At 34.2% G+C, this 72,089-nt stretch overlaps 3 protein-coding genes across 3 annotated transcripts in view; all 3 read right to left on the reverse strand.

The window, feature by feature from the left end:
* Nucleotides 1-205: 205 nt before the first annotated feature.
* Nucleotides 206-24,139, reverse strand: LOC143245572 (uncharacterized). The gene is made up of 4 exons (XM_076491931.1): nucleotides 23,439-24,139; nucleotides 6,740-6,889; nucleotides 2,552-2,635; nucleotides 206-905 (listed from the first exon to the last, which is right to left on the reverse strand). Exons 1-4 carry the CDS (start codon nucleotides 23,872-23,874, stop codon nucleotides 271-273), a joined length of 1,305 nt encoding a protein of 434 aa, XP_076348046.1. The 5' UTR covers nucleotides 23,875-24,139; the 3' UTR covers nucleotides 206-270.
* A 10,734-nt stretch (nucleotides 24,140-34,873) lies between these two features.
* LOC143244690 (mediator of RNA polymerase II transcription subunit 22-like) lies at nucleotides 34,874-47,791 on the reverse strand. The gene is made up of 3 exons (XM_076489799.1): nucleotides 47,656-47,791; nucleotides 38,227-38,458; nucleotides 34,874-35,278 (listed from the first exon to the last, which is right to left on the reverse strand). Exons 2-3 carry the CDS (start codon nucleotides 38,434-38,436, stop codon nucleotides 35,060-35,062), a joined length of 429 nt encoding a protein of 142 aa, XP_076345914.1. The 5' UTR covers nucleotides 38,437-38,458; nucleotides 47,656-47,791; the 3' UTR covers nucleotides 34,874-35,059.
* Nucleotides 47,792-65,952: 18,161 nt separating this feature from the next.
* Nucleotides 65,953-72,089, reverse strand: part of Hen1 (Hen1 methyltransferase) — a 21,450-nt gene continuing 15,313 nt past the window's right edge. Inside the window, exons 4-5 of the mRNA XM_076489800.1 lie at nucleotides 67,620-67,803; nucleotides 65,953-66,610 (exon numbers count right to left, since the gene is read on the reverse strand). Of these exons, the coding sequence (XP_076345915.1) occupies nucleotides 66,560-66,610; nucleotides 67,620-67,803 (235 nt within the window). The 3' untranslated portion in view covers nucleotides 65,953-66,559. The remainder of the gene's footprint in view (nucleotides 66,611-67,619; nucleotides 67,804-72,089) is intronic.

A 72,089-nucleotide genomic window follows, 5' to 3' on the forward strand; every position in this document is an offset into this window, starting at 1 on the left:
AACATTTTAGTTACAATCTGTTCTAACACCCAGTTACGATCAGTCATGAACTATGATATCAGATAGTTAATTCAAGACCAACACTGTTCACAAATAGAAATTGTAAGTTCTTAAGCATAAAGTGTTTGATGGAACTACAAAGTTTTATAATTTCACAAATACATTTGTGTTCCTAGTAACTGTATCACTTTAAAACAAAACACTATTTTCTGAAAATTATTTACTGTGTTTTATTTTGCAAGTACAAACTTTACATTCTTAAGTGTTTGTTCAAAAGCCAGGTACAAGTCTTCCTTTGTTTTTTGCTCTCTTGATTCTCTTGGCAATCTTCTCTTGTTTTTTGGCATGGATATTATCTCTTCTCCTTTTCTGCTTTTCAAGTTGAATTTTCTTTGCATTATCTAATCGGGTTTGCCACTGTTTTCTACTTTTTTTTTTCTTCTGCTCTTCCTTTTTCATGGACTTTTTCAGGAGTTCAGTGTTATCTTTTACTTTAACTCCTTCAGCTTTGTCAATAGCTTTCATCCATGAAGTTTTTTCCTGAAGCTCTTGAGCCTTTTCTGGATTCTGAACTTCCAGTTTCTGTAACTTTATTTTATCTTGTTGAACATGTTCAAGAATTTTTTTATGATTCTTTCCAGAATGTTCTCCTTTTTTCTTCTCTGGAATGCCAGATTCACTAAAATCAAATTTACTATAGACCAATTTTCCTTCTTTATTATAAATAGGTCTGGCTTTCTTCCTTGAAAGTAACTCTGTATTAACGTTTTTGTTGCCGAATGTGTTAGTTCCCATTTTTTTCACTTTCATTTTCTTTTGTTTCTCTTTTCTTTTCAGTTGGTACATTTTGTTTCTTATCTTCCTCTTTTCTCTCCATTCATGTTTTGTCAGTTCCTTTCTTTGAGCTTCAAGGAAAAGCCTAAGCTTTACTCATACATAATTTTTTTTTTTATATATATATATAATTCACATTTATCATATATAAAGATACCATGAATTGATGAATTTCAATTTACAAGTGTCAGATTTCAAAAAAGTGGCATTACACACTTTTAAATTTTACAAACTATTAGTCTAATGTTACAGAATATTCACAAGCTTCATTCTAATGAAAGAAAAACAACTCCAATAAAACTCTTATGAAATCAACATTAATTATTTCACTTTCCTTACATATGCATTATTTTTAGAAAGATTTATGTATAAATCTTTGTTGGTTTTAATGAAGAAAACTTTTTGTAAAAAATGGTAATTTTTTTCAATAAAATAAAATTAGTACAGTTCTATATCAATTATTTTTAAAATGAGAACAAGACCAAGATATTGATACCCTTATAAGAAAAAATATAGAAAATAAACCTACCAGAAAAATCAAACATGGTTATATGGGAGTGTTTTAGTACAGATTAACACCACACTCCATTAACATAAGTTAGTTGTTGTTTTTTTTAATTCCAAGTCTGTGTGTGTGTGTGTGTTTTCTTATAGCAAAGCCACATCGGGCTATCTGCTGAGCCCACCGAGGGGAATCGAACCCCTGATTTTTGTGTTGTAAATCCAGAGACATACCGCTGTACTAGCGTGAGAATTCCAGGTCAACAACATACTACATCTTAACATACCCACAAAAATTTTTTTAAAAACTTGTATTAAAAATTTTCATATATACGTTATAAATACATAATCCTGTATTGTCATAATTGGTAATGATAGTTAATTTTTCTTGAATAAAATTTTAATGTTTATATGAATTAATAACTCAAGTTCTTTCCTAACTTGTATAAACTTTTTACAATGTTTCCACTGTTTGATCAATGTTGAACAGTTAATTTGGATGTATGTATCAAAGATTATATAATGAGAGTTTAAGCAAAACAAGGTAATTTCTTGAAATGGCTCTAGCATCTGAAGACACGTAATGAAAAATTCTACAAGAATGTTATTAAAGGGATCAAACAGCCACATTTTGAAAATGAATATTCAAAGCACATATCATTTAAGAGGAGTGTCAAATAAATGAAGATTAAAATCAACTTTTTGTAATTCATAATCTTCAAACACCCTTTCATCATGAGTGGAATGACATGCAATAATCAATTAAACTCCCTATGGCTTTTTCTCTACATCATCATGAAAGTTACACTGAGCATTTGTTTCATTTCACTTTTTCTTCTCAAATCCTGTATTATGTTTAGTCCACTTATATGTAATATAACAGGCTAAATATTTTACTCAGGTAAACTTTTAAGATAATACATTCTTGATAAAATTCATGGAAACTAAGTAATCAAACAGTATTAGGTTTTCTTTTATTTGGATTAATACAAGCAAACTTGTACATTAAGAACCTAAGACAGTAATATATATGCAAAAACAGCTCATTTGGGTTGAGAAAATATTTTACATAGAAGAGCGAACAACGTTTTGACCTTCTATGTAAAATATTTTCTCAACCCAAACGAGCCGTTTTTGCATATATATTTCTCTACAAGTAGGATTTCTCGACATCACTGATTACTAAGACAGTAATGATATCCTGTATGATAATTACCTTGTAACATCTGTATTTTTTCATGAAGACGTTGATGCAGTTCATCTAGACTTGAAACTCTGTTAAGGTTGGTGACAGAAATTTCTTAGCTAGTAAAAATTGCAAAATAGTTTGGAATAATACATAATTTACATATAAAACTTGCAATAAAATATTTTATGATCTAAATATACTTCAAATTTAAGAAGCTAGGAATAAGTAGTACTGAAGAGATGAGGAAATCACATATGTAAAAAAGTAAAGTACATGAGTTTAAAATCAAAAATAGATAAACCACTTAAAATATCACAAAAGAAGTGTACATATTATAAACACACAGAGACTACAATCAATTGGCTAAATGTCAATTTGACTATATGAGTTCCATTCAGAAAGTACTCAAAGGAAAGCTCAGGGAGTATGACACCTGATGACAAGGGCTTCATAGGGCACACCTGCAGAAGACTGCATCTTATTTCAATCAAGGTAAGCTCTAGGCCCACAATGTAAAAAGGGAAGAGGCAAATAAATCCCAGGTGTCACACTGACTGGCAACATCCACAGGCAAGCAGCAAATAAGCAGCAGACTAAGGGTTCAAACAAATGTTGAGAAAAAGCATGTAATACTACATTAATATCCCGGATAGGTAATCGAAATGGTTGTACGGATCGAAGGACCCAAAATGACTTGAATAATTTTCATCTTTTTCAGTATTTAAAAGTAGTCAATAAGGATGCCTTACATCAGGTGATTGTGCAAGATGCAAAAATATTGTCATAGAGCTAAGAAAAAAAAGTTACAGTTGGCACTACTAACTAAAGTGGGTTTACCCTCTTTGCAATACCCTACTGTCAATATGAAGTCATTTCTATTGATAAAAGTCTATCACTAGACTACACAAAAGACTGAAAAAGATACATAACCTTAGAAATTAAGTTAAAATGCTGTGCAAAGGACCACATAACCTCAATACGTGAAGTCTGAGCTTTGGAAAGACTGGGTGTATAATGTTGAATCATGGCTACCAAAACAGAGATGGCTAAAGAGGAAGTGGAAGAAGTGGGTAGTCCTCAAGGTATCACAGAAGTGGAAACCAGAGTTCAGCCAGCCAATCCATTACTAACAATATATCCTGAAAAGGGAATGAAAGGATCATAGCTAGTAATCTGGATAACAGAAATCAGTGGGGAGGTATAAAGATGCAATACCATCCAGTGCTAACTGAATGCAACAATTGCTAATGCCTGAAGGTGAGGTATGGGAGACCAAGATGCCATTAGCTGAGCATTTCAATGAGTGAAAATGCATCTAATTTCAGAGTCTCAAACCAAAATCAAGTCCAATAAAAACCTCACAATGCAGCATTCATACTGTTGAGAGAATCTAGTTGGGTTGAAACAGTTGATTTGTCACCAAATTCATCATCCCTGTAAAAGGGGAAAGCTAGTAGGTTGATATGATGGGAGTGGGACCAAGAAAGACAATCAAAGATCCAAAAATAATCAGAACTAGCTTTAGTGCTCCTTTGATGAGAGATGTAAGACACCAACATAGAAATGTTGAAGTGAAGCATGACAATTTGACCTCTCAATATATCCAGACCTTGAGAAATCCCCCTTTGAAAAGCACCGAGTTCTAGAACATTCATGTGTGGGAAAATCCCATCATCCATCCATAGGTCTTAGAATTTCTGACTCTTGTGTCATGCACTTCATCCCTGAAACAAGGCATCCTTGAAAAGTTGGATTTATGGAAAAGGTAGCAGCAGAGGAAAACATATCATAGTATTGTTCCAATGTAACCACAACTCAAGATCTAGTAATGTGATCACATGTAAAGAAACTGAAGAATCCAGTGAATTGTTGTTCATGATCCCTTGGTTACATAGAGACCATTGAAGAGATCTCACATGCACGCATCTTCAAAAGAAAAAGAACTATCCATGCAGTGGGAGGAGATGTGAGGAAGTCTGCTAATTACATTGCATGGTGGAGGATGGGAGTCAGTTGAACCCAAATGAAATACACGTTGAAAAAGACACCTAGATATGATATATTGCACTGGAATGAGAAAAGATTTCTTGGGTTTGATAATAAAGCCTGCTTTGGTTGCTTCTTAAAGTAGAATCTAAGTTTGTCATTCCACACACTGAAAAGATGGTGTTAGAAGTTACCAGTTGTCCACATGATGTGTGCACATGCCTAAAACATGGAGGTGACAAAAAGAATCCTGTTCTACTCTGCAGAATACATATGCTGCCAATGCTAGTTCAGTTTCTGTCTAGAAAAAATGGTAATATTATCTAGATGAGATGCTTATACACAGTACCAGAATAGAGAGTACACTGTTGTAGGTGGAGAGTGTCATGAGACAGATATCACTAAGGGTAATTAAATGGAATAAAAAACTGAAACGCAAGAGAAAATTATATCAATGCTTAGATGGGCAAAAGAAGGATACCCTAGAAATATAATAACAGCTGTAGTGTGAGAGGAGGTTAATATGCTTTGGAAGATATTCTCTGCAGTAGACCATATCCCTGAAGCCACTGAGCCATCCACAGATGCATCCACTCTGAAGTGATGGAAATCTGAACAAGGGGCAGCATTAAAATGTCAACTGTAGTACTGATACGATACAACCATCAAAAGAAGTGATAACATAGCAGTATCACAAGAAAGGAAAAAAATTTGCAAGAATTGCTTACAGTATACTGACCACACACACACAATCCCATTCTAGAAGGCCAAGATGTACCACAGATGCAAGAGCCCTTAAAAGAGAAAGAACATCTCATGGATGAAGTATAGGAGGCAAAAGTCAAGGCAAGTAAACTCTTCATCTTCTGTTCATGAATGGGGAAAGGTTGAGCCCAACTAGATAAACAATTGAAAAATACCTCAGAGTAGACCATACATTAAGTTAGAGCCAGGAATAACTTGAAAAACCTGAGCAGTCTCTTGGAGAAGTGATATAGCTGAGAAGAAGGCCTTCCAAAATGATACAAAAGAGATCCAGTCATTTACATAAAAAAGATAAAGTCTAATACTGTAAACATGGGGAGCAACTTCTTCCAAAACTCTGTTGAAGATGGAGGGAGCAAAAGCAATACTGATAAGGACGGCTCAAAACTGGTACACTCCATCATAGTAAATCAACTGGTCAAAATTACATAAGGAACAAACAATTAGAATACAGAGAAAAGTACCTGAGATATCGATAAGTAAAGATAAAGCAAAAGACAAAACCCTAAAAAAGGTATTTAAAAAGACCAACAACAGATACCCAGAAAAGCTATTAGGAAAAGAAAACAACTAACAGAAAAGATAAAAAATTGTAAAGACAGGAAAACTGAGCACTAGAGACTTATTGAAGACAGGGTGTCAGGTTGAAAGAAATTCAAGAAGAAAGGTGAAATAGCCATAAGCTAAGGCAAAATAATCCTGGAGCCAAGAAAGATAAAATAAAAAATAAACCTGAATAGTTAGAGATATTTGAAGAAGGAGCACTGCTCTTAACATGGAAAAGGGGAAAGAAGGCAAAGAATCCATGACACAATTAACTATGATGGAAACAGCTTTCACAGTTAGAGTCTCCAGTGGTGACAGACAAAGGAAGAGTAGTGTTAGCAACTCTGCTAGAACCTCAAGATGAAGTAGCAGTAACCATCACTTAAGAATTTGTGGTTATCATAGCAGTAACCCATACAGTGTTTTTAAATATTAAATGACAACTTAGCTTCAAATAAAAAAACTAAAAAGGAAACAAAGAAAGAACTGTGAAAAGGCAGCACAAATCTCATGAAACTGATTAGATTTAAATGCTTCTATTAAAGGCAGCAATGAAGATAAGAAAGAAATTCCTTTCAACTGCAAGTATTTATGATTACAGTTATTTCTCATTATAATTTGTTTTAATGTGAGACAGCTCAAGGCTAATGGCATATGCAAAATCTTAAAGTTGTGTGAAAAACAGGTACTTTGTGTAGAGAGGTAACAATACGATTTTGGAAGACATTTTCACATGCCTCCAATTTTACTCCTAAAATGGATTAACTAAAAAAGTTGTGAAAAAAATCCTGTTCTTCGTATTATCATTTCCATAAATTTTAGACATACAGAAATCTACTGATTCACTGTTTAAACTGTAACTTCTAAAGTCATGAACATCTACACTACAACTACTTTATAACAAAGTAGATTTCTCACCATTATCATTTTCATACATTCTTTTTTCTTCCTCTTCCTCTACAGCCAGTGTGTTTAATATCTGGCTAACAGTTTTGTGTTGATTAGGATCAAGTCTTGCTCTTTTATGCTTTCCTTTGATTGATAATTCTTTTTGCATTTTCTTCTTACCTATTACAAATTTTACACATTTAAAGGAGAAAACAAGGAAATACAATCTCAAAAGTTTTGTAGTTTGAATGTTTATAAAATAAATGAGCATGCATAATGTCTGTAAACTATAATAAATGAATGAGTAAAAGGAGAGAGTAAAACTGTAGGGTTCTAAAGTAAGCACTACACTGAACATCATTTATTACAACAGGAAGAATCTTAAAACTCCATGAATAGAGGTGTCTTAATCTTGTAACATAAAACTTTTTAATATATTGAATGTTATAAATGTATGAAACAAGGCTTAATTTGATGATTCTTCTGAAAGTGAAATGCACAGTGTAATCATAAAGTCCTGTCACAATAAATGTTTATATGAATTTCTGTTGAAGGTAATTACCTCTCTATACACATCACCAGTCACAATAGGCCTCACTTGGAAAACTGTATAAAGATGTTTTATAGTAATTTTAAAACAGTGTGCAAAATAAAATGCACATGTTAACGTATACGTACAACTAAAATTAAATATATAACTAATGATTTATCATTATTTAGCAAAAATGTGATGATTACAGGCTTTGAAATTTAATAGTAAATTATTAAACTTCAAAGATAGAAAATAAAAAGCTTGGTTTATAAAAATATAAAATCTTCAAAATCTTAGGAAAGCTAGGCTTATATTATTTGAAGCTAAGAAAGATTATAAAGTTTCTTGCCTTAAAAAAATCTGTATACTTACCAAAACTATTAAAAGAAGGTCCTTTAGATTTTGAATGAGCTATGAAAAAAAAGTGGTCCTTTAAGAGATTTTAAAAGAACCCTTACAATGGAAGAATTCAATGGTCTTTCTACTGTTGGTGGAAAAGAGATTATTTATATGACAAATTTCTTTCACAATAACATTTTTACATATGTAATACTTATGTTGAAGAATTGGCTACCTGAAAAAAAACTTCAGAACAAAGCACCTCACAAAATCCAATTTCAAACATTTAATGAAAGGGTTAATTTAAATTTCAGGTATGAACTGTTCCTTTAGGTTTAAAAAGTGCTGTAAGCTATATTTTCAATCCTCTGTTTTGGATACTACCGATAGGGCACATCATGTTAAAATATATTAATTAAATGCAATAAAAAGTTAAATGAGTACACTAATTATAAATACAAGTAATCATTTATTAGCTACACAATGAGGCCAGCCTTTATACAGTTACCCAAATGGTCAACTACGGTTGAGACCTGTGGTACCAGAAGGAATTCAACCAATCACCTCAGGAGAGTCTAATCGAATGCATTACCAGAGAAAGTGCAATGGGTGACAATGAAACCCTATTTTGAAAAGCAAACCATTCCCAATTTGACAATCTAATGAACATTAGAGATGGGCATAAATCTCACTCTGCTTTAGTCATATAATTCCATGAATGTACAGATGGGACAGTAAGAACATATTTATGCTGTAATATACCATCAAGAAGAGCATGCAAGCAGTCTTATGGAATGTACCATCTCAACATTTAGTGTCACAAACCTTATAGATCTCATGGGGAATATTTTGGATATCAGTATACCGGGACATGCACTACTCACCACAGTGTAGGAATCCATAACATGTAAAGTAGGCCTCTTAAAAATTATAAAGAATTACTTAACCATTTAGAATAGTATCCATATATGAATAACATACTGGGGAAAACAATATCTGGCTGAGCAGGAAACCACCAGTTGGTGCAAGTAGTACAACATAAAGGGTGAGGAATGGTCCATATGCTGGCCTGAATAATCTGCTGCAAAGGATGATGGGAAAAATCAGCCAAGAACAGAAGGATACAAATGTGATGGGAAACATGAAACAATAGGTACAAATCAAGAGTAAGGAAGGATACTGAGAATGACACATAACACCATAAATCATGAATCAGACAGAGAAGATGATTTAGATCAGAGAGAGAGTAAGTATAATATATAGAAAGAAAGTAAATACAGGTTAAGGACAGCTGATGTTTAGAGAAGGAAAGAAAGGTTAGGATATAAAAGGAGATAAGTTTTGCATTACAACTGATGCTAACAATGTTGGCAAAAATTTTGACTAGCAACATCCACAAGTGAAAAGGAAATATTTCTTCAAGGAAGGACGACATAAGGAACATGAGCATTGCAGTTGGAAAGGGGAAAAGGCATGGAGGTTTGGTGGTTGGTTGATTTGGTGTTTTATGGCACAAAGCAGCCAGACTATCTGCACCAAACATCTGGTAAAAAGTTAAAATTAAAGTAAATTTAGTAAACTTTATAAAAGGAAATTAAGGTAAAACAAAGTTTAAAAAAAACATAAATAGCATTAAATCAATGTTAACATCTTGTCTACAACATTAACAGAAAAACAACAGTAATACAAGATGTAAAGGACTTTCTGTAGCATAATTGTAATTATCATAACTCACCAGGAAGGCTAACAGGTAAGTACAAAAACCACAGTTAGTCACCTGAAGTTGACCTTTCCTGTCCTTGTTCTGAGTTATTTGACGTTATGGCCATTTTCAAAAAGAAAAGTAATAAAAAGATTTTAAAAGATGTGTAGCAAAATTATAACAATAACTCACCAGGATGACTAATGGGTAGTTCAAACAGCTGTGTTAGTAACCTGAAGTTGGCCTTTCCAGTCCTGGTTGAGTATTTTGACGTTATGGCCATTTTCTAATTTCAAATCAAACTAGATGGACTGTGATTCTTAAATGGGAATCACATTAAAAAAGGTATAATGTATAAATGAAAAAAACTTAAATGGCATGGGTTTTAAAAAAATAAAAACATTTCCAAGGTGTACAGTGTCACAATCACCAACAACACTGTCTAATGTCATGGACAAACCTAGGGACAGGACATATTTAAAATGGTGCCATTGTTGAGAGTCATAACAACAGCAAGACACTAAAAATGTGGCTTATTGTGACCTGAGTGTTACACAGACAACAAATAGGTGCATCAGTCCCAGATAAAAGAAAATGATGAGATAAAAAAATGTGACCAAAGCATAGTCTTGTTAGAACAACTACCTATTTCTGATCCTTATGGAAGCAAGATGGCCAAAGTCCAATATAGGGACTTATTTGTAAAAGCTTGTCTTCACGTTGCTCACTCCAAGCCGAGCCTTGAATACAGGACCATAGTCCACATATGAAACAGGCACAGCAGTGATAGTGCCAGAGCAGATAGATTTGGCTGCATTGTCAGCGAGCTCATTCCCGCAAATACCAACATAGTCCAGTATCCAGAAAAACTGGATAGAAGTAGATATTAAAGAGAAATGGGCCAGTCGGTTTTGAATAACTGCAAAAACAGGGTGTGAACCAATGTGAAGCTATTCAAGGACCAGTATAGAACTAAGCAAGTCAGTATAAATAGTGCAGTTTGAGTACTACTCAGCTTGTATGTGATCCAGAACAAGAGAAGGACAAGAGAAATGGCATACAGTTCAGCAGCGAACACAGAAGCTGTAGAGGGGATTCTGTGCACAACCACCAAACCACCACAAACCATGGCAGAGCCAACACAGTCCCCTGATTTCAAACCATCTGTACAAATAGGAATGGAAGGATGGTTCAAAAGATGTTCAGCAAATAACAGACAGTATTTCCAATTGCGAGTGTCTGCTCTTCTCAGATGACTTAAAGATAGGTCACATTTAGGGACTGTAAGAAACCATGGTGGGATGAGCTAACCAGAGAATACAACAATGTTATCCAAGGATAGACCCCATTCATCCATATGCACCTGGATACAAAGGCCAAAAGCAACAATGGCAGATCATCTGTTTTGAAAAAGTATGGTGCACCAAGGAAGGAAAACACAACCCCAGGTGGAATGCTCTGGTAAGAAACAAAGTTTCGAAGCATATAGTAAGGACAGTGGCAAAGCCGAAGTCCTTGATGATGAATGGGGTCCAGCATCTTTAAGACCGAGGTTCTGGCAAAGCTACAGACCAGTGATTCATAGTCGAGTTTCAATCAAATAAAAGCACAATATATCTTTATTATAGAACATCAATCTGCACCCCAAGTGGTGGAAGAGAGGACAGAGAAGATGTTCAGTGCTCTGGAACATTTGAACGATAGCTGCTTGATGTGTGGTATAAAAGTCAGCTTAAGGTCAAAGATTAGCCTCAAGAACTTTGTTTCAGGGACCACAGGCAACACAACTACATCAATACAGAGTCCAGGATCAGAACGAATACCCCATTTAACACAAAAGTGCATGCATATGGTTTTAGAGAGACAGAGAGAAGTTAAAGCCTTTTGCTGTGGTCCACTTCAGTAAACAATTGAGGGCAGTCTATAGCTGCCACTCAATATACCTCACGCTCAAAGACTGACATAAAATGTGAAAGTTGTTGACACAGAGCCAGTTTGCAACAGTTAGAGGAAGTTGTTCAGTGATGGCATTAATCTTTATATTGAAAAGTGTGACACTCCAAACACAGCCATGAGGAACTCCAAGTTCCTGTAGCAAGGATGGGAAAATGTCAAACCCACACAGTCTTGGAATCTCCTGTCCATTAAACAATTTTTAATAAAAATGGGCAAATGGCTACGTATCCCATATATATGGAGGTCTCACAAAATGCCATACCTCCATGTCGTATCATAAGCCTTCTCAATGTCAAAGAATACTGATACAAGATGTTGTCATTTCAGAAAGGCTTCTCTGATTGACGTTTCAAGTGCCAGTTTGAGTTCCACCAGTGTAAAGAGATGATTATAGTCATAGAGACAATCAGCTTGAAAGGAAAGAGTTGATCGCTCTACCCAAGTCTTGATAGCTAAGAAGGTGGAGGGAGAAGCAGAAATGCTAGATACCTAGGAAAAGCTTTCACTTATAGTATCGGCAATAATCCGGGTATCAGTTACTTCCTGGCAATCAAAGAGCAAGATTGAGAGGGAGACAGAAGTATATTGCCCACTGACCTTTCGAATCTTGTCCCATATGACTTTGGAACTGGTGGTAGAAGATATACTGGTTGTGAAGGTAATCCAAGATTCCTTCCAGATTTGACATCTTACTCAATGAGCATGTGTATGGGCCTGGCAGAAAGTGATGTGGTTCAAGATTGTGGGATATCTATGTAAAGTATCCTAGGCCTATTTTTGAGCCTTTCATGCCATGTGGCAAGCAGGATTCCACCACGGATGAGGATATAGTGGAAAACTTGTCAAGGTTTTCAGAATAAACTGAGCAGTTGCCTGTATAATACAGTCAGTTACTGCTGCTACACAGTCGTCTACTGATGGCTTACAGACGATGGTAGGATCAAGTTCTGCGAGAACAGTGAAAGAGAACCAGTTTCCATGATCCAGCTTCCATCTGGGCACACAGATCAGGTGGCATTGATTACAGTGTCAATCTTAATATTACAGTAAAATTATCACTACCTCATGGAGTATTGTCAACCCTCCATGAAAAATAGAATAGTGAAGGGGAGCAAATTGAGAGATCAATAGCAGTAAAGGACTGATTAGGTGCATGAAAATAAGTAGAAGAACCAGTAATGAAAAGAGAGAGGTTGTGATCAGAAAGCATGAAGCATGAGCTCTACAGAACGACCCCTCCAATCAATATCAGCACTTCTCCAGAGGGGATGATGTCCATTAAATTCCCCAGGATTAAAAGGGAAGATGGCAACTGTTCAATGAGAACATGAAAGTCTGATTGATCATAGGTCTATCCAGATGACAGCACTTCTCCAGAGGGGATGATGTCCATTAAATTCCCCAGGATTAAAAGGGAAGATGGCAACTGTTCAATGAGAACATGAAAGTCTGATTGATCATAGGTCTATCCAGATGACAGGTAGAAAGAACAAACAGTGATGGTATGACCCAAGGAAATACAGATGGCTACAGCCTACAAGGGTGTGTCAAGTGGCAAACACAGGGTGGGCACATGCTGATCAACCAACAGTGCCACCCCTCCATGCACTCGTCCATTACAGAGAATGTTGTTTCTATACAAAAAAAACACCAAAAGATGACTGTATCAGCAGGTTTCAAAAATGTTTCCTGTAAGGAAAGACATATAGGATGGTAAGAAGCAATCAGTGTTTTGATGTCACCCAGATTAGAACGTAAACCTCTTCAGTTCCATTGTATCAAGGTGGCCGTTTTTATTTATGTGTAGGTGAAATGGGTGAGTAACCCTTCTGTTTGACTACATCTTTTTTCTTTACTGTCTTTATTTGAGGGAGGTCGATCAACATCTACAGATCCTGCCCTGTTGATTGGGCAGGTCTTTGCAATTCAAAGAGGATTCCAGTGAAGGAGGACATGAACAAATGATCATTTTGCATCTTAGGGTGGGAGAAGATGTATCTGAAGAAATGCCTTTACCCGGAACCAATGGAAGTGGATCTTGGGATTCCTTGGAATGTATGGAAGGGGCAGAGATGGGTATTGAAATTGATTCATCAACTTTTATAACCATGGAGGTGAATAGACTTTTCATTTGTTTTGAGAACAATTCTTTTGGAGGCACAGAGAGATCCATCTGCACTCATACTGTAGTAGTGAAATGAAGTGCAGCAGCATACATCCGAGACGAGGTGGTTGACAGCAACTTTCGAGCCTCAGGATAAGTAATGTTATGAATTGTTTTCAAATGCTGCACCTCTTTTTCTTCCAACATTTGGGGAAAGAATGAAAGTAGCATGGGTGAGAGCCATTGCAATTGATACAATGAGGGTCCGTTTCACATTCATAGGCAACATGGTCTTTGCTACCGCAACGAGCACACTTTGAGGAACCACAACGACATCTTTGAGTGACCGAACCACTGACACTGGAAACATTGGAGAGGGTTTAGAATGTATGGCTGTACCCTGCAATTAAGATAATCTGCCTTGATGGTGGCAGGTGGACATGGTTATGTAAATGTCAGAATGAGGACATTGGTCAGCATCATAACTCCATCTTTGAGAGTGGAGATAAGCCTCACTGCAGAAACTCCTTGAGTGGGGAAATCAGCGACAATTTCTGACTAAGGAATGTTCTTCAAATCCCTCTCGACAATAACTCCTTGTGATAAATTCAGAGTAGCATGAGGTGTAACCTCAATAGGTATATCTCCAATCACATTTGAATGCAAGAGGAGTTCACTGTGTTGAGATATGAATGTTTCCACCAATATATCACCAGATTTAAGCTTCTTTACTGACTTTGGAAAGCCAGCGAGTCCCTCTAGTCCCTTCTGAATGAAAAAGGGAGACATTTGCCCTAAAAGTTTGTCTGAAAGTGAATGTAATTTAAGAAAATGAGGTACAAAAGGTGGTACAGATGATGAGGATTGCTGCTCAGAATCTTCAAGACATTATTGTTTACCTATGGACTGTTTTTCACTATTTTATTTAAATTTTGATTTGGAGGATCCATAATAAAAAAAGGAATATTTCCATGCCCACTGACCCCACCCACCATGGAGCCCTATAAGGGGATGCACTACAATGTCAAAACAAGGACACTGTAGCAACACCAGGGTTTCATGAGCACTATACCAAAACACCAGCATCAGATACAATGTCCACAACACCTGTCGAGAACATCCAACACTGGTACCTGGTTGACCCTAGAGCAAGTGAACCAGCCAACTGACCCAAGGAGGCCACCCCAAGGCTGTCCATCTACAGGAATTCAAAGCCAAAGTGGTGTGTTTGGGTTGGACCCCTCAACTACCAGGATCCTCTCCTCCCCTTCATGGGTCGCCACACATGGCAACACATGGGTGGATACTTTAATTCCAGAGGAGGTAAACTGAAAGAAAAAAACATTCCCTTGGAGGTCCCCTTACCATGTACAGGAATCCACACAGAGATGCAGTATGGAGAGCAATATTCCAGTACAGCAACTGAGTGGAACGTGGACAATAAATATTCAGAAATCAAAATAAAAGGAAAATAACTGGAAAAGGAAAACACACAACAAAAGCAAAAATTAGATGATAAGGCTACCCTCGAGCCCACAATCGTTAAAATGGACATGCCCTTGTCGTCAAACAATAATGTAAAAAAAACTGAAATCTGTGAAAGGGAAGATGAGGAAGGGGAGAATCCATGCAAGACAGACCAACAATGGAACATTCTCCACTCACAAGAGAAGAGATGAGCAGAATGAAATAACAGAGACACTACACACGTGGATTGTCCTAAACCTCTCTCAACTGACCAGAAAAAAGTCATATGTGAAACTTGATTGCCAGAGGAGTGACTGATATAAAATAAGATATAATGGAGATGTGTCCCACAAAAGGGACAAGGATGGAAATAACAGCTGTGCCAGCCAGAAAAGAGCTATAAGGACTCAGCACAGAGTGAAACATAAAAATTACTCAGGTACAAGACAGATGGGAGAGAATGTATAAAGGAAGGAGTCCTTATAATACTGGCAGAACATATCCATAGCCAAAGTCAAAGGATGTGGAACTGGAAACCAAAAGAGGAAGTCTGACTTTCAATTGAGCAGTAAATCAACAATTGTGCAGAACCCAACTGAGAATATAACCAACAGAACACCTGAGGTTTCAGAGACAACTCCGTGGGCAGAGACTTTGCATGAGGTTAGTTTCCTGTTTCACAACAACTACATTTAGTCAAACAGTAGAATCTAATGTCTATCCAAAGTTGAGAATTCACTTGCTACCGTGTCAGTTTTTATCTATGGTAGGTAATTTGGCAGTTTTAAAATAACAGTTAAATTCTTTAATATATTATTACACACATCTGAAAGTATCAAAGCTTTTCACTCTATCACAATCAGTCTTGCATTGTAGAATGTAAATCACCTCTAACAACTTACTCATTCACTTTTTGCACACACAATTTTAGTCCATGCTTCTTTAGCTATTCTCTTGGTTAAAATAATGTGTACTTTCCATATCTTGTCATTTTACAGTTGAAAATCTTAATGACTTAGTGTGTTGTTATCAACTGGGTAAATTTTTGTTCAAAGTGAGAATATTACTTATGAGCTTAAGTATAAGTGATAGTACTTAGCAGCCAGTAGGAAACATTAAACAGGAAATAAATAATTTTGTTATTCTTATGTGAAGTTGATAATGCATTAATCTGAAAGACCCCCCCAAACAACTGAATACATCATAACAATAGCACACCTAAACTTTTATCCTTTTGAGTGATATGATTGTATCTGCCCTTAGGAATGAAGCTACGTAGAATCACCAGCCTACTGCTTTTCAGTATGAATAGAAGAACATTTAAAATCATAGTGAATTTGTTCCACATATGTATCCATATTTTCACGGGGTTCAAGTTGAATATTATATTTTGTACTACCAAACTACATACAGGAATACTTTTCCTATATCCAAACATGATTTCTAAGATATTCATCCAATCATTTTGTAAGACTCCATCAATATAGTAGCTTCTCTCATACATAAAAATACACTATTCAATACATGATCTCCCTAATATAAAAGTATCATTGCCTTTACTAGAGTTCTGTAAGTTTGTCATACATTTTACACTTGCCTCTAATTTACTACTGCAGTTTTTCATGAACACATATATCAGTGGATCTATGGATTTCAATTCTCTCATAAACTGAAACATATTTCTCCCAAACCTTTTCCTCCCCAGCAAAATAATGTCAAGTGATGTGAGCCTAGTCCCAACACCATAATCATTCCAAACCTAAAATATAATCCTCCTAGCTCTCCTATGAAGCACCTCTGTCCACACAAAACCTTTTTTTTTTAAATTAGGTGGCCATAACTGAATATAATATTTAAAACAAGATCTGAATAACATCTCACAAGGGTAAATTTGTAACTTCCTTTGACTTGTAATCAGTAATTTTCATACACACAACCTAAAATCTTTATTACTAGTTAATATGTGTGTGTGTAGCCTGAAAGATTTTTGGGATTTAGCAATGCCTGGGCCCAGATGGTTTACTCATCAACTCAGAAAGGCTAAAAGAACAGTCAATGTTGTGATAAACAACATACATAACCTTTCCATTTGTTTCATTTCTATAACAAGAGGATATTTGGCTCACCTAGCCTTTACCATTTTTAACTTTAAACTACATATAGGAATACCTTTTTATGAGTTACTGTCCAACAATAATATCTTAAATACTCATCTAATTTCATTTTGAACTCCTATGTTGCAGCTTCTACAATGCTTGAAAGCAAAGTACTCCTTAGAAGAAATTAATGCTGCTTTAAATGCAGACTTATCAATTTTTCACATTATAAACTCCCATGCTACAGTCTTCATGTCTTATGGATTAACACTTTCACTCCAAGTTCAGTATTTTATACACAAGTTCATTTACACACGTTAAGTATTTGCACTACAACTTTTGTTACAGCATATGTATCTTAATAAAATTTGGTATACTTTTAGTAAAAATTACAAGTATTTTGTATACAAAAAAATCAGAATTTTTAATGAAACATTTTTACTAAATATTTATTTGTGAAAATAGAGTCTGTTTCGTTATTAGTCTGAGAGCAAAGTGATTTCATGTTATGATTAAAAAAACTATTCTTCATCCCAAAAATCTCCAATATTATTTGTACAATCTCTAAAACCTCCTTAATGGATTTCAAATGTTTGTTTACAGTAAGACTTTATATTTTATGTTATTTCCTGTACTCTAACTGTGGGGTTTGTCACTTAACTAATACTGCAACTATCACAAAAAAATTAGGAAAAAAATATAAATTATACTTTTTTGTGCTTGAATGGCTACATACTATAACATGAAAATATGTGTTTAGTCCAGGTAGCTTAGGTCTCATAACAGCATATACAGGGTGTTCGGAAAGTCACTGTGCAGTTTTGTCTGTTAATAAATATATAAGTGCACAGTGACTTTCCGAACACCCTGTATTTATTATATTTTTTATTATATTGACCTTTCATTCATGGCTAACTAACATCACATACCTTGCATTGATGATGTACATGTGCATTCACGTTACGTATCAAGTGACTTAAAACTAACCTTTAGTTTTCCCTGTCTTGGCTGTGTTTCAATATATGATTACGTTGTAATTATTATACATTATATATATTATTACTATTTCGAAATAAATTATTAAACTTATTTTTCATAAGATATAGAACAATAAATCAAGTAAAGCAAACAATTATCTTTTCTTGCTATCAACTTTGTACTTTTGGTTGGTGCTAGATATAGGTTGCTATGCATTTTAAAATTTTGCATGTGGAGAATATCAAAATATTTTTTAAGGTTTTATACACACACACACATACATATAGTTGAATGATCAAAAAATCATAAATAACTATACTAAACCATAGAGTTCCACTGCAATTTATTAAGCTTACCAAGATGTATTTAGATTTTTAAATACATGAAACTTCGAGCAGACAAGACACCATCTACATCCTTGAAATCTTGAATCGAGAGAACATAGCCTTTTTACCGATTAAAATGACTGAGAAAATCACTCTGGGAATATCCTAAGCTGTTGATTGGTGACTCACACATTGTATATTGAAATAAGTGTATAAAAGGGACTGTTTTCAAAAACTGAAAGAGGTGAACAGGGCCATTGTATTTGATTCAGTACATAAGACATATCTCAACAAAATAAAAAAAAACCACCTCATCTCAACAACATGACCTGGATATGTGTTACAACATTGTATTTTGGAAGCATACAGAATACATTACAGAAGTCAATTAAACAACACCTGGCAGCATCTGGAATTGTTCATCAGATCTGCAGCAGGAATGGGCATAACATCACAGCTATGTAGTATAGTACATGATCACACATCATACAGTGCAGATTTAAGACCAAGAAAATCTGGTTGGGCCACACTTGCCACAAAACGTAATCCAAATATGCAATAAAGGTCTCTGCAATGTAAGCAAACAGAGCACTTATAACCCACAGAGATAGAATTACAGCACCTATGATGTCCCCAGAGGAAGATGGAAATGTGCATCCAAGGACAGGATAAGGTGACAGATCTGAAAGGAAAATGAAAAATCAAAAATCATCAGTAGAAAGGGAAGAAAACACAGACAAATTCAACTGGGAAGGGTAATAGGAAAAAGATCATGAGAGGTAAGAAAAAAAAATGGAAATCATCTATCACAAACACATCAGAACACCACCAGCAGGAAGAATGGCAATATGAAGAACTCGAAGACAAAAGTTCCACTCAAGGATGGGTAAGAGCATGAAGACCACATACAGATGTTAATCAGTAAGAAAGAGAAAATAAAAAAAATGAAACAGCATGGATAAGACTAACAACAGAAAAACACAAACCAAGATGTTGAACCATCAGAGAGCACCATCCTACAGACTACAGAGTAAACTGAAAGGCCCTGTTCAAAAGGCAATGACAAAAAAACAGTATCTAAGGAAATATAGGATAGAAATGATGATAATCCCTCAGAACAGACAAACAGCAGTATATGTACCATATATGTTAGCAAACTAACATGTATGGAAGAAAGACTAACAGCAGAGGAAACAAAGGATACTGCACACAAGTGTTTAGCCCTTCAGATGAGGGCCCAGACAAAGTCATGTATGAAGATAGATTGCAAGTATGAATAGTGGAGTGTCCAAAATTAAATAACAGAAAAATGGAAGTTACCCCAAAAACTGGCACTGCAGTGGAAACTACGTGTAAGTTGGCCAATACAGAATCATCACCAGAACACTACACAGTGATCTGAAGTATGGCAAAAACACATGGGAAGAAACAAACATGAAGATATGCATATAGGTATTAACCTAACCAATCCCGACTGACAGCATTGACTACTCTCCCAAAATAAGAGAAGTGGTGTACTGAGACGAGTAGAAAAAAACATCCAAATTTATAACACAGCATAGAGCACTCAAAAACCACTCTACAGATAAAATCTTGTCAGGATATTAAAATCAATCCTTAACAAGATTAGGGCCACCCATATTATGATATGCCAAAAAAATAATGTGATGACAGCAAGCCCAACACAGTACGTTCAATGTTTGAAAATAAGAGACCCGTAAGCCTTGTGATGTATAAGACTACTATAAAAATGTCAGAGTGGACCATAATAAACTGGCTCCAAAAAAATCTGCAGAAAGTGAAGTCCCAACATACAGCAAGAAGTTCCAAGAAACTAACATGGAGAGAGGACTCGGAAAAACATTATCTCCCCAAAACCTCCTAAGTGTTACGTTACACCCTCCAACCAGAAAAAGAAACCCATAAAAAGTGACATTTCAGATGAGGAGGAAGTGGAACACCTACAACAGTATTGTTCCAATCCAGTCATCAATCAGGATTGGTCTGTAATGGGAAAAATGGTAAGAGAGGCATCTAAAGAATCCCAAACAAGGCTCCATTGGTATATCAAAACCCAATAACAGTTATACATTAGGAGACACCACCAAGAAGCAAATTTAGACAGCTTCATTTAGCTACGAGGATCAAACTTCCAACTAAAATAGAGGTTACAAATAAGAAGTATCTAAAATAAAATAAATGCTGCAATAAAAAGTACAACACTTCTTACAGTAATTACACAAATAATCAGCAATCCCTAACTCCTGTTAAAATTTTATTTTTTCCCCCAATTTTTCTTCAGTTATAATACATCCATTAAATAAATACAACATCTATAAACTTTCAGTATAACCATATCTGTGATAGCTAGAGCTTTTACAAGAATATAAAACCATAAACTTACAAGATTTAATCCTTACTTTGGCCTACAGATAAGTAAATAAAGCTGCCAAAGTGAGGAATAAATTTTATAAATTTGTAATTGCAGTTTTAATTCTTGTTTCATTACTTTTTGTAGTAGGCCCTTTCTTCATTTTAAAATTAATAATTTTTAACACTCTTTGTTCACATTTTATTTTATAACTGTATAAAGTATGTACCTTTACCTTAGAAAACTGTTGCATATCTATCAATTGATAGGTAGAACCATCCATTCAGTTGAAAAGATATTTAAGTACGTGCACGATATATTAACCATTTATACTAAACCTGTACATGCATAAATTTATATCAGAATATTCACAACAGCAGGGCTAGTGCCGAGGTGGCTTGGACTATCACTACAGGCTTTCTTCAGTTTACTTGATAATTCTGTGGGTATCAGCTTTGGATACTCTAGTGACTTCTTTAGCATATTACGGTATATTTGTGCATAATATATTATAATCAATATTTTAAATAACTGATTTTTCAGCTTGTAAATTATTTGGAATCCTTGTTGATCACCACTATTAAGTACTACTGTACTTAAAATAGATATAGGCTGTGTGTTTATATATCTAGCCTTAAAAAGCATACCATGACATTTTTAAAGTCCCTTAATACAGTCTCAGTCTCACGGACAGACCTCGTAACCATTCTGTGCTCATTATAACTTTCTTAGTAAAACTTTTAATACACTAACTGTATATTCACAAACTTTTGCAGATTATCAGAAAACATTAAAAGGCTTTCATAGACACAATATTTGACTTTTAAAATCAAATTTTAATATTTTTTTAAATAATTATTTTCTCACACATTTTTTTTCTTTTGGAATATTGATTATCCAACATACAAAGTAATTTTAATTTTAAAATTACAAATAGTTTTATGCTTCACAAAATTGTCATATTTCATGTGCTAAATATTTACAATTTTCTAATAACATCAAGATAATTACTAAACAATTTTCTTTATAAAATATTTTACATTTCATCTCAGCCCAGCATGATCTGGTATTTAAGGTGCTCAACTCATAATCTGATGTCTGCAGGTTCAAATCCCCATCATCCTAAACATGCTCACCCTTTCAGCTATAGGAGCATTATAATGTACCAGTCATTTACACTATTCATTGTTAAAAGAGTAGCCCAAAAGTTGGCAATAAATGATGATAACTAGCATCTTCCCTCTAGTCTTACACTACTAGTGGTGACATCTCACACAAATAGCCCTCATGTAGCTTTGTGTCCAAATCAAAACAATATTTTATCTCTTACCATCATAAAATGTTAAGAAGCGAAAATTGTGTTTTTTTCATTCTAAAATGACTACCCATTATATTAAGAAACCACTAAATAGCTTAAGTCTGATAACATTACCATCAATACATATTATTTCTGTCTTATTAACCTTTAAGCCATGTCTGACTAACAGAAAGTGTAAGGTTGTAGCACATGTGCACTTATTTTACCATATCCAAAGGCATAAAACTGGCCTTTACAAAGCAAGCTATCTTGGCTCTGTTCCAGTGGAACAATATTTTGTAAAATACAGTAACGTAACAGTAATAACACTTTGCACATGTATATACATTACTATTCATGAATAAGTTCCTTAATTTCAGTTGCTTTTCTTAAAACATAATAATAAATAATAAAATACAGAAAACATTGATCCATACTACTTACAATTGTAAAGAAGTTTGTACTTGTCTTGTCAATTGTGTTTTAATGTAAATAAACAAACTTTATGAACTTTCCACAAACAGAGAGAGTTATTTAAAGCTCTGGATACAACTATGTAACAAACAGTTGCATATACTTTAGACATGTTTTAGCATATTATTTTGAAGTAAGAGGAATACATGTTATTTTTTATCATTGAAATTTATTGCCAAGTCACAAACACCTACTGTAAAGAATCCAGTTCATCCACCCGTACATAAAACCTGACATACGGCATGCAAAAGTTCATTTAATAGGTAACAGTGATAATGTTTGTCACTGACATTGTTACAGAAAGTTTTGTATTGACTAATGCAGAATGTAGGTTATCTGACCAACAGGAAGATTAGTGTCAAAATTATTGAAATCATATATATCTAATGTCATAGCTTCAAAGCCTTTAATTCTCTTTTTACTATCAATGAAATCACCAATTTTTAAACACAGATAAATACCTAAACTTCAACTTAAGACATAAGATCAATATTATCCCTACAAATCACTGCAGTTTTTGCTTGAAAGAGTTTAATAAGTTTTTTTTTATAGATAAGTACTTTACTACCAGTAGTTACTTTCAGACAGGTTTGGTTAGAAATTAAAGGATGAATAACATACACAGACCCAAACAATATTTTGTAACCTTACACATTCCTATGTACACCTATATTAAATATATATTCTTCTAATACTTCAAACTCCAATTACATAGACACTTATAATATATGTAATTAAACTTAAAAGCTACATGAACATTTAATATTACAAAACATTTTCAGTCAACTGTATACTGCAAGAGTACATTCAAATTTTTTCTCTATCAAGGGTAGCTGAGAAGGGTGGCCAACTGATCTTTTACTGTCCATACAATATGCACAATTAAACATTCACTACTTTAAATATTATAAGCATATAAAAATGCATGGGGAAATTGACAAAAAGTAACATGGTAGGCATGGTATCAGAAACATTTCCGCACCAATAATAATAATAACAAAAATACTAGGTTAACAGTAACAGTGTGTGGCTAGTGCTACAAAAAATATCTGATCTATTACTAGTAATAACACATAAAAAAATTTACCCATCTGCTTCTCCTCGACATATGCAAACTTTTCAGAATTTATGAACTCTCGAGTTTCTTGGTCAAAATAAAATTCTGGAGGTATGGTATCTATCAAACTCTGAATGAATGCATCTTCCTTCTCAAGTCTTTCCGAAAGTGTTAAACCTAATAAATTCTCACCTCCATCTTCTTTAAAATCTCTGAAACTGTCTTCAACATCATGATTACTAACACTGTCAACAGTCTTCCTCCTCTTATTTCTATTAACTTTCTGAGCAGATTCTCGTTCTGACGTATGCATTATCCTTTCACTACGCTCTTTATTTCTTTCGTCATTAAGGCTTAGAGTTAAGCCTAGTGCTTCTTTATCTGAATTATTGAAATTCTGCGAATTAGCATCTGAAAAATTACTTTCAAAGTTTTCTTTCCTTTGTTTATTGTTCTTCATTTTCATTCTAAAAATAATATAAAATATGTTCAAAAACAACTTTAGTTAAAATATCCCCACAAACTGTGCTTTACTTATCTGTAGTTTAAATTAAACACGTTAATGAAGAGTGGAGAGTTTGACTGAAGATAAACATATTGCATTTTCCAGATTCCTTCCCCTATAGTATGAAACAAAAAATGACTCTTTAATTATATATCTCTAGACGACTGGTATGGATATTAACTTTTACTAATAAAGCAGAAGTTAACCTGGAGATGACCTGAGAAGGTCGAAACGTTGTTCTCTGCTTTATTAGTAAAAGTGTTAATATCCATACCAGTCGTCTTGAGACATATTTTTACGTCCAGTAAGTTTCTCGTCATCACGATTCTTTAATTATGCTCCTTCTTTAAAGGAGGAAACACGAAAGTAGTTAATGTTGTCAAGAGCAATATTGTTCCAATTAAATCTTAAGTATATTTCGAAACATTTGTTATTAATGTCTGGAGAGCTATAAATATTTCTTAATTAATGCTGTCTTTCCATAATATGAATTACATGAATAATGTTTACAAATAACTTGTTCTCTTGAAGCACAGATAGCCCTCGAGTAGCTTTGTGCGAAATTCCAAAAAACAAATTGTTCTCTTGGTGCAAAATTACAATAGATTATCTGTACTATGGCCACAGTGAATTTTTGGTTTGTTTTGAATTTCGCGCAAAGCTACACGAGGGCTATCTGCGCTATCCGGGCCGCCACAATGAGGAATCAAATCCCGAATATTTGTGTTAAACGCCCGAGTATTTACATCTGACATCTCGGGGTACCAAGCATTTGTCAAACTTAATTGGTATTTATATATTTGTGGATAATCAATTGAATGTTTTAAACTTAAAACAACTTTTCCTTTTTTAACATTAAAGTTCAGCAAACTTTACATTTAATCATTTATGATCGCTCGATTCCCGAACTTTTAAAAGTTTCGAAAGCCGAATGATCTTTTGAGTCCAGTCCCCAGTGGCACAGTGGTACGTCTGCGGACTTACACACAAAAAACCGGCTTTCGATACCCGTGGTGGGCAGAGCACAGATAGCGCATGGTGTAGCTTTGTGCTTAATTCTAAACAAACTTTTAAGTCACATTGCTGGATCAGCTTTAATTATACAAATTTATAATGCTAAAATCTGCGTTTATTTCTCCGTAATGAAAAGTATGGAGAGAGCTCATTTTGTACATTTATAACGTGTGACATTTTCCTCTTATTTCACAAAGGCTTCTCTTATTTTAGAAAAAATATATATAGAGAGAGAATTTTTTTCAGACTAAAAGATTTCGAAACTTGTGCTTTTCTATTTAGGTTTGATGCATAAAACCTTTTGATGCATGTTCGTAATGTTTAGTTGTTTGCTTTCAGCTTACATTTTGTCTTGCTCAAGTGCAAAATAATATGAGTAAATTGAAATATTTTTAATATTTTTATATTGTATGTTTATTTTTTAAAGTAACAATATACTGTTAAATTATTTCTACTAATTTGTTTTTATAAAGTTTATCATATAAGAGAAATTTAACAAAAACCCAAAATATGTTTCACATTGTAAAGTGTAAATAAACGCTCTCAAGGCTAAAATGTTTTTTTCTTTTTAAATTTTTTCATGTAATATAATGCTTACTCTGTCATCTGTGATCGGTATTCACAATTGTTTATAATATCTTCCTTTTTTCGTTCATAAAACGGTGTTTGCCTGTGTTCAACCTTAGTTTTAAAATTTTTAAGTTATCCTGATCGTTTGGTATTAATTTCACTACCACCTCATTCAGTGCATTGTGACTCAGTTTGGCAAATCATAGGATAAAAGTGACGCGTGTGACAAAGGTTTTTGTGATTCTTTTCAAAACAAGAAAGTTTGTAGCACTTATTATAAAACTAGTCAAGGTATCGAGCTTCGCTGGTGTTATTAGGTTTATAGTGTGTATTTGTTTGTTTTTGAATTTCACGCAAAACTACACGAGGGCTATCTACACTAGCCATCCCTAATTTACCAATGTAAGACTAGAGGGAAGGCAACTAGTCTTCACCACCCTCCGCCAACACTCGGGCTACTCTTTTACCAACAAATAGTGGGGTTGCCCGTCACGTTGTAACCCCATACGGCTGAAAGGGCGAGCATGTTGGTGTGACGGGTATTCGAACTCGTGACTCTCGGATTACGAGACGAATGCCTTAACAACCTGGTCATGTCGGGCTATAGTGTGTGTATTCTGATCCCAGTTTTGCATAGAAGTATAAACTATATGGTTTTATTGCTAAACAACACAGCATAAAACCATTGTTAAAACTCATTGTTACCAAAATGCACTGGCTTTTCTATTTATTAAAAGTTGTCATATAAAGAACCATTTCTTTTGTACGTGGTGTCACGCTAGCTTGCCTCAATGAAGTGATCCGCATGCGCGAGCACGTGTATAAGATAAGTAATAATAATGAGGTACACGCCCTTAGATTCCACTTAATCAGTGATGTCGAGAAAACCCACTTGTAGAGAAAAATATATATGTAAAAACGGCTCGTTTGGGTTGAGAAACGTTGTTCGCTCTTCTACGTAAAATATTTCTCAACCCAAACAAGCCGTTTTTAGACATATATAGATTTCACTTAGTATGGATACAAAATGGTAGGTTTCTAAGTTCTTTCCTCTTAAGTGATATGGTGTCACATTGAATTTGTATGTGAATTCTCGCATTAGAAAATGCACATACGCGCACACAAGAAGATAACTAACAACACCCAGAAGCATACACTCATAGTCCACTTTGTATTGGTGCAAAATTTCAGGATTCTCGATTCCTTGCTTTTGCAGCTATTGCAGTATCATATTATTTTCTATGTGATTTCTCGTTAGGTTGTTTGCACGAAAAGGTGTGTTCGCACACACAGATGGATAAGTATCAATACCCAGGTGCACACACTTATGGTCCACTTAATATGTGTGCAAAATTTGAAGTTTCTAGATTCTTTGTCTTGGAGTTATGGTGGTTACATTTATTTTCTATTAGGTTTTTCATACAAAAAGACACGTACCCGTATACTCGCACACAAGTGTAAGAGTAACAATACTCAGATGTATACCCTATGATAATAACCTATTCTTTCTGTGATTTTTTGCTAGCTTTCCTCACAAAAGGTTGTGCTCGTTTACGCATTCATACACGAAGATGAGCAATAATAATACCCAGTCGTACAATCTCAAGATCCACTTAGTATCGGTGCGAAATTCCAGGTTCCTGGGTTTTTTCCTCATGCGGTTATGGTGGTCATATGCAAAGAGAAACCATTTTATTATTCTAGATTTGACACTTTAGTTTGAAGTTATACTTAGCTCAGAATATTTCGTTATATATCTTGAAAATCGCGCTTTTGTTTGGAATTAAGTGTAAAGCTAAACAATGTGCTATCTGTGTTCTGCCCACCATCGGTATTAAGCTCGGTTTCTAGCGGCGTGAGTCCGCAAACATACCGCTGTGCCATTGGGGGGTCGTGCTTTTGGAAAGAACTGTTTTGTTTGTTTTGGAATTTCGCACAAAGCTACTCGAGGGCTATCTGTGCTAGCCGTTCCTAATTTAGCAGTGTAAGACGAGAGGGAAAGCAGCTAGTCATCACCACCCACCGCCAACTCTTGGGCTGCTCTTTTACCAACGAATAGTGGGATTGACCGTCACATTATACACCCGCACGGCTGGGAGGGCGAGCATGTTTGGCACGACGCGGATGCGAACCCGCAACCCTCAGATTATGAGTCGCACGCCTTAACGCGCTTGGCCATGCCGGGCCAGGAAAGAACTGCAAGCACGTACGTACCTTATCACTTTTTATAGCACCTATAAACGTAATTTATCGTTTGACCGTATATTTTAATCATCGTTTTGCATTATTAATTAAAAATAATGTTTTTAGGGAAAAGTTGATACACGATTGTTAGAGTTAAATTTTTTTGGCGTGGCTTTACAAGTGTATTAAGCTTACCGCTTTAAACTGAAAAATATTTTGTATATGCCTTTGCATTTATGTTATCAGATTTAAATAAAATTATTTGTGTTATAATTTATACTTAGTTCATAATGAAGATATAATTCTTTATCAGAAACCAGAGTTAGTGACATGTTTACATCCCACTAGTACTACGACAACGCACTAGGCAAAACGCGGAAAATCATTAAGAGCCAAGCCCAGTGCATTCAAAAGCGTTCTGTAAAATGGATAAAAACCGGAACATTAAACTTCTAAAAATAATCATTTCGAATGGAGCTACAAGTAAAATATAATACTTTGATTGGCTTAACTTAAACAATGTCAATATTAACTCCTTAGTAATTTAAAGTATACTCCCCTGTTTTAAACGTTTTATGTTACATCATGACAGTGTAACTGCAACCTCTCAAGATTTGGCAAGGAATTATCAGATCCTCACAAGAATAATATCTACATTTTCTCGAAAAAGAAAAAGTTAAATCAATCATTAGAAAAATAACAGTTTAGAAATCTTATAATTTTTACTGATGACGGCTAAAGTTTTGTTGGTTTTTTTGTTACACCAGAAGATGTGACGCCTTCCGTGAGCTATGTGCAAATACAGTTGAATTTACTACTAGGGTTGGTAGTACGGCTCAGCATGGCCAGTTGGTTAAGGTATTCGATTCGTAATCCGAGGATCGTGGATTCGAATCCACTCACACCAAACATGCTCGCCCTTTACCCGTGGGGGCGTTATAATGTAAGGGTCAATCCCACTATTCGTTGGTAAAAGAGTAGCCCAAAAATTGGCGGTGGGCGGTAATGACTAGCTGCCTTCCCTTTAGCCTTACACTGCCAAATTAGGGACGGATAGTGCAAATAGCCCTCGTGTGACACTGAATTCTAAATACACTTCATTAATAAATAAATGAAATTGCATTATCTATTTACATACTCTTTGTGTCACAAAAAACACTTGCGAAAGTTACGTAATGTTCTCTTCCGTGATGTGTAACAATTCTTCACACAAACACTCTGTGATACCGAAATTAATAATTTAATATTATGATAACCTGGCATGCCAATATTTTAAGCTTTATTCACTTATGTAATAGTCTTTATGTCATAAATCCCATTTCAGGTCTTTAAAGTGTTTCTGGACTGAGATGACAAAAAAAGTGTTTTGATGAAATCGTCAATGAATATTACGTATACTTCATCAGACAAAATTTGTACTTCTGTCTGCTCATTAATACTCTACAATGCTGTCCAGTTAAAAAATGTAGCAGTAACTAGTATCCCCTATGGTAGATCAATTGGTGTATCGAGATCAGAACTTCTCTTTTGAAGTCATAAGACTTACAAATGTACTTTTACAGTGACAAATATAGATTTCAGGCAGTTCTTAAAAAATTTTCTCCGAGACACTATGTGATACCAGTCTTGGCATTCCTTTTTTTTATAACACCATTTCTGTTCTGGAAGTATTTTTACTAAAACTGTTTATATAACATTATTTGAATGTTCCTTCAAAAAGTTTTTCAAAATATTCATAATAAATAAGTGTTTCTTTAGTTTTACATTCAGATTTTCATGAGGTTCTTGGATCTTCTTGATGGAATTCTCATAGCTTTTCCTCTTTGGTGTCAATAATTTGAAACAAACTTGCTTTCATCATCTTTGGAGTAAATTTATGGTTGGTTAAGAATTTTGTAGGTTATCCAAGATCGATTACATTTTCCACTATTAAGTTATAACCTGAAGAAACCTCTAGGAGTATGTGGATCTGTGGACATAGAAAAAAAAACTTGGAGCTCTTGGCTTCCAAAGCCAAATCATGTCCTTTTCTGCACGTGTGTTTTAAAATGTATATTTGAAAGGCTTATGAATTTTATATGTTTGTTTACCTTGTGGTAAGTTGAGTGGTAAAAATGTTTATGCAAGATGACATTATATTTGTGTGCAGGTATTAGTGAAAGAATTTGTGCACAAGTATCACCTTATAACAACAATATAGCACTGCAGGTCAGGTTGGCATATATGCATCAAGAATAAAAGAAAGGAAAAAAAATACTACTCATGAAAAGATAAACATTGTAAAAAAGCAAGTTTCAAAAGACTTCTATGAAGAGGTAGAAGTATATATTTCCATTTCTTAATCTTACGCATTTCATTGCACTGTATATTGATAATAAAAACTAGGGTTAGTGAGAGAGTTGAGAAAATCTAACATAAAGTATAAACATTTGTCCTAAAATCTTTTGATACTTATTTAGGTGGTTCTAAAGATCATGCAGATGAAATGTGAAAACTCTGAAATAAGAAATAGTATTTTTATACTTAAAATGATAATCACATTGCATGTAAACTATCACAGTGCAAATAACTACATTAAATAATGAATTTTTATTATAAATAATAAAACAAAAATGCAAAATTAAATACACTACATGGCTGAAAGTATGTGGACACTCCTTCTAATTAGTGGTCTTGGCTATTTCAATCACACCCATTGCTAACAGATGTATAAAATCAAGCATACAGCCATGCAATCTCTATAGATAAATATTGGCAGTAGAATGGGTCATACTGAAGAGCTCAGCGACTTTCAACGTTGGACTGTCATAGGATGCCACCTTTCCAACAAATGAGTTTGTTAAAGTTCTGCCCTGATAGAGCTGCTCCGATCAACTGTAAGTGCTGTTATTGTGAAGTAAAAACGTCTAAGAGCAACAACAGCTCAGCCACACAAGCTCACAGAATGGGACTGCCGATTGCTGAAGTGTGTGTAGTGCATGAAAATCATCTGTTCGCAGTTGCAGCACTCACTACGGAATTCCAAACTGCTTCTGGAAGCAACGTCAGCACAAGAACTGTTTGTCGAGAGCTTTGTGAAATGGGTTTCCATGGATGAGTAGCCCCACACAAGCCTAACATCACCATGTGCAATGCCAAGTGTCAGTCGGAGTGGTGTAAAGTACACCACCATTGGAGCAGTAGAAATGTGTTCTCTGGAGTGATGAATCACATTTCACTATCTGGTAGGATAACGGACGAATTTGGGTTTGGCAGATGTCAGTAGAACGCTACCTGCCTGAATGCATTGTGCCAACTGTAAAATTTTAGAGGAGGATTAATGGTTTGGGGCTGTTTTTCATGGCTTTGGCTGGGCTCTTTAGTTTCAGTGAAGGGAAATTTTAATGCTACAGCATACAATAACATTCTAGAGAATTTTGTGCTTCCAACTTTGTAGCAACAGTTTGGGGAAGGCTTTTTTGTTTCAGCATGACAATGACCCCATGCACAAAGCGAGGCCCATAAAGACATGGTTTGCCAAGGTTGTTGTGGAAGAACTTGACTGGGATGAAATGGAACATCATCCGCAACCCAGGCCTTCTCATCCAATGTCAGTGTCTGACTTCATTAATGCTCTTGTGGTCAAATAGGAGTGAATCCCGCATCCATGTTCCAAAATCTAGTGAAAAGCCTTCCCAGAAGAGCAGATGCTGTTATAGCATTAAGGGGGTTGGGCAACTCCATATTAATGCCAATGGTTTTGGAATGAGATGTTAAACAAACACATGTAGGTGTGATGGTTGGGTATCCACATACTTTTGGCCATGCAGTGTATCTCGTATTTCAGAAAATACATATTTTTAGAACATTTCATGCCAAATTTAAAACAATTTCACCTACTAATTTCATTTTTAAGCACCAAGAAAGTTATGTACCGATTATAATGTCAATAGGTCACTGTCATGTGGTTGAGAGACCTTCACTTAGTTCCTTTTTCATGTCACTCTGTATTTGAATACCTTTTTGATACATTAAAGTGTGGGATGGAAGCCACATATTAATGTTTTCCTTAATTCCTTAGTTTCCTGTCTTTCCCAGCCCTCTCCTGCTTTAATTATGTGTTTTTTGCTTCTCCTTCTTCCTTCCCTCTACCAGTGACTCCTTCCCAGGTTCAAGCAGAAAGCCACCATATTGCTTATCACTTTCTTTTTCTTTGACACCAGTTGCATAAATGGCTATCCCATTGGTTACAGCATGGTTAGGGGACAGTTGGCCGGGGTTCATCTGCGAAATCCATTCACAACAGATTCCTGGGCTCTTCAAGTTCTTTCAGAAATATTTCCCTTCTTTTCCTCCTCCCTCCATTATCCACACATCTCATTTTCTTCTCTTCTTCAAGGATTCCATTTCATAGCAGCATCTTTCAGAATCAGTTTGAGATTTTTGACACAGGGATGCTATCAAACAAGAAAATCACCCTTCTCTGGGTTGTATTTCTGGCTGTCCATGGTTCCCAAAACAACTGGGGAGTGGCAACCTATCATTAATCTATACAACCTCAAACTTTATTGACTTTCCCCTCAGTTGATCATGGAGTATTTCCTCACACTTCAATGGGCATCCACTCCAGGTCTCTGGATGATGAAGGTCAATGTCTTGATGTATATCTTCATATTCTTTTCATTTGTTCATGTATGTCACATTTTCCTATTATGCACTCTACTTTTTGGTTTGGCAATGGTGCTAATTATCTTCTGTCATGTCATCAGAGCCTTTGCCTGCTATCTTCATGATCAAGGTTTGCAATTTTACCACTACAGGAACAAGTTACTACATTTAGCTCCATCCAAACAAGCCTCTCTCACTCATATACAATTCTTTCCATAGAAGGCTACTCATGTGATATTGCTAGTCAAGCTGGAGAGGTCCTATCTCAACACCACACATTAGCTAATCCATCTAAGGGTATTTTAAACACCTTCATCAGCAAGACCTAGTCTTCTCCTTTTTGAGATTGATGGAGCTCTTGGCTTCCAAAGCCAAATCATGTCCTTTTCTGCACATGTGCTAGGTTCTATCTCTTGAGGACCTGGACATCTACGGAAGCCTTTATACCCTGGGGTCATGTACTATCATTAAGGATCCCTTGGATTCCATCATCCTTTTCCCTCCAAGTAGACTGCCTAGTGGCTCAATAAAGACAACACCTTGGCTGTCATACTTCTACCTCCTTTATGTCCTGATTTGTATCTGTTCACACATTGGTGTGTGGAATATATATGGGCTCTTAAGAGATTGCAAGTCATTAAACACTGGCTAATCTCCCCTCTACATCACATTAACCTATTGGAACTTGCAGTTTATTTGGCACTGGATCATTTCCTGCCTTTGGTACAGGGTGATTTGGTCATGATCCATTCCCACAGTTTGACTGTAGTCTTTCATCAATCACAAAAGGGAGGGGGTTACCCATTCATGTTTGCTTTCATTTTAAATGTTGGGTTTCCTTTCCTTAGCCCAGTCCCAGCAAATCTGTCTTCTTGCTTGTTACACCCTGGGTGCTCTGAATCTTTTAATGTATCATTTATCTCATCCACATTTCCTTCAATCACCATACTCTGCTTTCACACATGAATTTTATAAGTCCCTTGCAAGATAGTCCAAATACTACTACACTAGTAGTCTCCATTTTCTCTTGTTCAGTTTGTCCATCTTCCTTGAATGTGTACCAGAGAAAATGGTACATTTTCTGGCATTTATCTCTGTGGCACGTATTCTCACTTTCCACTTTAGTGTTCCCCACCTTTCAGATTTCATTCTTGACTTTATCTAATACCTTTCAATTCTTCTGCACTTATTAATTTTTTCTGTCCTGCTTTTCTTCTTTTGTTTGATTCAACCTCCCAATCTGATACCTCTACCTGACTGGAAACTCAGTGTTTTCTTTCATGCTCTTATTCTTCCTCCACTTGTTCATTGTACTACCTAATCTAAAACTTTAATCCTACTATTTTATTTACCAATCAAACTAAATCTTGTTATTCTTTAGTTTTTAACTCTAATTACTATAAATATTAGAATTAATATTAAATGATATTCAAATATGAGTGTAGGGATGCCAACCTAATGAGATGCAATTTACTTATCATGCTGGCTGAATTACTATTAAGTTTTTTCTTCACTGCTTGCTGTTCACAATTCATTGCACATATCATATTTAGTCTTACACTTTCTTTTACATATCTTTTTTCACTGTAAATAACAGCTAGTTTAATACTCCATTCTACTTGCTGTATGGGTGGTCAGACCCTTAGTACACATGTACTTCTCAGAAATCTAACCTAATCTATGTTTTATTATGGCCACTTCAAGATGGTGCCTTAAAAGTTTCAACCTTAGTTATTGCATGAAGTTAGATTTAAGCAATACAGGAAAAGGCTGTCAAAAATTAGCAATAGGTATGATTTTGCTACTTAACATTCAGGCAGTTTAATTTCAGACCATATTGTAAAAAGATTGTGTATACACATTATGTTGTAAATTTTAAGTTGTGCATGTTAAGTTGCAAGTTACATAAATACAGTAAGAATACTGATAACAAAATTAAAAGTTCTAATAAGTGGCTGGCGGTATTTAAGTATATAATTAAAAGTTATCCAAGGTCTTGTAGTAAGCTGAGAGTCAAAGATGATACCAATATTAAATTAATTTAGTCAGGAAATTATACAACCAAGACTTACAATGCCTATGTCCTGTTTTTATAAGACTTGTAGAATCTGCAATTTCAATTATGATAGAAAGATTACCTTATGTTCATACCTAGAAGAAACTGAATATTCTATGAACATATACTTAATAATGTTTTGTTCTATCATAGAGATTTATAAATGGTGAATCTAATGCTGCCTTTACACTTTTGCCATGTCTCTACAACTTTTGCCCTTGGATAAGATCTTTTAACTGCTATAATAAACACAAACACTGTTACACCATTTAATTGAAACTACATTCATGTTATATTAATCAAAAATTAAATTTTCTCAATAAACAGTCAGCTTCCTTGTATGTAAAAGTTCTCAAAATGTCTCACAACACATTACTCACTTAGGAAATTTTTTACCCTGTGCATAAATAAGTTTATTAATGCACTAAAACAAATAATATGAAATATTACTAATAAGCCACTTAAAAATAATCTGCACTGATAACTATAAACATACAGAAGTTTAGTTTTATTTCACACTAATGTTGGCAACTTTAAGAAATACAAGATAGTATAGTAAAAAATATTGAAATGTGCTTTTAGATAATAAAATATAAGCAAAATATTACATCCATAAAAACATGCTTGTGTTACACATTTCAAAACTAAAAACAATAATCGATGGATGGAATTTAACTATTTATATGCAGAGGAGTAATATTCTTCTTCAAGTTCATACAGTTCAGAAGCCACATCATCTCTTAATAAACAAAGTCTACTGTCACACTCATTCTGCATATTTTTGTCAAACCGGGTATTCTGGCTAATTGCTTCATTGATGGATGGAAAATCATTTAGAACAAGATACTGTTTAATGTCTGAGATAAGTTTCATCAGAGATTCTCCAGCTCGAACCTAAAAAGTAAAATACAATGGAGCTTTTACACATGTACTCAATTGTTAAAGCTACTAACTTACATACTTATATACCTTATAAATGATCAAAGAGCACCTTTCAGGAATTTGTACATTTAGATCCAAGGTTTAATTCAAAAAACATTGTTATTACTGTATGTAATTATTAACAGTTTACAATTCATATTTTTATACAAGTTTTTGATTTCAACTTCTTTGCATCATGTGATGTAGCTGTGCGCTGAATTGTGTTTTTAAATTTTTATACCTTCAGTAAAAGACTTTCAAAAAGTCAAACCAAGTTATTATACATAAACAATATATAATTCCAAGCTAGATTATAAAATCTAAATCACCTACCTTCTTGATTTCTTGAGATATCAATAAGTTTGTGAAACCCACCACAGAAGCTCCTACTGTCTAGGAACCATTTAGAATATTCTAGTAATTAATATATTTGTGTTCTAAAATGGATATTATAAAAATAAATGGTTTCTCTTTTGGACACTTGGGTTTGATAAACACAACAAATTTTATCAAAACAATCTACTTCAGTGCAAAACTGCCTCAATTTTGAAGAATTATGAAACATTTTCTTATATATTTTTAACAGCAGTAACTGAATTATAAAACTCAGGAAACAAAACTAAATAAAATCAACATTTCATAAACTCAGTCAATGGGTAAGACAAGCTTGTGATTCACATATGATGGTAAATCTGATCATTTGTTTATACTAAGCTTGAAGAAACACACCTAAATTTATTGTAATTTATTGCTTTTCATGGAAAGTCATTTAACAAAGTTTAAAATTTTATTGGACAGTGAACATGGTTTCACTAAGGGAAAATGTTGTCTTTACAAACCTTTTGACATTCTTTGAAAAGGTTACTGCTTATGTAGATTCGGTGTATCTGAATTTTCAGAAAGCATTTGACAAGGTGCTACAAAAAAGGCTCATGAAAGAATTCTTTTTAGAGGTGTGGGGGAAATGTTAGGAAATTGGGTAGAAGAAAGGAGAGGGTTGTAACAAACAGAGTTCAGACAAAGTGAATTAATGTCATAAGTGGGGCACCTCAGAGCTCAGAATTAAGGCCTTTGTTCTTTTAGATTTATATCAATGACACAGATGAAAAATAGTTAATAAATTACTTGAATGTGCAGATAATATTAAGGTCTTGAATACTGATAGCCATGAAGAGGAATTAGGTCATTTAGTCGATTGGGCAAATAAATGACAAATGGGTTTTAATTATAATCAATGGAAAATAATGCATGTTGGTTATCATAATTTAAATTATAAGTATAATTTGAATAGAAATAACCTTAAACTTCAAATTATGATATAACAGTTGATCAGTCTTTAAAACCATTCAAGAAGTGTGTTGTTGTTAGTGGAAGGGCAACAAGGATTTTAATTGTATTTACAGAAATACTGAATACAAGTCTGAAAAGGTTATAATTTCATTGTATATTACTGGTTAGGCCACATTTGGAATACTGTGTTCAGTCTTGGGCTCTTTACCTCAGGAAATACATTAACTTGTTGAAAATGGTGCACAGAAGCGTTACTAGAATGATGTCTGGGATGGAGGGGTTGTCACACAATGAGAGGGTAAAATCTCTCAAATTGATTTTTCTTCAAAAAAGAAAAGTTTAGGGGTAACTGATTGAAGTGTTTAAAACTGTAAGGGGCATTGATAGTATTGATGTATCATCTTTTTTCATACTTAACAGTATATAAATTTTGGCAAAATAAGAGTCATCTTTAGTTACAACAGTTTAATTTTTCTAACAGGGTGGAAGGAATAAAATTAAGCAAGTTTAAGATAAAGCTAGATAAATATATGAATGATAAGGGTTGATTTTAAGATTTTTTAAAATTTATCATTAGTTTTAGTTCTGAGGCTGGAACAGCTGAAATGAACCAATAGGTTCCATGTTGTCCCAAAATATTGCATTATGAACAGTATGCTCCAAAGGTAAAACACTAAAACTACAAAACTTAAAACTAGATGTGAAAATGTTCAAAATAAAGGCATTTGGATAAACAATTATAATTATCTGTTACATTCATTTTAGAAAAAATAGTATTCATTTTATATTATTCAACATTTTATTTCACTCTAAATTGATGATTTCATCACTTTTAGTTTTAGGGTAGAGAAAATATGATATAAAAATATAAAGTTTTTACCACCACACAAAATGTTTCATTTAGGAGATTCTAGAGGATGTAAAAATATGAGAACCATAAGTAAAAATAATGAGTCCCTGAAAGGCTGACTTGCTGAAAAAGGTCTAGAGTATGAGAAACCTACTAGGACCCTTCAAAGAAGAAACAACTGTTAAAAGCTGTTTTATCTCTAAAGTCCAAAGCATGAGAAACTTTCCTAAACAACTTCTATTCAAAGGAACAGCACCAAATAGAGTTTCTTACAATAAAACTGGAGAGTTATATTACAGAAACTATAATATCCCAACAAAACAAATTCCAGAAACAAAGAAGTTAACAGCTGAAAAAAACCCACTTGTAGAGAAAAATATACATAAAAACGGCTGGTATGGGTTGAGAAAATATTTTATGTAGATACCAGCTGCTTTTACATATATAAATTTAGACAACTGTTGAAAACAAGTAGGTGCAACCTTCTCTAGCAAAGTTTTTAACACCATAATGTAGAGTAAAAACAGTAGGCAGTAAATTTAAATTTAAATGAATCTAAGAGAAAGTTTCATAACTATATGATTGATATGGGCAAGCTTTGAGATTTTAAAAAATTAGTTTTAATTTAGTTTAGATAATGGGATAGCTGAGATGGATCAATAGGTCTCTTGTTGTCATTAACTATTATGTAATAAATAGTGTTCTAACTACTACTATATCTATTGTGTCATTTTATAAACAGTAATAACAAAAACATGAAATAATATAAAAATACACTCACAACATTACATGCTCTCACATGCATCTCATACTGGTCCTGGTTATTCTGTAATGGGCGTAACACTTGACTATCTTCATCTTGAGGAACCCTGGCAAGTTTTATGATCTCAACAAAATTATCAACCATGGATTTAATGTCATCTTTCAATCTTTTGTTGTAAGATTTTAAAAGAGCTTCTTTATTCTGTGATAAAGACTTCTGCTGTGACATAATTATTTACTTGAAAGATTAGCTATAAAAATGAAATACAAAATAAATATGGTTAATGAAAATATGACAAGTAAAATCAGTATAAAGTGAAAATACTACAGAACATTATGTTGGGACTGAAACTATAACATTTTAATTTTACATAACTACAATACACTTCAAAATTTTGAAATTTAATTGCCTCTTGTCACTGTAATGCATTAACTAAATGAAAAGTTAACATTTTCCTGAACTGAAAATGTATTTCCAATAATATATATTTCTGCTAATAATACAGGTATTTCTTCATCTCCAAGCTTCCACTCTTTCACATCTAAGCATTGTAAACACTTGCTCCAGTCTTATATCCCTCAAGAAAATTCTGCACCAACATCAAAGTGCCTTCAATCTAGATACTGTATATAAGCACCTCACTCAGATTATGTAATCACTTTTTTGAAACATAGGCCAATTGCCAGTTTGGAAGTGGGGTGAGAGAATGTCAGCAGAGGTAAATATTATTGGAAATACATTTCCAGTTTAGGAAAATTTTAACTCTCTTAATATTTATACCTCCACTGACAATATAGCTAGAATCAACACTAAGAAGAAAAGGCTGGTGCAAGCACAATCAATAAAGAAAGCATCTGTGTAAAACAGGAGTGTACCAAAATAAAAATGGTACAGTAGGGGAAAACCACACTACATCTAGAACAGGAAAGCTCTTCACCTGAAACTTAATTCCTGTATCAAAGGTGGAATATAATATTGTCAGTATAGGCCAGCCACAACCAGAATGCTGAGATTCGACAACTTGGAGTTTGAATTAAGGGGTCATGGTACCTGTATCCAACATTGTTGGTTAGGGCTATTGGACTACAATGTTTTATATATATATATATATATATATATATATATATATATACACACACACACTTTTGATTGAATCTCAACATGTAGCAACGGAGTGGTACTTTTCACACCACCAGAATCAAGATGAGAATTTAAGCAACACCAAAGACAACAAACTTTCTCCTCCACCTGAAGAAGTCCAAAAGGCAACATCCTAGGTAAGAAATTATGGGATTGTGTATACTGTACTTTATAATTGAAACAGAACTCATCCAGTCTGGAACTGTGAACATTCATTCTCAATCCCCAAACAAGTTGACATGGAGTATTCTGCTAGCCCCTGGAATTATGGAGAGGATGTGGAACCTGTGTTCAACCAAAGAAAGAGAATGAGACCATGTTGTGTTCAAAACCATGAGAAGCTAGCAGATCTTCCACTAACAGTGTACTAAACTGACACTGGTCAAAGGGAAGGGCCATGAACCAAGTTGAACCTGAATCACAAACAGGCTCCAGCAGAGGCTGGTGCTACTCCTACTGATACCTGGGTATCAAGGGAGCTCAAGAGGATAGCTCCCAACTTGGCCCTCTTCTCCAAGAGTGAAAGAATAATACTTTGGATGAAAAGCCTCTATTAGCCACCCCAGCAACTGAAAATTGGGGGTGTTAAGGACTCCTAAGTTCCACTAATAGAGTTTGAAGGGATAATACTCTTTAGGAAGCCCTGAGGAACCATGCAATAGGTGAACCAAGTTCCCTACATTTTTAAAAGGAAACCAATCCCAAATTTTTCAACCTGAAGATTGGCAGGATCCCCTTTAGCTTTATCATTAATCATCTACGAATAGCAGTTTATAATAAGGTAATATCATAATGTAAATACAGAGATGATTTTTTGGAGCACCCTATTTTAACAGAGCCTGTTGCAACCTCTAGTAATTATAGTGAAAGTGGCTGTTGGTACAAAATTAAGAACAGAAGGCATACCTGTCTGGGTAACACTCCCCAAAGGATATGATACAGTGAAAAATAAAGGGACCCTGGAAATGAAAGAGTATATATTTGAGGAAAATACCTGTGGTTAAACACATGTGGTCAAACTAGCTATAGAGGGTAGTCAAAAACCCTCACTAGAGGAAATTGGCAAATCATTTAGGTAATTAAATACAAAAGTATTAGTAGTAGTCCACATACCAGCCAACAGTCTTTGAGAGGGCGATAAACTAATGATAGATGACAAATCTAGTGAAATGTGACAAAAGATTCCTCTCCTGTAATCAATTACAGATTATGTGAATCAATTTGCAAAACCATCTAAATAGTGAAATGAGAGATAAGTCACAGGAAACAGAAGGACCTCAGTGAATGAACAATCCATTTCTTGTACCTTGAAATGAGTTAGTACTAACCACATAACACTTGAGGGCCCTGAAAGGACATGACAAAGAATCATTGTCAGAGCAATCATAAAGGTGAGAAATGGCTGTCAAATAGATTGGTGAGAGGGATCTTTCCCCTTCCCTGCCTGCTATGATCTTGAGAAGACCTGACAGAGTAAAGCAGAATAACTGTGGAATAACAAGGAGTCCTTTGCACATGTATTAAAAACAACTGTGACAGATGACATCCACAAGGCAATAACAAAAAGAAGTACAACTTAAGAGAAAGGAGAAACAAACAACATGAAACCAAGGGTCCAAAAGAAGAATGAGACAACCTGTAAAACAACTGTAAAATCCTAATTTGGTAACAGAAGAGGTCATTTGAGCTAAAGAATATGAAAGAATTTCAGTAGACCTGATTGAAATGGGATTCAAAAAATCTTCCAATATTTATAATACCAAAAAATAGTGGATATGAATACCTTATATAAAGCTATCATAGATGAAGCAAAACACTTCTCAAATACCCAAGTTAGACAATGGGATATGATAGATAATTTTGGATGAAGAGGGTTTAAATACCTTTTAAAACATCTCTGATGATAAATATTACATTTCCATTGATAAATGACCATGGACAGCCTACATAGAGAATTAGGGAATTGGATTAAAAAAGGTCTAATGTATAAATTAAAAATCTTAAATACCATCAAAAAGGTTAAAGGCCTTTAAAAAACTAAAAACATTTCTAAGGTGGACAGTGTCACCATCACTAATAACACTGTCTAATGTTATGGATAAACCTTGGAACAGAACATGTTTGAAATGGTGCTGTCATTGAAAGACATAACAGAAAGACAGTAAAATGTGGCTTATTATGACCTGAGTGTTACACAGACAACACATTGGTGCATCAGTCCCAGATAAAAGAAAATGAGTTAAAAAACTCTGGCCAATGCATTATATAGTTAGAACAACTTCCTATTTCTGATACTTACAGAAGCAAGATGGCCAAAGTCCAATAGAGGGTTTTATTTGGAAAAGCTTGTTTTCATGTTGCTCTCTCCAAGTCAACTTCCAACTGGCACAGAGCCTTCAATGCAAGACCATATGGAGTTCAGGATCAAGGTGAATACCCTGTTGGTGGCAAAAAAGGATGCACAGTTTTAGAAAAAGAGAAGTTACAACCGTTTGCTATGGTCCACTTCAGTAAATAACTGAGGGCAGTCTGTGGCTGCTGCTCAATATACCTCATGTTCAATGAGCAACATGAGATGTGAAAGTCATCAACATAGAGCCAATTTACAACAAAAAGAGGGAGTTGTTCAGTGATGGCATTAATCTTTATACTGAAATGTGTGACACTTAAAACACAGCCCTGAAGAGCTTCAAGTTCTTGAGGAAAAAAACGAGAAAGTATTGAACCCGCAGTAACTTAGAAGCACCTGTGAAAAACATGCCAAGGTTTAAAGAATACACTGAGCAGCTGACTGTATAATACAGTCAGTAACTGTTGCCACGCAGTCATCTACTGATGGCTTACAGATGATGGCAGAATCAAGTTCTGTGAGGAGCAGTGAAAGAGAGCCAGTTTGCTTGATCTAGCTTCTACCTTTGCCAGTCTCTCTCCAAATTATAAAAAAATTATTGCTGCCTTGCAGATTTTTGTCTACCTCCATAAAAAGTGGGAGAATAGTGAAGGGGAGCAAACTGAGAGATCAATAGCAGTAAAGGACTGACTAAGTGCATGAAAATAAGTAGAAGAACCACAACTGAAAAGAGAAAGGTTGTGATCAGAGAGCATACCCTCTACGGAGTGACCCCTCCCATCAATATCGGCACTTCTCCAGAGGGGATGATGTCCATTAAAGTACCCTTGGATTAAAAAGGGAGACAGCAACTGTTCAATAAAAGCCTCAAGGTCTGACTGTTCATAGGTCTCTCAAGGCAACAGGTAGAGAGAACAAACAGTGATGGTAAGACCTGAGGAAACACGGATGGCTATGGCCTCCAAGGGTGTGTGAGTGGCAAAGACAGGATGGACACGTGCTGATCGACCAACAGTGCCACCCCTCCATGCACTCATCCATCACACAGCCTGTCATTTCTGTACAAAGAAAACTGCCTAAAGGTAATTGCATCGGCAGGTTTCAGAAGTGTTTCCTGTAAGGAAAGACACATAGGAAGCACTCAGTATTTTGATATCATCCAGATTAGAACATAAACTTCAACAGTCCCATTGTATCAAGGTGGCCATTTTTATTTATGTATAGGCGAATTTTATGACTACATCATTTTTCCTTATTGTCTTTATTCGAGGAAGGTATTTTGACCTCCAAAGATTCTGCCCTGGGTCTATTTAGCAGGTCTTTGTTGTTGGAAGAGGATTCCAGCAACTGAAGATGTGAACGAATGATTGTTTTGCATCTTGAGGGGGGGGAAAAGATGTACCTAAGGAAATACCCACACCCAGATAGTGTGTTTTGAGAACAATTATTTTGGAGGCACAGAGAGATCTGTCTGCACTCCCACTGTGGTAGTGGAACAAAGTGCAGCAGCATACGTCTGAGATGAAGTGGTGGACAGCAACTTGCGAGCCTCTGGATAAGTAATCTTATGAATCGTTTTCAAACACTGCACCTTTTTTTCTTCCAACAATTTAGGGCAAGAATGAAAGTAGAATGGGTGAGAGCCACTCAAACTGATGCAATGAAGGTCCGTTTCACATTCATAGGCAAGATGGTTCTTTCCATTGCAATGAGCACATGTCAAGGAACCACAATATGACATCTATGAGTGACCAAACTGCTGAAACATTGGAGAGAGCTTGAAATGTATGGTCGTAATCTGCAATTAAGATAACCTGCCTTGAAGGTGGCAGGTGGATGTGGTGATGTAAATGTCAGAATGAGGATATTGGTCGGCATTGTAATTCCATCTTTGTGAGTCGAGATAAGCCTCACTGCAGAAACTCCTTGAGTGGAGAAACCAACAAGAATCTTTGACTCGGGGATGTTCTTCAAATTCCTCTCAGCAAAAGCTACTTGTAAAGAATTCAAAGTAACATGAGGTTTAACCTCAATAAGTATATCCCCAATTGCCTTTGGACGCAAGAGGCATTCATTGTGTTGAGATGTGGATGTCTCCACCAATATGTCACTGGATTGAAGCTTCTTTACCAACTTTGGAGAGCCAGCAAGTCCCTATAATCCCTTCTGAATGAAAAAGGGAGACATATGCTCTAAGGGTTTGTCTGAAAGAGAATGTAGGATAAGAAAATGAGGTACAACAGGTGCTACAGATGTTGAAGATTGTTGCTCAGAATCTTCAAGATGTGGTCTTACTGTTTTTCACTATTTTATTAAGATTTTAATTGGAATATCCATAAGAAAAAAAGGAAAATTTTAGTGCCCACTGACCCCACCCACCATGGAGCTCTGAGGGGATGCATTACAGTGTCAAATAAGGACACTGTAGCAACACCAGGGTTTCGTGAGCATTATAACCAAACACCATCCTCAGATACAATGTCCACAACACCTGTCAAGAACATCCAACACTAGTACTGGGTTGACCCTAGCCCAAGCGGACCTTGACAACTGACCCAAGGGTGACCGCTCAAAGGCTGCCTGTCTACAAGAATTCAAGTCTAAAGTGATGTGTTTGGGTTGGACCCCTCAACCACCAGGATCCTCTCCTCCTCTTCATGGGTTGCCACGCATGGCAAACACATGGGTGAATGTTTAGATCCCAGTGAAGGTAAACTGAAAGAACAGAACCTTCCATTGTAGGTCAACTCAGCATGTATAGGAATCCACACTGAGGGGAAGATGAATTGGAAGGTATGTGATTGAAATATTTTAGAATGTAAAGGAAATTGATAGTGTTCACATCTAATGGTGAGAATAGTACGACTAAAAAATACAAATATAAATTTCGGCAAAAAAGGTGTTATTTTCAGCTGTACACAAACAGTTTTAATTTTTTTTAATGGAGTAATTAGTCTTATAATGTGTTACCTTCAGATGTTGTGGCACAGTAGGTTGTTTATGTGAGTTTAAGAGAAAGCTTGATTTATAGAAATGATAAGACCAGCTTTAAACTATTTCTTTTTAAGTTTATTTTTAACAGTTTTAGTTTAGTTACATTCAGAGGATGAAACAGTCAAACTGGACAAGCAGGTCCAATGTTGTCCCAAAATTTTAAATCTGTCATACAAGAATCATAGTTTAATAATCAAAAACAGTTCTTTTATTAGATGTTTAAGGTTTTGAAAAATTTATCATCAGCAATAAATACACATTAAAGTAATAATGTAGGCCAATTAGATGTTTAATTATTCTTAACTGAATTTATAGAAAATAGTAAATTAAAATTATAAAAAAAATGTTCACTTTCAGATGATACCATGGTAAGATTTTGAAACTTTATATAAATTAGGTGATTATTGTTTTCACTAGACATGTATATTGAAAAGTGGTAGATTTAGTAAGCTTGACTAGTTTTGCTAGATAATTCCACATTTTCAGATACTTGTTTATGGAATTAGAATATTTTGTAAATGTAGATGTCTTTCAAGTAACCCTAAATACAAGGAAAAAACTTCAGTTTTAAAAAGTGAAATTCAAAACATTTTTAAAAATGTAGAATTATCAAGGAACCAATATCCTTAACAGTCAATAGGCCTTGTCTGTGACAGAAAATAACCATCTAGGTACTTTGTAATGTAACTTGTAAGACTAAAACGGCATAATCTAGCCCATCATTGTGATATTATCTGATTGTATTAAGACTGGAGTAAAACAAGTCCAAGATACACACAACAGTGGAAATATTGGAGTACATAAACATAGCTATTAATCAAATTTGCATTATGACTGGTGTAAACACAGTCATTGCTTTTTCACACAGTTTTTTAATTGAACTTATGTTAAAACTAAATGTTATCTTGAATGTAACTTGTATTTATAAGGTTTACCTCTACCTAATACTAATAGTAAGATAAAATATTAAGCTATTAAACCTTTTAATTTTATTACAGTAACTCTAGAAACATTTCAGTGAATTTCATCAATTAAAGTTTAATGCTTTGTGCTATGTTCAACTTTAAAATACAAGCACCCCATCAATGTAAATAGGAGAACCAAAAGTAAATTACTAAATGGTATATTTTAATTTTAACCAGTTGGGTCAATATAAAATATATTATTATAGTTATAATACATTTTAATGGAAAAGGCATTAACAAAGTAATTAATGGCAGTAAATCTAAAGGAATGATAAAGGAAGGTTGGTGTATGATGATCAGGAGATGACTGGTTTATTCAATTGTCCCTATTCTTCAGCTTTTAATAATGAAGATTTGAGCTATATTCCAAATCTTAAACAGTTAATAAATGGAAACAAAATCAAATGAGATGAGTGCATTAATTCTAAGCTGGTTAAGGAAAAAATAGAAAGTGAAAAAACAATAAGGCTCCTGAGTCAGATAATATTTTCTCATGGACTATAAAGGAGGTTATTGATTGAATATGCGAGTCACGAGTATTTTTGTCAGTTCTTGAATAGTGGACAGGTACCAGGGGATTTAAAGCTAACTAATGTAACTCCTCTTTTCAAGGTGAGTGGTAAAAATTGTCCCACTAATTATATATCCATTAGTCTTACATAAGTTGTGGAAAAAGTTTGGAAAACCTGTTAAAAGATGTTTTGCAAAATCATTTAACAAAGTTTAGAAATTTACTGGATATCCAACATGGCTTCTTAAGAGAAAATTTTCCTTACAAATCTTTTAAAATTCCTTGAGAAGGTTACAGCTTATGTAGATAACAGTATGGGTGTATCTGGTTTTCCAAAAAGCATTTAACAAAGAGTCCAATAAAAGGCTTGTTAAAGAAATTATCTCTATAGTGTGGGGATACGTTCCCAAATTTGATAGAAAAGTAGATGGAATAAAGTAGAGGGCTGTTACAAATAAATTTCAGTCAAACAGGATTAATGTCACAAATGGAGTACCTTTTGACTCAGTTTTAGGACCTTTGCTCTTTTTTATTTATAGCATATATATAAATGAAGGAATAGTCATTAAATTACTTAAATTTGCAGAAAATATTAAAGTTTTGGGTATTATTAGCTATGAAGAATATACTGCTGATTTACAAAGCAATTTAGATCATTTAGTGAGTTGTACAAATAAATGGTAGTTGAATTTTAATTAAAACAAATGCAACATAACACATGCAAGTTACCATAATATGAATTATACAAACATAAATAACCATATGAGCATCTTGAAAGAAAGGATTTGGTGTAATGATTGACCAGACTCTTAAGCCATCCAAATTGTGTGCTATTGCAGTGGTATGTCAAATAGGATTTTAGGTTGTATCCATAGAAATATTGAATACAAGTCCAAAAAACCTACACTTTCATTGTATGGGCCGCTGGTTAGGCCATGTTTGGAATACTGTGTTCAGTCTTGGACTCCTTATCTTAAGAAAGACATTGAATTGTTAAAAAGGGTTAAGGAAAGGTTACAAAAATGGTACCTGGGATGGAAGGGTTGTCGTATAAGTTGAAATCTCTCGGATTGTCTTCTCTTGAAAAAAGAAGAGTTAGGAAGTATCTGACTCAAGCGTTTAAGACTCTAAAGAGAATTGTTGGTGTTGATGCATCATTTTTATTTTTCATTTTTAACAATGAGAACAGAGGAATTAGGGAACATAAATATAAATGTTTGGTAGTCTAGAAGTAATCTTCGGCTAAGACGAGATGCTTTTGAATGTTAGAGGCAGTAAATTTAGGTGAGTTTACGAAAAGCTTGACAGATATATGAATGATAACGAGATGAACTAATAAGTCCGATGTTCCTAAACGTTATGTTATTATCAATATTGAATAATACATCATGACTCTTTCCAATAACCAATTGTGACAAAAAGGATGTTTTAAATTTAAACTCTTTCAGCATTATTTCATCTAATGGCTAAGGTTACAGTAAACTTACCTCACATTCTCATAGACTATATAGTAAATAACGTCGTACAATCAACATCCTCTCTATAAACGTTTATCTAGAAATTGAATTTTATTTTCGTAGATACCAGTGTCGCTGTATTCGAGTGGTTTTTTTCAAATATTAGTATCAGATTTAATAAAAATGTATTCCAAAAAGTGAACTCACATACATTTTACTTTCGAAATAACAATTAAATACGATCAAATAAAACATATTATTTTAAACACGTTTTAAAAGATTGTAAAAATTAATTATATAAAATAATACTATTGTTTGGATTTCGCACAAAGCTACTCGAGGGCTATCTGTGCTAGCCGTCCCTAATTTAGCAGTGTAAGACTAGATAGAAGGCAGCTAGTCATCACCACCCACCGCCAACTCTTGGGCTACTCTTTTACCAACGAATAGTGGGATTGACCGTCACATTATACACCCCCACGGCTGGGAGGGCGAGTATGTTTAGCGCGACGCGGGCGCGAACCCGCGACCCTCAGATTACGAGTCGCACGCCTTACTCGCTTGGCCATGCCAGGCCATAAAATAATACACTTTTATGGCAAAAAGTATATATATATATATATATAAAGGATCAAGGTTGGGTTCAGAACAACTGATGCCCTAAGCAAAGCCCAACAATGATGCACCCCTCAGCCATTCCATTGCTTAACTACAAGTCATTAAGTCTCAATAAGTGCTGAAAGTGAAATAAAAGTGTGAACATTTATAACCCTTATCCAGTTTTCTTCCAGGTCAGATCCCACAACTATATTTAAAAAAACAAACAACTTTTTATTTATTTATTTATTTAACAGATTGGGCATGGATCAAAATTAAGCTATGGCTAAAGCCTTTTATTTAGAAAAGATGAGGAAAATCACTCCTTTAACTAATGATAATTAAAAAGAATTATTTTTACTGTATATTTGTTTTCACTCTGAGTTAACAATTCTCACTCCTTTGTGAGATTATCACTCCCAATTATCACTAATTATCACTCCTTTGACTATTGATAATTAAAATGAATTATTTTTACTGTATATTTGTTTTCACTCTGAGTTAACAATTCTCACTATGATGTTCCCAAATTCACACTGACGTTAACAAAATTGAAAAATTCACTCAAACCGATTTATTAAAAAATTCTTACTTTGATGTCAACAATTTCTCACTTTTAACTTAAAACCCTGCAAGCAAATTATTCACTTATACCCTATCATTTATTTAAATCTTAAAAGGTTTTTTCTAGATTTTTAATTGCAAAGTGTTTGATCAAGTCCTCAAAACTAATTTGGTGTAACAAATCTGCTTCTATACTTAGCAGAGGCAAGGTATTCAGCCTGTCTTGTCGCAAAGCTGCTCTGTTGGGATTTTTAATATGCTTGAGTTGAGAAAATTAACGCTTAGCTGTGCAATTTGTGACCATTAAAGTTTAAAAACATACGCAATGCAATGTCTACGTTTAGAAACGTGCACTCAATTTTCTCTTTTGAAATTATTTTTTAAAGTTCAGCATGAGTGAATCTGGTTTTAGAAGTTTTTGATGCACTGAACTTATGGCGTACATATGAGTGAAACTGCTGAACCTCGGCAGATTAGTGTCCAAGTCCTCTGAGTAAGCATTAACTTTTGGGAACACTGAGAGTACCTTTCAGCAGATGAAGTGACATCATCTGGCACATCACTTAGGAAAGAAAATCTATTTGCTATTTCTTTGTACACCTCTCCTCTTCTTCTCATCCTGGTTTTTAGTTTGTCTACAATTGTGTAGAAGATGGTGATACGAAGTATATCTCTTGCACTCAGATCTACTTCTTGTGCATCTCCGTCATTGAGTACCTTCTTTTTGACACGTTTGCGAGTTTGAGCTGCATTGTAATGAACATCTGTTAGTATTTCTTTTGCAACTACTTCAAATACTTCAAAGTCATCTCTTAAAGTGCGTAGTTGGTCAACTAACGACCCGTACAGATCTGCAAGTTTTTAAGTTCGCATCGTCATTTTGCAGAACTTGACTTGCTTTATGAAACTTTTGCAAAATCTTATCCCACATGGTCAACATAAAAACAAATTCTAGCTCTTGCATCTTCTCTGAAATACTGTCTGCTTCTCTTCTAATATCTCCTATTTGTGACTGGTCTTAAACAAGACATTCTAAAACTTTCGAAATCTTAAAGAAATACTTCAAAATTGCTGTTGTTGCCATAGCATGTGCCTGCCATCAGGGAGGGATTTTAATTTTATTTCCAAGACAAGCTTTAAAAATTTTCCACCTGTTGGTTGAGGCTGAAAAAATGTATAAAGCAGAGAAAAATTAACTGCCACTTTTGACAGCAGTTAACAGCATTTCGACCTACCAGATTTAGTGAATGGCACAGGGCACATATATGGCAAACGTATTTCCTTCTAAAATCTTTTATTGCATATCCTTATAACGCCCAGATATGTTAGCAGCATTGTCATAAGACTGACCCCTACATTTTGAAAAATTAAGTTTGCAAACTTCACATAGGTACTGCAATACCTGGCTTGCCATTTCCTCATTGGTATGGCTTTAAGGTTAAAAGGTTGAATAGTGTTCAATAAGCTGCCCATCTTTTAAGTATTAAAGTATAACAATTAACTGGTCTATATGTGATAGATCTGGCGTCGATGTAACTGACAAACTAAAATAACCAGAAGAATTTACTTCATCAAGAATGAACGCGTGGACCTTCTGACCCATTTGTTCAATGAGTTATTCACAGGTGGTTTTGGACAAGTAAGAAGGATTTCCTTTTCCAGAATTTCCATATTTCGAAATGTGCTCTGCTAAAAATGGATCAAACTGACTTATGAGATCAAGCAGCCCTAAGAATTCCCATTATGAAGTGAACAAATTTTTTCATCTATTCCTCGAAAAGCCAGCCCATGTTCAGCTAACGTACAAATACAGCTATTACGCGCTCCAAGACATGTTCCCAGTAATTTCATTCTTCTTCAATTTGTTTTTCCAGCTCTTGTCGCAAGCCTAAACCTTGTCACGAGTTAAGTATGTTAACATAGAGTCTCGGCGAGTAGTGCTTCTTTCATGATCATTAGTTACAATAGCATTTTGCAATTCACAAAACCCTTCTCTTCCAACAAAACGAGAGAAAAATTTAGGGGCAAAAAGTTTACAAACAAAACAGTAAACTGACCCTGTTGATGGTGAAAACAATAGCTACTCTCTCTTGTATTGCTCAACATTGGCTTTTAACCCCCCCCCAAAAAAAAAGTTTTGCAAACAATATCTCGTTGATTTGCCACTATTGAAAGCCGGCAATATTTTTCAAATGGCTCGTGGTGTTCACAATCAGTGAATCCACAAGCAATCCAATGAGTCATATCTTCGCAGAGAAATCGATCCATAACCCTGGATCTTTTGCCTTAGTTTCTTCATCTTTTGTAGACTGAAGCATTTTACCATAGTCTAGTAATTTTTATTTTCAGCAATTATTTCAACTTCAGACTGTCTTGTAGAGCAACTTGCATCAACATTGACATTAGAGATATCAGGAGGATTTACAGGCAGAGTGAGATCAGTTGTGAGGCTTGTAACCAGTTGAGCCAGCCTGTGACACCTCAACGTCATCATAATGTTCTGACCTTGAAGTGGACAATATGGTACTTGTAGGTGTGGAGCTCGGTTCAACTCCAATCTGTCTTTTAGAGCAACTTGCAACAAAATTAACACATTCATTTCAAAATTTTTTCTTGGTATGATAAATTTCAAAACAAATACTCCACACAAAGGAGGTTTTTGTTTTGTTTCTTTTACAGCAAGTTCTTTGAAGCCCAAAACATTAAGGCTCGGAAAAGCTTCAGTGAAAAACACACTTATTACAAAAGACACATGAATAATGTAGTACAAACGCATATACAACTAAAACAAACGAAACAATAACCCAAATATAACTACGAAAACAGAAGCCGAAAAAACATAAAACTAGTCACGTCTCTGTACACATCTGTCACAATTTCGTTTGACTTATGTTCCTGTGGTATTATAGTGAAAGGTAAAACAAAACAGCTCCACTGCCTATAATTTTTTTATAAATAGCCACAACAGAAGAAACGATTAAGAAACGATTACAGTAGTCTTTCGCAAATCAATGACTTCTTACTTCAGATACATAGTTTAGTAGTTTCTCGAAATTTTAGTCACTCATCGAGCCAAAGAAAACGTTTTTTAAACAATGCAGACTAAAGTCGAACACGGCAGATAAGGACAATTACAAAAAAATCGACTAAATTAAATGTGGCAGTGAAAGAGTGAAGGGCATGATAGCTAGGGGAAAAATCTCTGTGGTGCCCCCTTCCCTTAGTGCCCTAAGCATGCGCTTATTTTGCTGTAAAGGGTGGTTTTTATGTACTTTTCACGCGTTTACTTGCAGCTAATTTCAACCAAACCTGGCATATAACATTGTGAAATAGCGTATTTTTGTACGGTTAAATTTTGGAATATTGTTTCGTTTTATTTCTTCTGGTTCTTTTCACAGTTTCTTTCTTACTTAAATTAATAACATTGATATATACTATTTATTAAAGGTTGTATCGAGTTCTAACCACGTTCTTATTTATTAAATGTTTGTAAATGATGAAACTGGTATTCAAATTGTTTGATAATATTCTTTGGATTTCTGTAGTTGTTACAGTTTAATCAATCTTTTTGTTCGACCCTGGTTAAAGAGAGGTTTTTTTTTTCTCTTAATAAGGTATAACATTATATGTTATATTTGTGTTTCAGGGAGGTGCTTAAAAATTATTTCGTGAAAATGATTCGAAGTTCAGCACACTTAACAATATCAAATTAGTTTAATACTTCTTCATTGTTTACTATAACTTGTACTCTATTATAAGCCTAAAGTCACAAATAAGTTTCATTTTCAACAGAAATATATTTGTTGAGGGTACTATGATAAGCGTACAAATAAAGTTGTACAGTTTCACGACTAACCGAACAATTAACTTATCAATTACAATAATTATCGTTGATCTGATTAGTTGTACAATTTTTCAATCACCGAACCCATTGTAAACTGACTAAAATTCACTCCTTGTGTCACTGATTTCCATATTTACAATATTTTCCTATTTCTAGATATGTTTTACAAAGCCTTTCAATAGTTAACATTCGCAAGCACTGAACGTATTTTAAAACTAGATTTGTAAACTTTCTAAATATAACATCCTCATTATGTCAGTCAACAGGTTTCATCTAGCAAACATTTAAAACATTTCATGTATAACTATAATAATGGCATCCAGATTGAAAGAATTTATTTCTGTAATATCATTTGTTGGTTGATTTACCTAAATGTAACATGTGATCAGTGCTTTGATAGAAAAAAAGGTAACGAGATGATGCTTTTGACTGAGGAAAGGAATTAAGTTTATCTGTTGAATTCATGTACGCTTTCTTAAACCTCAGTTTCTTTGTCAAATGGCACCCAGTGAGTACATATTCTAATGCAGTACCGGGTGAGGTTATATTTTCTACCAACTGCATGAAAGCAACCTGGATTTGACTAGATTGATCCACACCTGATACTACAACAAATATAACATAATACTATAACAAATATAACATCCTCATTATGTCAGTCAACAGGTTTCATCTAGCAAACATTTAAAACATTTCATGTATAACTATAATAATGGCATCCAGATTGAAAGAATTTATTTCTGTAATATCATTTGTTGGTTGATTTACCTAAATGTAACATGTGATCAGTGCTTTGATAGAAAAAAAGGTAACGAGATGATGCTTTTGACTGAGGAAAGGAATTAAGTTTATCTGTTGAATTCATGTACGCTTTCTTAAACCTCAGTTTCTTTGTCAAATGGCACCCAGTGAGTACATATTCTAATGCAGTACCGGGTGAGGTTATATTTTCTACCAACTGCATGAAAGCAACCTGGATTTGACTAGATTGATCCACACCTGATACTACAACAAATTAGTCCTTTAATGTTTGAGCTGCAACACTCACATGATAGGCAAAAGAGCACTTGTAAGCTGAGTCTATACATCACAAACGAGTCGATATAGCTTATTTTATTGACTATTGGTCTAGAGAGAAAACTGATTAGCCAGAAAAGGACAAGGACACCACCTTGTGCCATACAAATCTGTCTGATGAGGAACAGAAGAGCACAGAGAGTATCTTGTTGATTGAAAGAAAATGGAAATGAGGGTGAAAACAAGCTCCGACTGACAGATTATACATCAAATTTAGACTCAATCGATATGGAGGAAATTTATTATCACCAGTTAGGATAATCATATTAGGTTGTGAGTTTCGTTATAAAAAGGAGATAGCATTTCTTGCTTTCTCAGCTAATGTAAAGTCTGGTAGAAATATGAACTGCATTTTACAAACACTATTCAATTACTGACAGTTATAACAGCCACTGATCTAGCTGTAGGATACTGAATACAAAAGAAGTGGTCTTCCTTGATTTCCAAGTTATGAAGCAATTGTTGAGATGTGATATCTTATTACATTGTAGAATTATCTTTCGGTTATGTATAGTAAGGATGATCTTGTTTTTAAAAATATCAATGAAGGTAAAGGTTTTGCAACTTTCGGTTTTCTTAAAGAAGACTGAATACGTTCTCTGATACAAAAATCATCTGATGTTTCAGACCACTTTAACAATTTGAGTGGTAGGAATTCAACAAAATATGCCGCCTCTTATACCTTAGATTCTTCATTAGTCTAAGGAAAATATGCTAGATCTCTAGTCAACAAGAAGATCCACATTATCTGGGTGTGTATTGGAGCAGTAGTAACAGTATGAACTTTAATCCTGGAAGATATAATTTTTGTACACAAGCCTTGATTTATCTGAATTTTTCTGGTGGCTATTTATTTTTAAAAAATGGTCTAAAATATAAAATTACTGAGTGTAGATAGCGCTCGTGTAGTTTTTGCGCAACATTTAAAATGAGTATGAGAACATTTTAGTTAGTTAGTTAGTTATCACCATCAGATTCCCATCAAGGAACATAGGGCCGCAATCGGTTGCGGATTCTTCAACAGGTATTTAAGTGAGTAGGTTGTTAGCCCGCTGCACCGAGCCGTCCCTAATTTAGCAGGGTAAGACTAGGCAGCTAGTCATCACCATCCATCGCCAACTCTTGGGCTACTCTTTTACCAACGAATAGCGGGATTGACCGTCACATTATACGCCCCCACAGCTGGGAGGGCGAGCATGTTTAGCGCGACGCGGGCGCGAACCCGCGACCCTCGGAATACGAGTTGCACACCTTACGCGCTTGGCCATGCCAGGCCCGTAAGAATATTTTAGTTTAATTAAATTGAAATAATAATATGTAGGTTCAATTGTCTATAGTACATAATATTCCCTAATAATGGTTTAGCTAGCATAACATATACATATATCATATATATACATATTTTGTACCCAATTTTCAATCATGCAGATTTGAAATACTGTAAGTAGTAAGTTAACAATTTGACTGAAGGTTTTTTTAAATATTATTCCATTATAAAGTACTGCAATATTAAAGCATAAGCATGTAAACTCTATGTGCTTGATTTGAATTTCGCGCAAAGCTATACGAGGGCTATCTGTGCTAGTCGTCCCTAATTTTGTAGTGTAACACTAGAGGGAAGGCAGCTAGTTAACATCACCCACCGCCAACTTTTTTACCAACGAATGGTGGGATTCACCGCACATAATAACGCCCCCACGGCTGAAAGGGCGATCATGTTTGGTGCGACGGAGATTCGAACCCGCGACCTTTAGATTACGAGTCGAACGCCTTAACCTACCTGGCTATGCTGGGCCTAACAGTATGTGTAATGAGAAACTTGTAGACATATTATAAACGAAAAAAAAATGAAGAGAAATTCCTTTAGTGAAAAACAATGGAAGTAATGGCAAGGACCAACAGTCGAAGTTGAAATTAGTTACATAAAATAAGTCATCTTGACTGCTCAGGATCTGAGAATATCGATCCTTATTCTTTCCTATTGAAACTAGACACTATATATGTAAAAACCATATTGTAGTAAACTAGAGGTAAGGGTGAGTTAGAGTATTTGACAAGTGCAAAACCACCGATGAGGGGGTAACAGAGTATTACATCCCGGCTCGAGGATAATCAGGGATCTTATACAAAAGTTTGCCAAATTGACTTTTCAGAATAGATTAAAACTTTGTCATGAAGAAGGCTCGTAAAGTTGAATTTTATGGTTAACTGATATGTGGAGTACCATACGTATAAGATTACCCCCGGGCCCGGAATAACTCTCGATGCCCTATATGCCCCCATTATCTGACACAGGCAACAAAGATAAACGTAGAAACGGATAATTGGTCAAATGAAAACTCAGGGAAACTAGAAATTTTGGAAATCGTCAATTTCCTTGGAAAAGTGCCCCCCGATAGTACAGAGGTATGTCTACGGATTTACAACGCTAAAATCGGAGGTTCGATTCCCCTCGGTGGGCTTAGCAGATAGCCTATGTGGCTTTGCTATAAGAATAAACATACACACTCACACACACGCCTTGGAAAAGTATATGAGTAAGGACTGGTGTAAATACATGAGTCTATGGGCACGTTGCTCGATCAGTAATTAAATTTATTTAATGTGATATGTGTAACCACATATATAATATCACGTGCAAATAATGTAATGATGACACCTCCATAACAATATGTTATTTCATTAGAAACTTTAAGTTTAATCATGATATTACTTTATTCTATAATTCAAGGCTCATTTTTCTATGAAGCACCGTTTATTTCGCTCTGATACTTTCTTATCCTTAACCACTTTATTACCATTATATACCAAAACCAAGATACAATTTTAGAGAAATTGGTTTTAAGGTGACTGAAAATAAAAGTAATTATCCAAGTGTTACGAGCCCTGCACCTAGTAACACATTTGACCAATCAGAGTTAGCCAGTCTTTGTATTTGAATCCAGATTTTTGATATTTAAGACACATTTCCAGCCATAGTTAATTTCTCATTTTAAACTTCAACTTGACCTGATAAGCTCTTATTCCAACTTTTTTCTTTTCCTGTTGTACTATAAATAACTCATCACCTTATAAAGCCTCGAAACTTGTCCACATGATCAGAACCTCCTATACAGTGAAAGGCATGAAGTTTATATTATTACTTAGAGTATTTGGCTAAAATTTACCATTAAAAGTTCATAAATTAAAATGTGTTGCTTGATGATGCATCATATTTAGAAGAGCTCACACATTCATTATACAGATTGATGCTGATGGCTCCTTAAGGTTGTACTACCCATAATAGATAACGAAAGCAAGCCTGACGAGAGGTGGGGTCAAGGGGGCTACAGTCCTGGGACCCGGGGAAATATGGGATAAAGAATATGTATTCTCATTTTCATAATATACTTAAGGAAAAATCGCAATACTGTGGGGAATCGCTTTGTCTCAAAAAATACCTTTTTATCCAAAAAATGTAAATTCTCAATACATTTAGCTTCCTTCCACCAGAAAATTTCTTCATACGCTCATGAATTTATGAAGACTTCAAAAAGGGTCCCTGTGACATAATTGTCCCCGGGGCCCGACCTGCCTCTCGACGCCCCTGAACGAAAGTCCTGATACTGTTGTGAAGTATCCAGCATTTGAGCATTGAAGTCAATGCCGTGGTGTCCAGAGCAGTTTAGCCCACAAATGACCAATGAGCAGGAATCAGTGCCTCTGTTAATATTTAGTGAGATGATAACCAAAGAAAAGATAAGACTTGTCATCCACTTTGAAGTGCAGAATGATGATTATAGGAGGATATAGCAGATGTGTTCCCAACTTTTATGGGAACATTACAAGCAGAAGAAATCAACATCACTGTCATTGCTTGGTAAGGTGATAACCAAAAGAAAAAAAAAGAGAAGACTTGTCACCCATTGTGAAGTGCAGGATAATGACTATAGGAGGAGACAGTATACAAGTTCCCAACTTCGACGGGAATATTAGTTCCCTAAGCCTAAGAATAGCTATGTATCTCAAGAAGCAAGTTCTGGGAAGTTAAAGATTGGTGAACTCCTACAATATTTAAATTGAGAGATATGAACCAGGTTAACAGTAGTACAAATGACTGGATGGTTTGCCAATGACTCCAGCCATCGAAGAGAAATCTTTTACCTAAAGGGCTGGACCTGTTGGAAGATTGTGTTTGCTTCTGAATTTCACCAAAGCTACACGATAGCTATCTGCGCTAGACGTCCCTAATTTAGCAGTGTAAGACTAGAGGGAAGGAAGGCAGCTAGTCATCACCACTCACCGCTTACTCTTGGGCTACTCCTTTACTAGCGAATAGTGGGATTAACCGTAACATTATAACGCCCCAACGGCTGAAAGGGAAAGCATGTTTGGTGTGACGGAGATTCGAACCCGCGACCCTCGGAATACGAGTCGAGTGCCTCAACCACCTGGCCTGGAAGATTGGGAAGGCCATAAACTGCTATACTAGTTAAGATACCATCAGTGAAACAAAAACAGAAACTATCCCAAAAGGATCGGGTATAGAACTTTTTTCCAAGCTAGGCACTTATGTTTGATATAGTAGCAGAAATCACGTAGTACTTATGCATATTACAGTTCATATCAAACAAATTTTAGGCTATGAAAAACAACAATTATCTCAAATCTGTAGTCTTTTTATGATGAAAGTTTAACTTCCCCCTTCTTGTGTTTTAGAATAAATGAACTTAGTAAAATGTTGATATATATATATATGTTTCATTAATTTTTAGTACAATAATAATAACTCGTATAAATTTGCTTTTCCCCAATTTCTAAGTAAAGATACAACTGACCAAACATATTATTTCTTATCTTAGTAAATTTAGTAAGAGTATACTATTTTATAATTTTGTAATTAATTATTTGAATTAACATACATCCCAGCATAGCCAGGTGGTTAGGGCGCTTGACTCATAATCTGAAAGTCGCAGGTTCGAATCCCCGTCATACCACATTTGTTCCTTTTTTCAGTTGTAGAGACGTTATAATGTAAATGGCAGTCTTACTATTCATTGGTAAATGAGTAACGCAAGAATCTTACAATCTTAGATTAGGAACGGGTAGCGCAGGTATCCCGCGTGTGCGAAATTGAAACCCTCAATATGCAAGATTTTTTCAATTTTGAGTTACAGATAATTTAAATGTTAGTGTTAATAATTTCTTAGCATCTTGTTATGAAGGTATTGAAACTGTACAGGCATTACAGTTATTTATCATTTTTAGCATCTCTTTACTTCCATAGCTAATTTCGATAATTTCTTGAAAAAAAGATTTTCAGGCGTAGTATTTTCAGATACACTAATCACCTTCAGGTTAAATTAAAAATTCAGCTCACTTTAATTCTGTAATACGTTTCTGCCAAACCTAATCTAAATTTTAACTTTGCTGATGCTAATTCTTAAAGTTTATAAATCAGGCAACATCTGGTTTCGATATGCATAGCAAGTATAACAAAGATAGTCCATTAAATAGTTTTCTGTTCAACTAACACAAACAAATTAACTAACTAATTTGGCTGAATTAAAGAAAGACTGAACACATGCTTTCTGCAATGCAAATTAACGCTTTATATAATATATAAAAGCACAACTCAATCAATATATACACACACAACATATGGTCTCTTTCTTTGGTTGTTAAAAGATCGGTACCAAGAAAAAATCTGTTGAGTCAATTTTACTATAGTGTTCGCCAGCTCCATGTCACATGATTATTTTATACTAAGTAAAAGTGGGGAAAGCATGTCCTTCAGTTTTCTAAACCTCTACACCATTGTTGTTTTTAAAATACATATTAGCATACGTCTAACAAGTTCTACAGTGACACTTTTTCCAGCCCCCCGCTGGTACAGCGGTATGTCTCCGGATTTACAACGCTAAAATCAGGGGTTCGATTCCCCTCGGTGGGCTGAGCAGATAGCCCTTTGTGGCTTTGCTATACGAAAAACACACAGACACTTTTCCATAGAGAATTCAAGAATCTCAAAGTGGAATGACTTTTAACGATATGCTAGTAGCTCAAGAATAAAATCTCACATTTTAACCCGATTACCCGTATGCTATTTGTATTACGTATGTAAGGAAGGCCTGTGCAACATACCTTTTGTAAATAAGAAATATTTAACTTTTTAAATTAAAAGGCAAATAGCACCAGGTCTTTCCACACAACATTAAAATAATTCTGCAGTTAATTTGTACCTTGCTTCTAATTAGATTAAAACTGTCAACAAAATCATTAAACCTAATTAGATTGGTAAGTCCAAGGCATCAAGTCTTGTTATATAATTTACTTATAAAAATTACCACGAAACTAAAATTCTGTTGTTTTTCGAAATCCTTTTATCAATGATCAACAATAGACGGGGATATTGCTACCTCTCCTAGTCTTACGGTTAGAGTGTTCAGGTTGTAAGCTCAAGTTTTCATCATTCACGACCCTTGCAAAAAACAACAACAAAAAACATCTCCCATACTTTGGGAATGTGTATGCACTATAAGAGCGATGGGAAAAATCCCATTTTTTAAATCAGACAACAGCAGCCAAATTGTTTCCACTTCTATGTGTTATAGACATTTTAGATGTGTCATACGTAATTTTAACTTATCCAGACAGTACAAAGAGTAGCCTTTAATGGAAAATCAAGAAAAGCTACCTCACTGATTTTATATTCAATAGTAAAAAGGTTAAGCTACAAGCCAAGAAACAAACAAATCTCAAATCTTTTTCTATTGTATGATACCCTTGCCACTTCACTGAATGGATACAAGAAATGTAAGCTAATAACTTGTGAAAATACAACACTTCGTCAAAGCAATTACTGAAATTAGCCCTGTAAAAGATACAGAATTAAATAACTTCTCAAACTACTTTGTGAACCTTTCCAGCTTTCTATTAACTTCTATAACAGACATTTAGGTTTTAACTTCTAATGTGATCAATAAATATATACGTCTCCACAAATAAAAAACAAGTACCTGAAGAATACAACGAAAGTGGTGATGTTTGGTCTACTGCCTTTATTACTAGCAACATAAACAATTTGAAAACGTGAGATTTAAGTAACATTTATGTACACAAGTACAGAATGTCTATAACTTATCTGATCCATTTTAAAAATTAATAACTTCATATATATCATAAATAGGACACTCCGATTTTATTTAACTTGCTGAACAATTCATAAAGTTTTCCTCCTTTTTTGTTGCAAGTCTGTTGTATGAGTATTGCGAGAAAATAGAAAAAAAGTGAAAAGCAAAAGGAAATGACATTTCAAGAAGAGTAGTAGTGTATGGTTTAGTTTGCTGAATCCTAATTAATCGTGCTAGTACAACGAAATTACCAACGCATCTTCGAAAAAGACCCACCAACCAAGAACAACATACAAGCTTGGTTTGAAAAATTCCTAGGAGAGCTAGTAGTATGCTACAACAAACAGAATATGAACCTTCAAGTGTACTAATGCAACAGTTGATCCCACTTAAAAGGTGTTTCTTAGTGGCCTAAAGAAGCCCATTTGTCGTGTTTCTCTTCAACTTAACTTGCCAAAAAGCACAGTGAAAAGTATAATTACTTCTGGCTCCCAAACCAGATGATGGACAAAAGCACAATGATTTTGCAGTGGAAATTGTCCATCGAATATATCACGATAATGAATACCTGGCAAAAGTTTTGTTTCCAAACGAGGCCACATTTCATGTTTATGATGATAATATCCGTACTTGGGAATCACAAAACCCACAAGTGGTGTATGACCATAAATATGAACACTTAAAGTGTGGTGTGATTTGATTGATACCTCGTAGAATTGAGGTTTCTTTTTCACTAAAGCAACTGTGACTGGAACAAATTATCCAGAAAAAAACTTTATGAATACTTCAAGTTAAATAAAACCAGAGTATTATATCCATAACATGTTTGAAGTTATTAATTTTTAAAAGGGGTCAGATAATTTATGAACACCTTGTATATAAGGCTTGTACGCGACTTCTACGTATATTGCGATGGAATTATGTTATTAATCATAGAATAGAAATTAGGCTATTATAAATCTTATTAGTAACGTCATTGTTTCACTAAAGTTTACCTATTTTTATTTTATGTGTAGGCAAATAAACTCGCAGATGGCAGTTCGTTTTGAATTTTGTGCAACTCTACACGAGGGATATTTGCGCTAGCCGTCCCTAATTTAGTAATGTAAGGCAGCTAGTCATCACCACCCACTGCCAACTCTTTTACCAACAAATCGAAGGATTGACAGCCACATTATAACGCCCCCCACGGCTGAAATGGCGAGCATGATTGGTGTGAGGGAGATTTAAATTCGGGTCAGATGGTAGTACAACATCGTAATATTTGGTTTGTTTTGTTTTGAATTTCGCTCAAATCTACAAGAGGATTATCTACACTAACCATCTCTAATTTAAGGTATTAGAGGGAAGGAAATTAGTTAACACCATCTTTTGGGATTGTCATTTATTTATGAATATTTCACATTGCAGTTAGAAGACGTTAATATGAGTGTAGGACTTAAGACAAAAGTAACATCTATGCGGGGGTTCAATTCCCCTCGGTGGACTCAGCAGATAGCCCACTGTGGTTTTGCTATAAGAAAAACACACAAACATCCATGCACCATTACTTTATAGTTATTTCAAGATAAAATTCGATTTTATCAAATCAAAGTAACAATTATAAAAACTATTCTTGTAACACTGGGATCTTATGGTTAAAAGTTAAAGGCAATGCTTACACAGCACTGACCATGATTTGATTGTATGTTTACATTTACAAACTTGAAGTTGTAGTTTTATTTCCTTCTACATCAGCCCCAGATTTTGTTACCATAACAATTAGATGCATTAAAGTATGTCTGTCACTTGGGAAACAATCAACATTTGGATACTCTAATATTGCAAATAGGACAACTCTGAGGCCTCAAGAATTAGCAAAGCTTTCAACCACAATAAATTATCTGATAGGTGTACTACTAGCTCTGGAAATACCACCAAACCCTGGAAATATTCTCACCCCAGAGAAAACTACCACCCACCCATGCAACAATTCCAAAACATGTAAAAAATGACTATGTCAATGGTCACTGCAGTGCAGCCACTAGCTATTCTGAACTGTTCAGTCAGTAACTATTAAAAACAAAATCTGCACCCACTACAAGATCATTGCACTAAACTCCAAAGGGAAAACAGCATCAACAAATCAAACAAATGCTTTACCACACTTAAAAATTCAAAGTTAGTCAAACAACATTGGAGAGAGGCCCTTGACTTCCACCCCAGATTCAAACATGAATAAGTGGTGTCCATATCACTCCTGGAACAGCTAAATATAGCAAGCCTTCAATCTATACATTGGACAAAACTAGAACCAATAAATTCCACTGGTTCTGACAACTTTGCTTCTGTTTGTTAAAAGTGATGCAAACCATGATATTAAATTCCCACTGTTAGGTTCAATATACAACCTGGACTCTGTTTCAATAAGGGAAAAATACACTTAAAACTTTGTCAGGCTTCAAACTCGTGACTCTGATAATTTGAGCTCTCTAACCACATGGTCCTGCCAAGCCCTTTAGGTTTTGAAGGCCTGAGAGGCTCAGTTTCATGTGACCTCTTCTCTTCTACTTGAGATATATCTGGATTAGTAATTCTAATTTAAAAATGACAAACTATCCATTGATAGTAATAATTATCATCTATGGAATGAAAGGACAAGCATTTTCAGTAAAAGAAATAGAAGCTTCAGCCTGCAGATAGCCACTTGAGTGTTGTAACACTAAGCTATGCCAAACCTTACGTTTGTAGAGCTATTAAAGTTGGCACATGCTTAATGTAGCATTTTATGTTTGCTAATGGTGGATTCTCGTATATGCGTTTTTATGAAAAGGTTGTGTGTTAGTGTATTTCTCTTTCCATTAATTTTAATTGACTAATAATGACTTTTCTTTAAAAGGCATATTTTGTGCAACTTCCTGTACATGCATTTCAACTATTACTAGAAAATATTTCATACTTGAACTTTATTACTGTAATATTTTCTTTAATAAAGTGTTAATGTTTGATTTTAATTATACTTTTTATTTCTGTACACATTTGTTTTTTGAATTAGGTATGTCATATTAACTTACACTATTGTTTTCTGTCTTGGAACATCATTATACATTGTAATTTTCTTTTTATTTAATGGCCCGGCATGGCCAGGTGGGTTAAGGTGTTTGACTCATAATTTGAGAGTCATGGGTTTCAAATCCTGGTTCCATCAAACATGCTTGCCCTTTCAGCTTTGAGGGCATTATAATGTGATGGTCAATCCCTACTATTCATTGGTAAAAGACCAGCCCAAGAGTTGGCGGTGGGTAGTGATGACTAGTTGCATTCTCTCTAGTTTTACACTGCTAAATTAAGGATGGCCAGCGCAGATAGCCCTCGTGCAGCTTTGCACAAAATTAAAAAATCAAACTTTCATTTAACATATATAGCTTTTATTACTATAGTTTGTAACTTGATTCTTTGTTAAATTATAGGAATATAGTGGATCCTTAGAATTTTATTTTTTTATTTTCTTCATATTGTATCTTAACCATTAAGGTTAAGAAGATCAAAGCTGTCCTAAAAACAAAAACAAAGAATTGTTAGGACATGATTCCTAGAATTATATTCTGTTTTACCTTAATTAACAAAATTGTTTATTACTATATTTTCAAATACATTTTTTTGGAATGCTAATTACAAATGGTTAAAATATGAGCCATATTTTTGGACATCTCTAAGCCAATGCTGGTGGGGATTTATCTTCACTTCTCTGACAATACTGTTTTAATTTAGAAAATGATTTATGGTTAAGCTCTTCCTACTTTAATTTATTTGGGATAGCCAATGGCAAATTGGTAGCACCTGTGTTCTGAGAATAATAATATTACTGTTTCTATGCATGATATGCCACACTCTTAGATAAGAAGATACTATATATATATAGAATTACTCTTAAAAGTGATGCCCAATTTTTAACAAACTTATCTATTACTTAATACTTGTTGAAAATAAAGACAGAATTTTACTTCGTCTTACAATGAGTTCAGTCTTTTTTCTCTAACTTAGTCAAATCCAATTATGAGCTATAAAAATATAAAACAAATTATTGTCCTAACCTCTAATTAGTAGCAAGCCAATTTTTTTACATATTTGTAATCAATGCACTTCTGAAAATCCCAATCTTAATTTGGCAAAAAGTATCATTCTGCATATTCTAGACATTCAAGATCTTAATTCTGAGAACACCTACTTACTCCTTCAAACATTCCAACATCAGATTATTCATTACATCATAAAAAGGAACAAGAATAAATTTATAAAATTTATTACAGTGAACTATCAAACAGCCTGGTGAAAGGACTAGTGAATAATGATGTACTCTATGGAAAATATATATTTAAAAAATCCATTTAGAAGTGTAATAACTACTTATGCAAGTATTTCAAGAACATGCAACTTCATTACTATCACAAGTAGTTTTAAAAATTTGATGTGTTATCTTCCATGACATGATAAATAAGTTGCCAAAATTATGTGCATAGAAACCTACTTTATACCTAATTCCCCACCTCATAATTAGTCTCTAAGTAATGATAATTTTAATTCAATCTTCTATTGAAAGTCTGTTGCAAATTACACTTTGAAAAGTACTACACAGCTTTGAATATGTTATGTTAATTAAAATTATTTTAAACACACAAATCAACAAGTCACAGCTGAAATAAAGTTGCACTGACTATGTTTGAGGGTTTTGTAGATAATGTGATACTAATGAAATTGACTACTTTTGAAAATGGTACATGATAGCCTTTTCCAATGCAAAATAGTTATATACTCTTATCATAAAGATATATTCATATTAGGAATTTAGAATGTCCAACACTGGAATATCTCATCTGCTTAATTAAATTTAAACACCAAGGAATGTGGATGAATTTGGATCACCAGGACCATCTTGAAAGAGGCATGAAGCAACCAATATTCCATCTGTGGTAAACAAAGTATGGCATTTGGTAATAGATGAGAAACTACAAAAACAAAGTTCAGTGGAAAAAGCCATCCACATGCTCTAGGCAACAATATACAACAGAATCAAGAATGATCTCGTTCTGGAAAAGTACCAAAAGTCACATGACACACAAAAGTTGCTTCCATGACAAAAGGAAAAATGAAGGCTTTATAAGTTTAAATAACTTTTATTATTATAAAAATGGGTTTCCTTACTATATCTAATAAAACGACTTCAGGTAGTATTTACTTTTCATTTTTTCTGCATCTTATTTAGAAAACTCAACTTGCCAAAACATTTTAACTATTTTAATATAGTGACCTTTCAATTACTTTAAATTTTATTGTTCATCAATTTGCTTGATATTCAAAAAGTAAAATGTTTTAACATACTCACACACACACAATATAAATTACGGAAATACATACATATGTTAACACTACTTACATGAATATTAACTGCATGTATTTAGTGAAGAAATAGCATAAACTACTTATATAACAAACATATAACTTCTTCTATGAAATAACTCACAATATGTTTTATTTCTTGTAATCAAACAGTGATGTTTAAGGTTAAAATTTTAGAAAAATATTTTGTTTACTGCAGTGGAAAAATTGACTGGAGTTTCTCTAAACTGAACATAATTAAATCTATTAGAGAAAACTAATTTTCCAGGCTCAGTGTTCTGAAAATACATAATTAACAAAACTGAAGCATCATTCCTAAAAGTGCAAAAAAATGTGCTATATCAGCCGTGAAGTTTAGAATTTGTTACAAGGCTTCTGTCAAAGACTCTTCATGTGGATAAACATGTTCACTAACCTAGAAGAGAACATGAAACTCATGTGAAAGTTTAGAAACAGATACATTAACATATGCATTGATAGTTCAAATTATAACACTGAGAGCAAAAAATAAAAGACTTTACCATCAGCTTAAGAATATGGCTATGAAAATTAGCCAATAGCTTGGATTTTAATAATGTAAAACATTCAACTACTCTAAGACATGTTAAAGAATTACTGTAGTAAATACTTCAATAAGTTTTTACTATTATGCTTATATGCACACAGAGAACACAAAACTTCCTTTACAGGAATGATTGTCATACATTTGAAAGTTTTCTTCACAAAACAAGATTTAAGTTTTTAACAGATACTTTTGATTAACATAAATGAAACTCTAGCCAGGAATAGAAATTATAAATTAATCTTAGAGTTTCTGCTAACAACTGATCCTTAATGAACTTTATTGCATGTCAGAAGATTATTTTTTTTCATCCAAGTGCAATATACAACAAAAACATAGGTAACATATAGTGACATTACAAAGGCTTCTTAAACCACATTTACTGTTTAATAAGATGCAAAGAATATTCACATGTACTTTATTTATACAGTAGTTGAGGCAGTGCTTTAAACTTCTCTGACAAGCAGATCACAATATTTTCTTGAGATCACATGTAATTTGTAGCACAATCTTTATTGTTATTGTAGTTGAAATAAACACATGGTATAAATACAGCTTATGTTAAAATAACCAGTTTACCATTTTGAACTAATTAACTACTTTTGTGAAAACATACTTCTGCATCTCTCTGTTGTGCTTCAAGGGAAGAACAGAATATTAAACATAACAAACTGCATTACTAGAAACTAGGTTTTCCTACTTGATAAATGCACTCCAAATGTAACAACAGCAAGTAATCAATGTGAATACAAAACAAATTACTTTATTTTAGTAGCTGCTAATAAGAAAATATAATTCTTAGACTTGTTTTCTAGCTTTTTGTACCAGATTTTTCTAAGTTAACTTTTAATGGTAAACTTACTAAAACATAGGGTGTTTCTTTATTTGGCTTCAAGACTTTTTTATTTATGTAATTGTCAACAGAAGACTGTCTAAATACAGCAAGCTGGCTACAGCAGCCAAGACTGGCTGACTCTAAAGGAGGGTCTCCAATTCCCAAAATGTCAACAGTGTAGTTGGAAAACTGTTTTGTAATATTCAAACACCTGGAACAAACAAACACTAAAACATATAAAATATCTCAACTAGTATTACATTAACATTTTACAACACAGAGTTTGAGAAGCTGGTTTTGTTTTATTTGGCCAAAAGTTTACGATTTACAGATTGAATATGGTAAAAAGAAAATCTAGTGCAAAACTGTTCACATAATGAATTGGAGTTTAATTTTATATCTACTGGCAAAACAATTTCAATAATGAAAAGGATTTTACAATTATAATTATGTTAAGTACATATGTAATTCTACATATTTACTTTGTCTCTTAAGTCTGAGAATCTTCAATTTACATACAATCTTTTGTATGCAGCAACTACTTTGTATACTTATAAATGGTACAAATATATAATATACAAAAAGAAAATTAAAAATCTGTACAATTTACAAATACAATATTCTTTACTATGTTTTACACAGAGCATCATACCTTGTTTTCATAATGCAATATAGATTGCCATTGCATGATTGTGGAATATTGTTTTTAATGTCCCACATTACTCACCATGATTCACTCAAGTTGTTTGGTCACCTTTTGATATTCTCAGTTATTACACAAGCTGGTACAAACTCAAGCATATTCATATTGGGACTTTTTGAGCATTGCTATGAGTATTCCATTTGTTTCTTTACTTCAATATATTGTTTCAATAGATGTGATGCATACCTGGGATCACTATCTGGCTGAGAGATGTATTCCTGTTTCAGAAGTAGCATTCAGATGGGATGGCATGATGAACCAAAGTTATGAAATTTTGGCAAGATTACTGATACTTACAACAGAGATGCAGCTTTAAACTGAAACTGATACTCCTCACCATGCTTTCCATTGCAAAAAAAAAAAAAAAACTGTCATTAATTGTTATCTAAAGATTCAAATTTGCAACCATTTGTAAAATAATGTTTTTCCAGCTTTGCTCCTTCCATTTATTGTGGTTTAATTCCAGTATAGGTTATTGGTACATGTCTGTTATCTGGTGCAGTTCATTTTCATGTGATAAAAGGGTATAATACCCATATAATTTTATTTATAGCCTTTTTTCCTTGCCATTTTCATAATTAATTTCTAATATTGTACATAATTTATCTTGCCTTTTGCAACTGTTATAAGAAAGAAGCAGAGAATAAAAGTTCACATCTATTTTTTGTAATTGAGCATTAGAAATTAAAGTAAAATGCTGGCTATATATAGATGCACACACACACAAAGAAGCAGTTACTTTTAACTTTTAAGAGGTAAAACAAACAGTGAAAGAATTTGTTAAGATGCTTACTTCTAATAACACTCCCTTATTTAGATTCACTGCAGGATATGAACAATATGTAAGCACTGATGATTTTAATCTTTCACATTATAAGCTAGTATGTTAAAAGTGCAGTAAACTAGAAGACAAATATATAGATTACTTAACTGCAAAAAAAATGTGAGAAATATTACTGCTCACTTCTTTAAACTGTGTAACTTCAAACTTAAAGTACCTGCGATGTTATTTCACCAATCGCATAGCGTTCTATGTAGTATGTTCTACTTTTTTTTTTTTTTTTTACACAGCTATATTTTTTCACTATCTTGGCTTAAATAAAATTAAAACCAAAAATGTATCATATGTAATTTTACATTTCACGAATGTAGTAGTGTAATTTAATCACACAACATGTCACACCATTTTTTCTAGAATAAATTTAAAGCTACCACTATTCATACAATCCATTGTTTAGTTTTAATCTTATTATTAAGAAATTTAACATTAACTTATTAGATTAACTTTTATAAGCCTATTAATTTAAAAATTACTTCATTATATATACATATATTGTTGGTTTTTTTTATGGAAACTTACAGATTAAAACTTAGCATTTTAGACTTTAATCTGAATTTTTCAAAGTTCACTACTGATTTACTTATTGCTGAGATATTTCAAACTGTTGTATCCAATTTTTTTATGACTTAATAACTTATTGTACACTTCCTCTAAAATTATGTATCCATATGCCGTATGGTGGCTTAATGGATTATATAAAACTAAATTTAAGGGTTAATTACTGCATTAAAGACAGTGAAGATAGCCTATGGTATAGCTTTGCATTAAAATAAAGTAAACAATCATGTACTTTAAACTAAACATTTACTAGTAGTATTTTTTTTAACAGAAGATTCCTATACATCTTTGCAAAATTTACAGTTCTGTTGATGCATTTTTCTCTTTCAGTTCCTATCAAAATGCTTAAGACGTTTTACATCTATAAAATCTTAGGTTTTATTCTTTTTGTAAATTTAACATCTACTTTAAAACTATTTTATTTAACTCTAAAGAAGTACTAATAATTCATTATATAAGTAAACTACAAAGGCTGCAAAAGTCTCACAGAACTCAATGCATTTTTAAAAGACAGTAAACACTGATAATTCTGAACTCACAAGCAGACACAACACAATATCTCATTTAACTCTCTTTTAAAAATTATATCAAAATGTTAACTATCAAAAACCATAACTGTATTCATTATAGAAAAAAATGAATGACAGTATAATGTATTAATTACTTAAATACCAGAAAAAATAATATAAATTTTATAACAAAGATCAACACTTGACACCTACAGAATACTGAAACTGGTAACTATGACAATGATGAAATTTACAAAATCAGTGGACTGTTCAATCAGCTACTAGATACAGAAAGAACCTTCAGGTGATTTTAAGTAAAAATATTAATAGCTTTGCTATAAATGCAAATATGGTTATTTACCACTGTCTATAATAATTGAACTGCCAACCAAGAGGGATGAAAGCCAATCATCTGCATCATACTACCTATTTTGAGGGGTTTCCGTCACTGTTAACATGCACCCACAGATTGGAGGAATCTGGGAACATACTCCTTAGAAAATTAAAACTATTTATTAAATCTGTATGTCTAGCCCAGCACTCCCATTTTGCATTTCTTTCCTTCACCACTGCTAGTGTTGCATGGATTCAAACATGTTTAACAGCTCTGAAACTAAAAGAGTTAAACACAAGAACAAGTGCTGCCCCAGAAAAGTGGCACAATATTAGTTCAGGTTGGTTAGTTAATTTAGTGTTTTATGGCACAAAGCAGCTAGGGTATCTGTGCCAAACATCCAGTAAAAAGTTAAAATTAAAGTAAAATTAGGAAATTTATGAAAGGAATTTAAGATAAAATAAAACAAAGTAAAAAAAAAGGCATAAAACCTAAGTTAACATCTAGTCTACAGCATCAAGAAAAAAACTACAGTAACACAAGTGGTAGAGGACTTTCTAATAAAATATCTTTACTCTATAAATCCCTACAACAACCAACCAGAAAAACAAAGAAAGAATGGAAGAAGACAATCTGACTAAGGCAGATGTCAGCCAAATCCCCAAATTGCTGAAGGGAATACTTATAAGCTACAGGCCAAAGCTGGATTGAAGATAAATACTTCAGGACAGTTGTGAAAGTAATACTAACCCAAATATTGTAATCTGTTTAAAGAGACTACAGATTCCAATATACATCCTCCACAGGAAGGTGAAACCACAATATGATGTAAATAATGGGAGATGAATATGTTAAGAGTTGATTCACATGCTCAGTTGCAGGATTTCCTCCAAAAGGCTGATAAAGATGACAAGTGAGATCTCATATTTGATTAGAGGTTAACACAAAAAAGTATGGCAGGAGGTGGACAAGGAGGAATAAGCCAACTGGATTAAATAATGAACCCAAATGATGAGGGTAAAAGGGGAGAGATCTATAAGTGAAGAAGGCTGTTATGTGTTAAAGATACAGGAACAGGAACCACAAAAGGAAGCCATGTGGGTAGTATAACTATGAAGGACACACACAGGGCATAGAAGTCTTATCTGGAATGAGATGGAGTTAAATATGAGAAATAGAGGAAATGGAAAAAAACAAAAAAAGGAGTTAACCTCAAGAGCTCCTAACGTTTTGGGATAGAATGAATGATCTGAGTAAAGGAGAAGGTTGGACTGGTCGTAAAGTGGGAGTGCAATATTGATGACAAACAAGTCAGACTGCCAATGCCCACAGGCCAAAAGGAGGAGAACGTATGCCTTAAGGCAGGTGGAACAAAAGACATGAGGAAATAGGTTCAAATGCACCACATTAGTATCCCACTCCAGAAGAGCAGGTTGCCCAGGAGGTTGATGAATCTAGTGGAATGGATTAACATGGTAAGAATGGGTGAGGGAAAAACCCTGTAGTAAGGGAAAACATATGTGATAAACTTATCAAATAATCTGAAATTAAT

This window comes from Tachypleus tridentatus, chromosome 2, assembly GCF_004210375.1.
Source record: "Tachypleus tridentatus isolate NWPU-2018 chromosome 2, ASM421037v1, whole genome shotgun sequence".
Lineage (NCBI taxonomy): Eukaryota > Metazoa > Arthropoda > Merostomata > Xiphosura > Limulidae > Tachypleus > Tachypleus tridentatus.

What these genes read in the sequence shown, in the direction of transcription:
- LOC143244690 (XM_076489799.1), bottom strand. Translation starts at nt 38,436, where the DNA reads ATGTCACAGCAGAAGTCTTTATCACAGAATAAAGAAGCTCTTTTAAAA. An exon ending in ATGTGAGAGCATGTAATGTT is followed by an intron (nt 35,279 to 38,226) that starts GTGAGTGTATTT and finishes TTTACTTTTTAG; the next exon opens with GTTCGAGCTGGAGAATCTCT.
- LOC143245572 (XM_076491931.1), bottom strand. Translation starts at nt 23,874, where the DNA reads ATGAAAATGAAGAACAATAAACAAAGGAAAGAAAACTTTGAAAGTAAT. An exon ending in TGTCGAGGAGAAGCAGATGG is followed by an intron (nt 6,890 to 23,438) that starts GTAAATTTTTTT and finishes AATTTGTAATAG; the next exon opens with GTAAGAAGAAAATGCAAAAA. An exon ending in AAAAATACAGATGTTACAAG is followed by an intron (nt 906 to 2,551) that starts GTAATTATCATA and finishes TTTTCCTTGAAG; the next exon opens with CTCAAAGAAAGGAACTGACA.